Consider the following 59,585-nt stretch of genomic DNA (forward strand, 5'->3'; position numbering starts at 1 on the left):
TGTGATGCATTGTGAAAGAACTCACAATTTTGCTATGTAACATAGGGTTGGAAACAATTTTAAAAAAAATCCATGCCATGTGAGGAATATTAGTGAATTTTCTCAAAATTTTGGAATTATTTTGAAGGAATAAAAATTGTGGCAAGTTAGAAAATATTGGAACTTTGGAGAATTTTAGTTTGAAATTGGCTCAGGCTTTTTGATAAAAAAAGTTAAAATGGATTTTACATAAATTATAGTTTTACAAAAAAAAAATAGTCTTACAAATTTTGGAGCTTGTGAAGGCTTTCTTTTGGATTAAAGTAGTGACATGATATTTTTGCTCTGTCATTCACTATTCACGTGCCCCACTAGTCATCCCCTTGTTCTCTCTGCTCTCTGTCCGCCGATTTTGTTGAGCTTGCAGGTCAGCCAATGTGCCATGCCAGTGAGTCACGACGCCGAGGTGCTTCCAGGGCGTTTGGTCACCCTTGTTGCCTCCCCCGAGGTCTCTCTCGCTCTCTCCCTCACTTCTCTCTGCTTTGTCCCTTACTCGGCCGAGCAGCATAGAGCACGCATGTCGCCGCCCAAATCCAACACGTCAGAGCTTGAATATGCCCCGGCCAAGCTCCCTAGAGCACTGAAAGGTGGCGCTATGACCCTCACTGAGATCCCCTCGCGCGTATCCGTCTCTTCCCCTCCGAATTTTGTCGTCTTCTCCAAGTCCGGTAGCTTTTTCCACCACCTCACTGTCGAGCCGCTGCATCCTTGATTTTCTGCCCAATCAAAGCACTGAAATGTACGAGATGTCGCCTATAGAGGGGTGAATAGGGGATTCCTGCAATTTAAAAACTTGACAGCGGATAACTATATCCGGATACTGCATGTTAATCCAGAGACTCCGAGTTATACAGAACCCGGATACTCCGGCCTTATCCGGATACTTCGGATTATACAGGAAAATAAAATTAAAAAACTGTTGAGTAAATCTAAGTGATTCTAAGGGTTACTATAGGTTCTAGAGAAGGTATAAGTACCTTATCACCAATACCCTGCAGTCACAAGAACACTAACAAGTAGATCGGGAAAATTCCTAAATATTAACTAAAGAAAGTTAATGTGCAACAAAATAAAATGGTCAAGAATTTGTTCTCAAAGTTCGGCCACTTCACAAAGAGGTGCATACGTCTCCGTTGAGGAGCTCATAAAGAGCCGAGTCTTTTCCAACCCTTTTCTCTCCCAAACGACCACAAAGATAAAGCGAGAGTTCTTACTCAAATCAACAAAGGTAACACAAACTTTCCGCGCCACTCCACAAATTTGGGTGCTCTCCAGGTGATGCCTTGCCGTCTAGGAGCTCACATTTCCAAGAGAAAAAAATGTGAATCAAAAGCTCGTTGATGACCTCAAGTGCTCAAGAGTGGAATTTTTTGCTTTCTAGCACTCAAACTCAATTCTCAAACCCTAATATTCAAATCTTGCACAAATTCGAGCTCTAGAGGAGTTAGGGAGGCTATTGAATGGCTTTGAAAGTATGTGTCAACGAGTTGGTTTAGTAGCACCCTAACAAAGGGGGGTGAGGGGTATATATAGCTCACTTAAAAAAACTAGCTATTACAGTCTATTTTGAACTGACCCACTCTAAGTAATACACGAAGACTTAGGCAAAATACACTGTCCCGAGCCTCTCTAGAGGGTCCAAAAACATCAGAATCCGGAGTATCCAGTCCAACCTGGAGATTCCGGGTAACACTCTTAAGGCCTACCTAAGACTCTGGTGGAATCCCACTCGGAGACTCCAGCCACGAATAGAACACCGGAGTATTCATGCTAACCCGGAGACTCTGAGTTAAGCACACAAGGCTTACCCAAGACTCACTGACGGAGTCTCACTCGGAGACTCCGGCCACAAACAGAACCCCAAAGTATCCGGGCTAACTCGGAGACTCCAAGTTGAGTTTCTTAGACTCAAACCAAGACTCTTTTGCGGAGTCTCATTCGGAGACTTCGGCCAACTGGATAGAGTCCGGAGTATCTGGGCTAACCCATAGACTCCAGGCTCAGACAACAAAAACTATTTTCCGGTATCTGTGAGTGATTGTGTCTCTCATCTTTTAGTCCTAAAAGGATATTTTGAGTACTGAGACATCTTCAAGACTATCAACATGCATCCCTCTTGATAGTACGACTATCCTTAACTCAAATTCAAAATAAAATAAATTTAAACCTATTGAGTAACTATATGCCGCTTTTCTTTTCTATTTGAGGGACACCAACAATTCTTATCTTAACCAATGGAACTTAAAACCTGTTCATAACTCTGCAAACCATTAGTCCCTTAATTGTTTATCATCAATATACTAAAACCCACTTAGGGGGCCTAGATGCACTTTCAAGCACACGCTGAGCTTCACCTTGCACATCTCTACATTTTGCACGCGCTCATTTTCCTTTGGCTCGTCGCTAGTGCGCTCCTCCTCGCGTGACCGTGCGTTGCTACCCCCGTGTGCTCGTCGTCGATCGAGCCGCCGTCGATCCCCTTGGGCAAGAGGCAAGCCGTTGCATCCACACATTCGTGTAGACGCTGTAGGGTGCTTGGCCGGATCGTTCGCACCGCTGTTCGCAACCATCGTGCTTGGTCCGAGCTGTCGCTATGTGTTTGCTGTCATTTTGCAGCCGCTGACCGTCCTCCAACCATCAACATCAACCACCTGTACCTTCACCGGATTCCCACGGCCGGGCCAAGATCGCCGCCGCTTGCCGCTAGCGAGTCCAGCCAAGATGCCGTCGCTGTGCAGCTCGACCTCTAGGTTGTTTGACCAGAGTCAACGTGCCCGGGCTCGCTGTCAGCTGTTGTGGCTAGCCTCACCTCGGTGCAAAAAGATTTAGGGCGTATAAATTTCCAGTTAATTTAGAAAATGGTGAAATTGATTTATTGGTCAACTATTAAATCGACTGAAACTTGTAAAATGCATAGAAAAATAAATGTAGCTCCAAAAATCATGAGAGTAGTTAGGTTAGCTTTGTTTTATTGTGCTTTATATGTTAAAAATACTAGAGCATTTGGGTTAGCTTCTTTTTATCATGCTCTACATGTTAAAATACTAGAAACCATGAAATATGTACTAAGATTTATTTAATTAATGAAATGTGTTTAAGCTTCATTAATTTATAATTAATTATTGGTAACTCCAAAATTGATAAAAAACCAATTTTGTTAATATTCATGTTTTATGTCATGTTCATTAAAAATATTTACCCTCATGCTAAGCATAATTTACTTTCTAATTAGGATTAAGTTTTGTTTGAGCTTAATTAATTTATAAAATTAGTAAATGATTAACACTAATCCCACATAAGAAATTGTTAATGCTTTAACCCTCGTGTCATGATGCATTGCATCTCCACTTTGGTCATACACTATGGGAGCATCTCTCATCGCATATCATCCATACTCATTGCGATGCATCATTCTTTATTTAGAAGCCGACGCTTCAAAGTGTCACGTGGTTGAAACCATAAATGATCAACTGGATTTCTGTGAGTGTTGCGCAAGCAGCATAAGGCAAGCACCAGAAAAAACATCTATCATATCTCTCCTATGTTTTGGTGAATAGTTGGTCAATCTGTTAGATTTTGCTATATATCGTAGATGCATGTGATAAGAGTCGATGTCGGGAATCAGATAGAACCTATTTGTTGCATCGTATCTGCCTTGATAAAATTGTTAATCCCGAGCCTTATAGCCTGGGTATAACGTGTCATTGTCCAATCTAAAAGTGGTACGCGATTTGCTTAGTCTTTGCACAGGTCATCGGTAGAAGTCGAGCAATGGAAGTCACCGTTGTTTGCGCATTACAGGAAATTCAACTATTGTTACAAAAGAATGATATGTTGGAATGATGAGTTGGAAAAATTGAGACGAGATGTGAACGGGTCTTGTGGGCAGTTCGGGAGAGGAGACCCGGGTGATATAGACCGCTTGCATCGTTTAAACACCGTCCGTTAGTGCCATTAGCTTAAACACTTTCCGTACTTCCACATACGATCTAATGTTAAGATAAGTCGATTATCATATGTCGTGCCAGCGCTTGCTTTGCGTCCCAATGACGCGTACAAAAAGTATGAGGGGATGCAAGTTGGCAGGGAGCCAGAGCATGGTCGGGGCTTGCTCATAATAACCTCGATGCCATAGGAGCAAATGCAAGTGGGTAATTTTGGGTATGAGAAAAGTTGTCTCAGGAGTCAAGAGGATGGACCCGAGTCGTGTGAGTAAAGATGTATCATCTACAGGGTATAAGAACAATTCGAATTGCCTACCATCTACAGGGTATAAGAACAATTCGAATTGCCGCGCTCTTGGTCATGAGCATGCTTAAATTTTATCTATATCGATCGTAGAGTTTTCGATTTAGTTTGGGAAAAAGAAATAGAAAGTATGTAGGCTACTGGGAGAAGCATGTCCTAGTACTTATTTGAGTTAAGCAAGTTAATTTTATTGAGTATTATGTTTATTATCAATCAATGCTAGTTGTTCATACCAGTATATTGGTTAAATTTCTTTTCCGCTGAGTCAACTTAACTTTGTAGCAATTTCCTCACTACTGAACTCAATGTATTATCTTTAGAGTCGGGATAGTATATACTCATATTGTGTAAGTTTTGTGAGTTCCTTCGTACTTAGAGGGTTGTCCTTAAGTTGATATAGGTAGCGATGAACTAGCTTACGGGTAATTTTATCTTGTTGATGCTGGAGATGGTTAGGACTAGAGATCAAATGTCTGAGTTAGTCTCGGTGGTGTCTTATGGGCAATGGTGCCATTGATCTTTTTTTTTATTAATATCTTTCCGCTACGTTATGAAACCTCTAATCTAAGTAGAAATTAGAACTAATAAAAGTTAAAACTTTTGTATACTATTCATATCTTATGATGAAATTATATTGTAAATGGTATATGCCTGATCTTGGATTTTGTTGAGCATATATCAGAACTGTTATAATTACTTTCATTTTAATCAACTTAATTATCGATTAAGTCAGGTGTAATTTGATCGGATCTGATAGTACAATACTTAGAACCTTAACCCCTAAACCTGGCGACCCCCACGTCTTCATCTCTGATAGGTCATCTTGTAGAGGTCCCAAAAATCTAAAAGGAAAAAATAAGCATTCATCAAGCATCGACATTAAATAGGTCTTGTTTAGCAGGGATCCAGTTCCTAATATTTTTGGATCTAGTCACATACAGCTTAAAAAATCTAGAATCCAGAACTATAGATGGATTGATAGTATTTAATTAAATTATTTGATTTTTATTTTAAATAAAAAATAAATATTTAAATTACTTTATTTTATTATACCAACTTCGTATCAGATCTCTCGGATATATAACTGTGCCAAACAACCCCGTAATTGCGACTCTTGTTTTTGTCAGCCCCACGATCACCCGACAAGGCCTTTTCCTTACGTACTCTAAAAAGGCTACCATCTACTTATTCTATGGGCCAAGCCCGGTATGTTGAAACGGGCTAATTGGGTGAGAATATTTGAGCTTTGGGCTTATCCCCTTTTTCCTTTCTTTTGACAGGCTTACTCCTCTATTTCATCATTTTACTACTGCAGATCTATACATACCATCGTAGATCATCGATAGTTTACCTTTGGGCCGGCACGATCGTTTGTAATCATATATTTTTTTAAAAAAATTGCAATCATAACGCCCGTCGCAAGTTTCCAGCGAGGAAGACATGCCGATTCATTTGCAACTGCGATCTTCTCGATACTCACAAAAACCTCGATCCCATATATAATTGCGTTGCGCCCAATAACCTCCAAATCATGGAGATACATGAGCGCGGGGCCCTCCGTTGTTGGAAATTCAAGTCGGCGAGTAGCTGGCCAGGCCGGCAGCATTCGTGCACGATGGCCGGCGAGCAGCTAATGCCTGTCGCCCCCACGCAGGAGAACGCGGTGCCCGTGCCAACTTGTTCCTCTTCCGCGCGGCACCGTCTCGTGTCTCCCACCCCCCACTTGGCCGCCCCTCCCTCCAACCTGCAGCCGCGGGCAGCTGAAGCTCGCTGCATGCGCTTTTGCCGTCCTGCGCGCGCTGGCTTGGCGCTCGTGTTCCCGTGACGCCGAGCTCGCAATCGGGTGCCGCGGGGCTCGCGTCTGAGGCGTCGGCGTCGCAGCTTGGGCGATTCGATCCGAGAAACCCTGTGATCTGGTCACGAGGTGGCAGTTCCACTCAACGTCTGGCACGCCAAGTTGCTCGTACCTCAGAGGCTCAGACTCCAGTTTTCACCGGTCTTGGTTGCCCGGCCGCCGATTGTTCAACCAGCAGACGTCCGGTCGTCGAATTGGGTGAACGACAGAGTTCTTGGTCATTTTTTTTCAGAAAGTGAACTTGCTGAACGATTGAAGCTGCGTCGCAATAAGGAAAAGGGAGGTAGTCAAACACGCACGGAGATGCCTGCTCATCGTTCAAAAAACACGCACGGAGATGCGTCTTTATTCTCTCCGGTGGTACGGCCGGCTTCTCTCGCTGTCGCAGTACTGAACGTTTGTTGGATCTAGAAACCGCGGCCAAAGTGGCACGTACGCAGATTCGAGTGTCACCGACCAGTCGCCGACGAGGGGAGGTGCTTGCCGGAGAAGAAGAAGAGGAAGGAGAAGAAGCCGTCGAGAAAGAGATAGAGAGAAGGAGAGCAGGTGGGAGGAAGGCACACGGTTGTGCCGTGGTCCGTCTATTCTGTCATCTGTCAGAACTCATCCCTAAGAACATGATACCGGCTTACAAGTTACAACTGGGCCTTCAGCCTCACAAACGCCACCCTGGCACCGGCTTACATCATACCGGCGCAACAACATGATAGACTAATGCATCACCACCACTAGACAAGTCTGATCACTCCTTGTTGTCTGATGGCCTGAAGTCGTTGACGGACGGGCGGCAGTCCGTAACATCAAGCCTAGTCCTAGCATCCTATGAGGTCAAAGGAAAGAGACGGTGTTCAGGGACATCAGACCTAAAAATTGAGCTGGAGCAAAGCCGTTAATGAGCTTTTGAAACTTCACTAAAAAATATCTAAACCTACTAGAATTCACTAAAGAATTTGAATGGGGTTGTGCTCTCACAGGGCCTCTCCTGACGGTGCTCCCACGCAAAAGAAAAACTTTAAACAAGAGAAAAGTCCATATCTTCCGGACTCCGCAGCGAACTGTCATCTGCAAGAGCATGCATTGCATATACTATGCAGCTCGTGCGCGTTCATGGATGAAAAATTCCCACTTTGCCAAGTATCCCGGTACCACTAAACTCACGCAGCGATTTCATGCCGCACGCATCGACCATTGGATCAAGATATAACGCCGCAGATAGATCCTGTAGAAACATTCCAAGTACGATAAAGTACCACTGATGATTTGCCAAGCCCGTCCGCGATGCGCAGAGTACCATGTTTAGTCGTTATAGCAGGATCACGATCATGGGGAGAAAAGCAAAGGAAGAGTGGTTCTTCAACCTTGATGGCTAACAGGTGTCCCCCCCGGACAAAAACTGATGCGAATTGATTTTGGGGAGGGTGGCGGATGCGGAGATAATGCAGGGGATGGAGCACTCGCCTCGGGGGAACTGTTCCGAAGGGAAAAGATTCTTCTTCTTTGGATGGGTAGGGTGCCACTGATAGTCTGCTACTACGAGTGTGTACTGTGTAGTGCACTTCAAGTGCAAATCAACTGACAAAATTGCCTTTTCTCCCTCCTTAAACTGTAATTAGGAACGTAGTAATATATGTAAGTGATGAGTGAGAAACTGTGAACTATACGGTGCTGCAGCCAGCAGTCCTACTCCAGCTTTGTTTCACGCAGCCTGACAAAGTCCAAAGGAGAGCATTGCAAGAATGGCAACAGCTGACGAAGCAGCAGCCAAGAGATGTACCGCTACTAAACAAGGAATGCTTTTGACCGCACCACGCTGGTAAAACCATCCTAAAGGAGTCTCTTTACGGGTGAGAATCACTTTACATAGAGATTTTTGTTCTTTTAAGCGCTTTAACAGTTTCACTTTACAGTTTCTATCACGAAGGGATTCTCTAGATTATTTCATTTATGACGGAATTCCCTTTTATTTTCTTTCACGAATTCTTTCGAAGAGAAACTGTTAAAGATAAGAGAAAATAGAGAGAACGAGAATGAGAATAAGAAGAAGAAAATCAGAATTGAAACAAAATAAAGGGAATATAATTAAGAATGATCTAAAAATTTAGAGACTACCTTTACAACCTTACCGTCACATTGCCTCTGATCCTCCTCTCCACTCACCCACCTAGCTCCGACTTCGTAGCTCCCCTCCCTTTCATCCTTAAAAAAAGCTCCACTCTCTTTCGGTATCTGCCGCGCATGGCCGCTCTCTCTGTCACGCAGGCCCTGCGTGACCAGTCTTTCCCTTCCACCCTGAGAAACCAAGTTGAATGTACCTTGTTTATATGTGATGAGTGATTGATAAGGTTGTCAATTTGGTTTATCGAGTTTTGGATTGCTTGAGCTTAATTTGAACATTTTGATTATGAACTAACTGGAGTTGGAGTTGGAGAAATGTGTTTTCTTGTCTCATGGTGTGCAGGTGACAGATGTAACTTGGCGGTCGACGACGGGTGATCGAGGCTAAGCGGGTGCTTGATGCCGGACGATCAAAGAGGCCGGGCGGAGTCAAGGGTGATCCTAACTATACATACGAAGGTCAAACAAAAATAAAATGGATGATGAAGACGATGTGTTGACAAAATAAAGCGAAAATGATGCCAGTGCGAGTGACAAGGAGGCCCGAGCGATCGGGAGCGAGAGAGATTTAACAGTAGTTAGGATCGTAAGACAGAGTACATGTGTCGATATCAGAGGGTTTGCTTAAGGTGTAAGCAAGTGGCGAGTCACGCTTTGAGAAACGTACAGAGGTTTTGGCGGTTTGGCCTTAAACCTATGGGAAGACTGGAGGAGTACATGGCACCATCGCGAAGCTTGCGTCAAGGCGAAGCTAAGTCCTGAAGGTACCGTGACTGTCCGATGAATGGAAAAGAAAATTAACCAAAATACCATCGGTGGTAGGTAGGAGTGTATTACAAGAGATGTGTATTTTGAAAAAAAAAAGCTAAGAAACTTAGGTGTTAAGTTTCCTACACCTATAAATAGACGGGTAGGGCTATGAGAGAGTTTGAACTAGTCACTTGAGCCTATTGTGCCACTCATTTGAGAGTCTAGTGCTAGGGTTTTAGATTAGAGGAAGTATGAGTGTTTCGCTAATGTATTAGGTGAGAGTTTTGAGTGAAAAATAGTTGTAATCCGTTTAAAATAGGGCTGACCTCTTTGAGCAATGAAGTTTATGTTTTTGCATATGCTTGAATTCCCCTCTTTCTAGTTTTCCTCTATCGGTTCACTTGCAAGTATGTAAGTTTTTGGTGTTTCGTTGTGATTTTCACTTTGGTTTTTGGGCTGAATTTTCAACACATTGTGAAATCATTCTTCTTATTGCTAGAGACATAAAAATCACATATGAGTGTATGCTCATGGGTCTTGAACTCTCTTACCTCTAGATCATCAACTTAGAGAATTTCTTCAACCAGTGACTTTATCTTTGATTTTTGAATCTTTCTTCTCAAGTTTCAAACTTTATGTGGGGATGAGTTATGGATTAGTTTGCTGTGGAACCTAGTGTTTGATTATAACCATGAGACCCACCTTTAATTGGATCTTCAAGTTTGGTTTTTGAATTCTTTGATGCTTTGTTCTATTCTAGACGGATCTTCTCTGTGTTTCTGTTGTGTTTATGTGTTTTGTGTTGCGCTTTGTTCTTGAGGTGTGTTGCGCTCTGTTCCACCAATTTCCAAAAAAATAATAATATTGATAGGCCTATTCACCCTCCTCTAATCTTCATTCTCAATCCTACAATTGGTATCAGATTCGGTTTGATCACTTGTTGACTTTAACTAGCTTTGTGATCCGTAGGCAACATGGAGAGAAGTAGGAAGATTCCGCTATTTGATGGCTATGGTTTTTCATACTTGAAGGTGCGCATAGAGGCTTATGTTCTAAGCTAAGGAAGTGCAATATGAGAAGTAGTTGATTCCAACTGTTGCTCGCACGACTCAAGTTCAAATCGAACAGTATGAGGCTAACAACAAAGCCAAAAATATTTTGTTCACTAGACTAAGTCGGAATAATTTTGACAGAGTCCAACACCTCCGTACTACCCGGAAGATCTGGAATACTCTGAGTGTCTTTCATGAAGGCACTAATCAGATTAAGGGCAGATGCCAAAGTACATACAACCAAGAATACCAAATGTTTGTGTAAGACCTCGAAGAGTCTTTAGATGTGATGTTTGCTTGCTTTGATGAGATTGTTAGCAATCTTCGATCAATTGGTGGTTTTCCCTATTCTGACCATAAGAGAGTGATCAAGCTTCTCTATGCTCTTGATCGTAGCATATAGGAAGTGAAGATCTAGAGCATTAAAGAGTCTCCAAGTTATGACACGTTGACTTGTGATGAGCTCTTCAGCAAGCTCAAGTCCACTGAGATAGCCAAGGCGGCTTGAATCATCTTGGAAATCCCCTGTCTCAGAACATGGCGTTGGTTTTTAGACCTGGTGGTGATAATCTGTTTACAGCTGGCTTTTCTTGTGCTAACGCTTCATCAAGTGGATTTGCTTTGTCTTCCTTGGTTTCTATCGTAGAGGAGCAGGTGGATGCGCTAGATGGTGAGGACCTTACGCTGATTGTGAAGAAGTTCACCTGCTTCTACAACAATCACCGAGACTAGAGGAGTGGTGGTTCTCGTGCCTACTTTCAGTGCGGTGACACTATCCACTTCAAGGCGAACTGCCCCAAGCTCAAGAAGAGATAGGACGGTGACCACGACTACAACAATCACAAGAAGAAGGAATAAGAAGTCCTTCTTGAAGAAGAGTTGTGACAAAATGTTCAAGAATGCGGCCAATGCGGCTTCTAGGGTGTTCGTGGCGACTCTCAGCGATATCGACACCTCTTCCAGCAAGGAGGAGAGCTCGGAGGAGGATGAACTACAAGTAAAGAACAAGAAGAAAGCTAAGGACTTAATCGTCCTCTGCTTCATGGCGGATGACAACAACAACGATAGCGACCTGAGCTGGATCCTTCCGAGATATTGTCTTCCTACGACTAGCTTTCCATCCAAGTTGATACCTTGAATGATACTTTCGTTAGTCAGGATAGGTTACGTAAGAAAGCTATGTGTGAGTTGAAGGATTTTAAGTCTAAGTATGAGTCTGTCTCTATTGAACTTGCATTGTTTAGGTCTAGGCTCGATGTTGAGGAGTGTGAGAGTTGTCTGATTGTCATGGCTAAATTTGCTGAGCTTTGTAATGTACATGCTCAAGTCGCTAGTCAGCTTGAGAGTGTCAAGAAAAAGCTCTTTAAGGAGGAGTCTATGTCTACTCTCTTAGGTGCTTATAAAAATTGCTATTTGCTTGTAAAGGATATTGAGCTAGAAGACAAGCGTGTGAAGGAGCTAAAGTCTAGATTGAAGAGTATTGAGAGTTCTAAAGATGTGCAGCCAAATTGTTCCACCCGCACCATCTTTAAGGACAAACTCAGCTGGGTTAGAGGGCAAGTTTAAAAGCTTTTGACTGAGAATAAGTATCTCCTTTCTCTAGTGGAGAAGTGCTCAGATGGCAAAGGGAAAATGAATTTGATCTTGGCTAAGACCAAGATGTGTGCTGACAAGACGGGCTTGGCTCTTGGGTTGGATTTTGAGAGGGTGGTTTACAGTGGAGAGAGTAAGACTGTGTTCACCACATCTACTACCCTAAAAGCTGAGAAGTCTAAAATCAATATCACACTACAACGCATCAAGAAGCACATTCCTCAACCCACAAAGAAAAAAATTGCACCACAATCTAAGAGAGCTCCACAACCTAAGATGAGAGAGCCCCGAGTGACCAGCAGACGAGTTTCTGAGAGACATTACCACTGCACTTACTGCTAGAGAGAGTGTCACTTAGTTGAGTTTTGCTTTCGCCGTAGGAGAGATGAGCGCCGTGAGCGGGAGTGGAGCACTCAGGACATATATCGTCCCTCTCTTGTTGTACATGATCATTTTCCTCACTTCCATTCACGAGTCCATAGCGTTTTTTAGTCTTTTACCAGAGGTGTTACCCGGCGTAGATTTTTCCATGGCTCATATAGTTTTGGTGTAGTTTTGGCCCACGTGTAAGAGGCTTTGAGTCTCAGCGCTTTGGTTGATCACGTTTTCCTCATCATGATTGTAGCGAGAATGGCCATATTAGATCATGATTGTAAATTTTGTGATTAATGATAACATATTCAATGAGACTAACATGTTTGTCAAGTATATGCTTTAGTAGATCTCATAGATGCAACAAAAGAGAAGTCACTGAAGCTGGAACAAAGAGAGGAATGAATTGGACTCGTTCCATGAATTTTGATGTGATCAAATGGGATGGATTTCTGTATAATCTTGTAGACCTCTTCACAAGCTTTCCATCGAGCCTAAGATCATCAAAATCAAAGTTCGGAGCGAAAAGTTATACCCAAAATACATATCGTTGTTCCGCTGAAATTTGCCTGATCGAATAGTCCGGTGCTCGCATAAAAATTAATTTGGTGCATTTATCCGGTGTTTAGTAAATTATCACAAAATAATCCGGTATTCACAGATGAGTCTGAGTGGGTTCCAACGGCTAGTTTCTTCTGCTACATTCACCGGATGATCCGGTGTTCATAAAATGAACACACCAGACTATTAATTCTAGAGAGCTCCAAAATAAACATATGTATATTGGATAATCCGGTGTATTTGTTCGGTGTTCTGTAGTTATCACAGGATAATCTGGTGTTCACAGAGAGCACCAAAATGAACATATACACATAGGATAATTCGGTGCATTTGTCCGATGTTCAGTGAGTTGTCACAGGATAATCTGGTGTTCACAGAGGTTTGAGTGGGGTTCCAACGGCTAGTTTATGAGAGTGTACTCACTGAATGATCTGGTGTTAGTACTACTGTTCTCACCGGATTATCCGGTGTTAAGAGTTTTATATAGCCATTGGGTTAACGGTTAGTGCGCGAGTTTGAGGCTATAAATACCCTTTCACTCAGTTATTTGAGCATGCCGGAGTCCAGAGAAGACATCCAAGCTACTAAAGTGCTTAAAGTGATCATCCAAGATAATTAAGTATAAAATTGAGAGTGATTAGTGCTTATAGGCCTAGAGAATGAATTGCTAGGTGATTGCTGCTTAGAGAGTGGATTGATCTAACAGTGTACCTCTTGGTACGCCAACCTTATATTTGATTTTTGAATCTTTCTTCTCAAGTTTCAAACTTTGTATGGGGATAAGTTATGAATTAGTTTGCTGTGGAACTAGTGTTCGAATCTAATCATAAGACTCACCTTTGATTGAATTTTCAAGTTTGATTTTTGATTTTTTTGAGTTTTTTTCTGTTCTAGATGGATCTTTTAGGTTGAGCTCTGTGTTTCTGCTATGTTTCTATATTTTGTGTTGTGCGTTATTCTTAAGGTACGTTAAGTTACACAATAAAAAAAATTATATATTTCAAAAAAATTATTAAAACATCTATTTCCCTCTTTAATCATCATTTACAGTGCTACACGCTCCCATCTCTTCGTTCACCCGAGATAAAACGCCATGCGAAACTGTTCTCCTGCGCAGCATTGCTATACCAGACGACCCACAACATAGCACTATGTCTCTCGGTCTCAAATAAACAGAGCTCTATCTCTCTCTCTCTCTCGTGGCCTTGTTGCATGCTCAATTGACGCAAAGGCACAAAATCTCGTGTTCCAGGAGCAGGATCTCTTTTCGCAAACCAACCAGTAAACAACTTCATCTCGTTTGTCTCTTAAACTGAAGAGGAGAGGAGCGAGAGGGAGGCGGGGAAGTGAGCAGCATGAGGCTAGCGCCACGTCCATTGCCGTTTCTGTGTTCTTCCATCTTGGCCTTGCTGCTGCTGGCCTCGTGCTCGTCGTCGGCCAATGGGAAGGTCGCGCCTTCTTCCGCAGGCGCTTCGCCTGCCGCCAAGCACATTCACGCCGCCGCCGCCGGTGGCGCCAATGGGACCGGCTCGTTTGCTCCGGCGGTGCCCGCGCCGCCTCCCATCGGTAGGTGACTAGTGATGAGGAATCAGATGGTCCAGGCGTTTCTGGATTCTTCTGAGTTTCGTGTGTGTTCTTGCTGAATCTTGTTTCAATTTTGGGGAGAATTCTGCTTTAGTGCGTACCGTAGACTCCAAAAAATTGCATTTTGGGATCTTGCATTCGGTTCAAATTTGAGGGGTAAAACGCTGCTTTAATGTTCTTGCGGAAATTACGCTGCAAGTTTAATTGTCATCAAACCTGTTCTTCCGTTTGAGCTGAAAATTTAAGTCGTGTGTCCGGAGCAATCGATCTTTCTGAGTTCAGCACCGTTTCGGAAAAAAAACTGATCTTTTCAACAAGCAGTAACTGTTCATGTTCCTGAATTGCGTCCTGAGCTGCCTGTCGTGTCTGCAGTGATCATAGAGGAGAGGCACCACCATTTCCACCGTGAGCTCGTCATCGCCTCCGTCCTCGCCTCCATCGCCATCGTCGCGATCATCCTCTCCACGCTCTATGCGTGGATTCTGTGGCGGCGATCTCGCCGCCTGCCCGACGGCAAGGGCGCCCGGAGCTCAGGTTTTGCTCAGTTCTCTAGACTATCTCAGCTGGTTCTTGACTGATTTCTTGAGTTGTTCATGGATTGGCCAAGTCACCCACGCACCTACACTCTGCAGACACTACAGGGGGAATCATGCTGGTGCCGATCTTGAGCAAGTTCAAGTCACTGAAGACAAGCGGGAAGGCGCTTGTGGCGATGATCGAGTACCCGTCGCTGGAGGCGGCGACAGGGAAGTTCAGTGAGAGCAACGTGCTCGGTGTCGGTGGGTTTGGTTGCGTCTACAAGGCGGTGTTCGATGGGGGAGTTACCGCAGCGGTGAAGAGGCTGGAAGGCGGCGGGCCGGAGTGCGAGAAGGAATTCGAGGTGATAATTCTTGTTCATCGCTGCCAGTGATGATGACTGATGAGTGTTCCTGTGTTCTTGTCCTAATTGTTTGGGTTGGGGTTGCTGGCAGAATGAGCTGGATTTGCTTGGCAGGATTCGGCACCCAAACATAGTGTCCCTGGTGGGCTTCTGTGTGCATGAGGGAAACCACTACATTGTTTATGAGCTGATGGAGAAAGGATCTCTCGAAACACAGCTGCACGGTATTGTCTTCTATGATTGGCCCTGTTGCTTATGGATGCAACTCTTTCTTGGGATCTTCATATTGGGAGCTTTTGATGTGTGTCCTGTGGTTGTCTTCAGGGCCTTCACATGGGTCAGCTCTGAGCTGGTACATCCGGATGAAGATTGCGCTCGACATGGCGAGGTTCTTATGATCTTATCCCTGCACTTCCCTTCACACTGAGTGAATGAGTGATGATTTTTAAATTGAAGTGCTGATGATTGGTTGGTTATAACATGCATTGGTAAATTAAAACTGGGCAGGGGATTAGAGTATCTACATGAGCACTGCAGCCCACCAGTGATCCATAGGGATCTGAAGTCATCTAATATACTTTTAGATTCAGACTTCAATACTAAGGTACAGTTCTTCCCTTTTTCTTTGAGGTCAACCTAGTATTCATCCTGACTGCAGGTCATAGTGTTGGAAGGCAGTAAAAATTGTGAATGTTCATTTTTTTTTTTGGCTCACATGTGCAGATTTCAGATTTTGGTCTTGCAGTGACCAGTGGGAATCTTGACAAAGGAAGTATGAAACTTTCTGGGACATTGGGTTATGTTGCTCCTGAGTACCTATTGGATGGTATGGCCTCCTTTTCTTCTCAACTTCCACTCGCATTTGTAGACAAAACGTCATTGTTAACAGCGAAATTCTACTTGCATCATGTAACCACATCGAAATTGCGTCAATTTTAGGAAAGCTGACTGAGAAGAGCGACGTATATGCATTTGGAGTAGTGCTTCTTGAGCTGCTAATGGGAAGGAAGCCTGTTGAGAAGATGAATCAAACTCAGTGCCAATCAATTGTGACATGGGTACGGTGCACCGTTCACATTAAACTTAGTGAATCTTCGATTAAGTCAAATTGCACAATTTTGAATGTTCAGTAACGAACTATTGTCATCACTCATTTTCATAAAAGGTGCCTTACATAGTTTGACTTTATCATCGCAAATAGAAAATATAGACTTTCAACATCGGTGCTAATATTTAAGCAGTCAAATTGCAATTTCTCTGTGTTCTAATATTTGACATGCTGAAAAATCACAAACAGGCCATGCCTCAGCTGACTGACAGATCGAAACTTCCCAACATAGTTGACCCAGTGATCAGGGATAAGATGGATCCAAAGCACTTGTACCAAGTACTACTATATTTTTTTATATCTCAGATGCATTTATCTTTTTAGCTATTTTGATTGATGTTCTGTACCTCTGCAGGTTGCAGCAGTGGCTGTTTTATGCGTGCAACCAGAACCGAGTTACAGACCACTGATAACCGATGTTCTCCACTCTCTTGTTCCTCTAGTGCCCGTGGAGCTTGGAGGCACGCTAAGGGTTGCAGAGCCACCGTCCCCAAACCAAAACCATTCTCCTCGCCGAGATGCGATCGGTCAACGCAGATCACAAATTCATGCAGCTGAACCTGGATTGCCGTTTATCGTATAACTTATCGTCCTAGCTGCATGCCTGAGGATGACAGTTCCAACCTGCTGCTTGTTGGTTGGATTGAGAGAGAATTCTGGTTTGGAAAGAGATGTCTCCTATATCTTTGCTTGTACAAAGAAGTGAAAGAAACAACACTCTCTTTTCTTTAGAACTTAGGGTCATGCTGTACAGGTCAAAGTTTATCCAAACACTGTAACTCAAGAGCATTTGAGAAAGTTGTGCCTTGGGCTCCACATGGGTACCAGAGCACTGGCTCAATTGTTCTGCATTTCAATAATAAGTTGCTTGATACAAAGAGTTGTTTCTGTTGTTTGTGGTCTATCTGGGGCACTCAGATCCAGTCCAGTCTGTTCTCAGTGGAGAAAGCATCTTTTGAACAGGTAGGTAATAGCCTAATAAGGCATCGGTTATTGAAATATGATAATAATTGTACCCTCGGCAGCTGTTCATATTTGGTACAAAAGAATCATCTTTCGTTATTTTAAACCGTGGACAAAATGGATCGACCACCATGAGTTTCCAGAGATATAGCTCACTCATGAGGCAGTTAGAGCTTTAACTTATTTATTGACCTTGTCTGATACTTTGATAGCCTTTTTGTAGTTGAATGTCGACAATCTCATCTCAACAAGAACAGCAACACTACAGCCTTGTGCTGAAGGTAGGACGTCGTGGGCGGCCATGGTGGTGAGTAACATCAAATCTCTCACCCTCAAATAACGTGCTTGATTCAAGGCCCATAAACTTAATTTGGCCTGCACCTCTAAAATCTCTCTGTACCTGATGCCCCTTTCTTCATGATGAGCTTAAACTCTACATGAAATGCTCTGCATGCCATCTTAATTTTGCAATCTCTCTACCTTTGATGAATTGCTTTCCATGCTGAATTTGATCAACCAATCATTCAGAGACACTTGTAATAACTCCTGGATGCTCCATCTCATTGAAGCTAGCCCTGGCTGGCAATCGGATCAGAGATGCTGGACACTGGATTTGGCTTCCTTGGTGATAGGGAGATGGCATCTGCTTCATTCATTCATCAATCGGACAATAACTCCACATGCAATGCTTCAGCCAGTCTGAGCAGATCTACAGATTTCACAGCCTCATCTTTCCATTCTTTCTTGCAGTTAGTACATGCATGGGTTGATTGGAAGAACCTGCTGCTGTTGTGCCTGCACTTGTACTTGAAAGTCCAAAGTTTTTCTCGGTTACCCATTTCCAGTACATATGCTTCCTGCCTGCCTTTCTGTACTTGGTCCTTTCTTAATGAATTTCATTTTGCACAAGCTCATCTACATCTATGCCTAAAAGAAAAAAAGAAACGTTTTCTGAAACAAGATTCCTAAAAAAAAATTATCTACAGCTCAGTCTTGTTTGCTGACAACTATAGTAGTACATGATATATGCTGAGCTGACAGTGAAGTGCTCGCTGTTACCAGTTGAGCATCGCAATCAACACGTGAGACGAAGTTGTAGCCATGGCCTCGAGATGGTGGTGACAAGTTCTCGATAGAGTAGGTAACAAGTTGCTGTGGCGCCTGAAAAGAAGGGCTCCTGTTATCTGGCATTGGCTGACGACTGAAGAGGAATGCAGGAGGGAATGAATATTGGAGGAGATGAAGAGCGGCGACCTGGGCACCAGCCAGTCAGGGATGAACGCCGCGGCACAGGGACGTGCCAACAATGGCCATCGACCAGTTTATGATATCCGGCGCAACTACCCACATCAATGTGCAATGCTCTTTTTTTTTTGGGTGCCGAGAATGACAGTCTTTAGGTCGGCCGCATTTTCCTCTCGTTTTACTCGTTGTCGAGTTGTTCTTGATAACGACAGTTCGATGGAAGTATGCAAGGCGCTCATCTGACTTCCTCGTGGCATTGATAAGCCTAGTTGCTTAAGGAAAGAGAGTTTTAAATATTTATATATTTTTAATATAAATAAAAGTTATAGCCATTTAAATATAGTTAACTATCTTGTTAGTATTAATATAAGTAGCGGTGCTTAAGCAAATACATTGCCCTCCGCTCTAAGTATCTGTGTTAGTACAAATTTTTCATAAACACTTTCTCTAAGTATCTTATAGTGTTTCCAAGTTCGAAGAAAGAGCAGGAGATTGATCAAGCAAAAGAAAACCCAACATGTTCTCTCTCGGTGCCATCCTTTTCTCATAAACATTGCCCGTGTTTTGATATACTCACTTTTCTTTTTGCAGGACGTATTAATTTGAAGTCTTTCAAAATATATTTTGACTATTAATTTCTCTTACAATATATTATTAATTGTTACAAAATCAATATCTTATTGAAAGATGTGAAATACGAATCTATTGATACATCTTTATACACTAAACATATATATAGTTTACTTAATTATTTGTCAAAATTTATAAAAAATAATTTTTTAATCCTAATGGGCTTTATATTTTGAAACAGAGGAGTACCTAATTAAACGTGATCATTTTTTAAGCATGAAGTCCAAATAACACATCTAGTATATATCGACTTTAGAGTGTAGTCCATATCGGATACTGTAGATGGACTGCATTCAAATAGGGACGCTACTAAAAGCATATATGCGGAGGTAGAGTCATGTTGTGATCGTACATGTAAAGATATTAAGATAGATAAAGTTGTAAGGCTTTCGATTTTCCTGTCTCCTAAATTATTATTTTTCTATTTTAAAAGGTCTATCTGGTCATTAGATGGACTCGTTGAGTACCAAATTTCTATTGAAAAAACCTCATTTGATCCCTCAACTTTGTCCCCAGTTCGATTTTTCTCCTGCAACTGAAAAATTAGATATTGGGCACCCTCAACAATAAAAAACCAGAGATTTACCCCTAATTCTATCTGAAGGTGGTTTTGGCTGATGTAATGCAAACATGGCAGCGGTTTTTGCCACATAAGCGAATTTTTCGTTAGCGTGGGCGTTGGTTTGACACGTAGACATTGACAGCTGGTGGGGCTCACGTGTCACCCTCTAACCTCCCTTCTTCCTCCTCTCCTCACCCATTTACTTTGTTGGGGCACCTCCGACGCCGCATCGGATGGATCCCGCGAGAAGCCCGCTCCCTCCCCACGCCCATTGTCGCCACTCCCGACGCTCAGAGCCGCCCACCTGCTCCTTCTTCCTCCTCGGCCACCGCCCGCTCCTCCAGTCCTTCTTCCTTCCCACTTGCTTGGGATGGTGAGGTCCAGATCTGGATTTTCCACAGCACGATCGCCTGGGAGCTCGCGACGCCACGCAGTTGTTTGGAGCAGTTTGCTTGCTGTCGCTCGTTATCTGCCTGGCCGAGCCCTTCATCGTCTCCGGAGTCTTGCTCCACGGGGTCATGGCCTGCTTCGAGCCGCCGCCAGCCGGAGCCGCATGTTGCCCGCCGGATCCCATGGCACCGCCGCAAGCCGGAGCTGGCTTCGGCTGCATCGTCTCCCGATGAGGCGTGATAGCAGGGAGCCGGTGGCGTCGACACACCCTCCCACACCACCGCAACCCTCTTCCGCTCCTCTCTCCACGCCGCATAGACGATGCTGCAGCTTCCCCTTTCACGGTCGTGGCGCAAGGTACTTCGCGAGATCGTGGAGGTGCCAGAGGACACCGGCGAGGACGGCCACGATGACGCCATTAAGGACGTGACCGGCGCACTATCCCTCGTCCTCTCTCCTTCGCTGCCCCCCACCACTGCTACTCTCGTCGGCCGGATTCTGCTGGATGCATGGAGGCGCATCATGCCATCGATGTGGGCCCAATATGTGTCAATGTCCACGTGTCAAACCGATGCCCACGCCAACGAAAAATAGCCAACATGGCAAAAACCGCTGCCACGTTTGGGCCACATCAACCAAAACCGTTTTCAAATGGAGTTGGGAGTAAAATATCCTGGGTTTTTTATAGTTGAAAGTGTCTAATATCTTGTTCGGTTTTTTTCCATTTCTATTTCGAACTTACATGGAATCATATTTTAGAGCACACAAGGCTGAAACAATCACCGAATCAGATGGTATGGATTGATATCCCCTCACTTCAGAGGATTTTGTTAGGTGATTTTGCATGTCTCTGAGCCATTGAATCGTAGATAGACAAATCAAATCTTATGATACAACACAACCATGCTAAATAAGTAATGAACAATGCATTAACTCGAATAACTGGCTGCATTTCACTCTAAGCGCGGGGCATAATTTATTGTTTGCATCTGTCTTTATAGGCCTGAAGTGAGAGGATTCACATCCGCAATTAGGTAGCTAGATTTGAAGCTACATTCCTAATTTCCTATTTTCTACGTGACGCTAATCCTTATAAACGAAATATGTGTTTGCTATAACTGAAACATATGCTATTAAATCTAGAGCTACATTGCACCAAGCCATCCTCGCCAAAAAATAAAAATTACCAGGCCAATTCAACTCAGGTAATCCGTAAACAGAATGGCATGCATTAGCAGTAACCTTCAAATTATTCTGCTCTGCAACAAACATGTCCATCGAGCCCTATAAATTCTCCAAATTACACGAGTAAATTAACAACAGAGCTAACATAATTATTTTTCTCACTACACCCCTGACTCGCTCAAGTAGCAAAAGAATTAAAAAGTACCCTGAAACTGTATCTAATTGATCGATGACAGGCACTGCTGCTTGTAGCAGGCCGGCATGCATCGATGTGATCTCGCTGCACTGCATATACTGTAACGTATATCGATCTTCGATCAGAAGCCAAGACGATGGAGAGGATGCCTTTGTTGGTCAGACGGTGTAGTTGTGTTGGATGGTGTCGATGTCCAGCCCCTTGAGCTTCACCACCGATTCCACGTGCCCTTTCAGCGTGTGCAGCTCCCTTAGCCTGCACGAGCAAACCGTTAGCATCACTCCCTGTTCATGGCCATGGCTACCTTCGCCGTCCGATCATATGTATTCATGCTGCGGCAGCGGGGTTCATGTGTTTGTTCTGCCGTGCGTACCTTGCGATCTCGGCGCGTCGCTTGGCCTGCTCGGCGATCTCGGAGAGCTCGATGAAGTCGTTGCTGTTCTCGTTGTTGAAGAGGCCCGAGGCCTCCGGCTGCTGCAGGCCGTGCAGGGACCGCTGCGCGATCACCCACTGCGCCTCCCGCTTGCTCTTCCCGTAGTCCAGCTCGTTGGCAAACGCCGTCTTGTTGTCGAACACGTTGTTCCACTGCTTGCCGCTGAGGAAGTAGCGGATGGCGAACTTGAACACGTCGAGCGGGAAGAAGGTGACCATGCTGAAGAGCCAGATCACGGCGCCCCAGCCCCAGCCGATGCCCTTGATCCGCGCGAACGGCCAGTGCGCGTACACGGCGATGAGCGTGGCCACCAGCTGCGCGGCGAGGAAGGCGGCCACGAGCAGCAGGCCCGGGCGCTCCACGAAGAACCAGCTCCGCGCGCGCGTCACGAAGATGAGCGCCTGGCTGATGATGCTCACCTGGAGGTACACCGCCGCCATCAGCTCCTCCGTGCTCTCCCCGATCGGGTGCACCCCGAACGTGTTCTGCATTGCATTGCATTTCCAAGAGAGAGAAGTGTCAGGGAGGACGGACAGGCCAGGATCTAGTAACCATGCATGCCGGAGGAGAAGAGTGTGACCGTGAAGAAGGCGGTGTCGCGGACGGCCCAGAAGAAGAGGACGGTGGCGAGGGCTTGGTAGGTGCCGAGGACGATGCCGGTGGCGAAGATCTCCTGGAGGCGCCAGGCGTCGGGCATGGGGGACGGCTTGACGCGGTCCTTGGAGATGGTCATGATGGTTCCGTCGTTGAGCACGGCGATGATGAGCACCATGAAGGGCGCGAAGTCGAACCGCCAGATGAGTGCCAGGAGGAGGAAGCCGAGCACCACACGGATGGTGATGGACACCGCGTAGATGGTGTAGTTCTTCATCCGCTGGAAGATGGCGCGGCTCGTCAGCACCGCGCTGATGATCACGCTCAGACCCGGCTCCGTCAGCACGATGTCCGACGCGCCCCGGGCCGCGTCCGTCGCGTCCGCCACCGCGATCCCGATGTCCGCCTTCTTCAGCGCCGGTGCGTCGTTCACGCCGTCGCCCGTCATCCCGCAGATGTGCTTCCTCTCCTGCAGCCGCCGCACGATCTCGTACTTGTGCTCAGGGAACACGCCAGCGAACCCGTCCGCCTTCTCGATCAGCTCGTCCACTGGGAGTCCGCCCGTGTCGCCGTCCTTGAGCAGGGAGCTGGACGGGTACATGTTCGTGCCCATGCCGAGCCTGCGCCCGGTCTCCTTGCCTATGGCCAGCTGGTCGCCGGTGATCATCTTGACGTTCACGCCGAGATTGAGCGCGCGTCGGATCGTCTCCGCGCTGTCGTGCCTGGGCGGGTCGAACAGCGGGAGCACGGCCAGGAACTGCCACGGACTGCCGGGCGCGTCCTTGTTACACTCGGGGACCCTCTGGCGCGCCACCGCCAGCGACCGCAGCCCGCGGTCCGCGAACTTGGCGATGATGGCGTGCACCCGCCGGCTCACGTCCTCCCGGAGACGGCACAGGTCGATGATCTAGTGTCACGCAAACACAAGTTGTACGTAGACTCATGTCACCACCACAGTACGTGCAACATGTAATTTCTTCGATGAATAAATCAACAAAAGGTGTATTGATTGAGAAGAGGGTGACCTGCTCCGGCGCGCCTTTGCTGATGCGGTGCCATGTCCCGTCGGAGTCGATGTAGGTGATGGCGGTGCGCTTGTCGACGGGGTTGAACGGCATGAAGTGCACCTCTTGGATGCCGGCACGGGCCTGCGAAAAATTTCCATGGCTCGTAAAATTTACATGCGCGCGCCTATCAGGCCATGTGATGAATAACATCACTTACTTCCTTGGGGTCAGCGAGCATTCCCACGATCGACGCGTCGATGGCGTCCTGGTTTTCGGTCCTCGATGCTCGTGCGGCGTACAGGACTACCGTATCCTTGTCCATGTCCTTCACAAACGGCTGAAACCAAAGACGCATTTGGTGTCTTGGCATTCTTGCGATCTCTCTTAGATCATAGTACTTGTGTTAATATACAGTTTCAAATGTACCTCGATCATGTTCTTGTCGACAGTGAGCTTGTTGAGGGTGAGCGTGCCGGTCTTGTCGCTGCAGAGCACGTCCATGCCGGCCATCTCCTCGATGGCCGTCATCCGCTTGGTGATGGCGCCCTGCTGCGACAGCCGGTGCGACCCGATCGCCATGGTCACCGACAGCACGGTGGGCATGGCGATGGGTATCCCGCCGATGAGCAGCACGAGCAGATTGTCGATGCCGTCGCGGTACTGCCGGTGCTGGATTGGGTACATGACGATGACCTCGATCAGCATTCCAACGCCTATGGAGCAGATGCAGAAGTTGCCGATCGCGGTGAGCACCTGAACGCGCACAAAAGCCTTGTGTGCGTGAGCCAGCACGTACATGCATTGCAAGAAGTGTTGTACTAGCTAGTGTGATCACTGGGGAGTCGACTCGGTGACCTTCTGGAAGTGGCCGACATTGTTGGTGCTATCGACGAGGTGGGCGGCCTTGCCGAAGAAGGTGTGGACGCCGGTGGCGATGACGACGGCCTCGATTTCGCCTTGCTTGCACGTAGAGCCGGAGTAGATACTGTCGCCGGGAAGCTTGTTGACGGGGAGTGACTCGCCAGTGAGCGCCGACTGGTCGATCTTGAGCGGATCACCCTCCAGTAGCCGCGCGTCCGCCGGGATGATGTCGCCCAGCTTGATGCTGATGATGTCGCCCGGCACCAGGATAGCCGCGTCCTGCTCCGACCACTTGCCGTCCCTCAGCACCTGCTCGCACCGATCCACCATGGGTCAGCGACACACATTGCATGCATGCATGCAAAGTGTACCGGATCATTCGAGCATGGTGCCATGGCGATGCATGTACAGGGGATGGGATGCATGCGTGCCTTGGTCTGGGGGGCGAGGCTGGCCATGAGGGCGGCGGCGGCGTTGCCGGCGTTGTTCTCCTCGATGAAGCTGATGGTGGAGTTGATGAAGAGCAGCGTGACGATACCGACGAAGTCCTGCCAGTCCGGCGGCCTCCCCTGCACGACGTCAAGTACGCACCCGTCATTCACTACACGAAACGTCTCGCACGTTTCACGCCGAATCGTTGCAACTGCCACGACGAAGGCGTCGCGCGTACCCCTCCGTTGGCGAGGACGATGGCCATGATGGCGGCAGCCTCCATGACCCAGGAGAGCGGGTTCCACATGAATCCCAGGAACTTGAGCAGCTTGCTCTCCTGCAGAATTCAAATTTCACATCCCATTCGTGAGATCCGGACTGAATCGTGGATTGGAATGAAATCCACGAGTTCTTGCATGATCGGACACGACTGGAACGGACCTTCTTCTCCTCGAGCTTGTTGGGGCCGAAGATCTGGAGCCGGCCGACGCCATCGGAGGAGGTGAGCCCCTGCGGCGAGCTCTTGAGCACGGCGAACACCTCCTGGATCGGGATGCTCTCCTGAAACCCGACGCCGCACACGCACACAACATGGCAGGATTAGCCATGGTTGCTGATCACCCACGACACAACAAACACACATGATCTGCAAAAATTCTTGCAAAATGGCAGGGAGATGGAGCCAGGACTGACGAGGTCGACGTTCTCGTTCTTGAGGTCCTCGAGCGAGGCCGCCATGGGATCGGATCCGATGCTGCGAGCGCGCACAGGCCTTGCTGTGCTAGGTCTCGGTTTGCAATGCGAAAGGCTCCTTGAGACTTGTTCCTGCTGGGATTCAGGGCGAAAGAGTGGTTGTGGAGTGAGGAAGATGGCAAGAAATAAGGAGGTGGCAACAGCGTCGAACAACCCGTTCCAAGAGGGTCCCGACATTACTGGAGGGCATCCTGGGCAGTCCTATGGTTTCCATGCCGAATTGCAAGGAAAAATAGGGCGAAAAAGGAAAGAAAGCTATTTTTTACTCATTTTCTTGGTCTCCTTGGGGTGAAAAGGTTTGATTTTCTTTTTCCCTGTCTCAGGACCTGTTTGAAAATGGTTTGAGATCGAAATCCTTGGTAATATGCTTCGCATGGACATATTGGACAAGTTTATTTCTGTCCATGCTAGCATGTAAGTAGAATTTGTAGGTGTAGCGTTACTCTTAAATTTGAACTTGAATCAGGTTCTAAAATTTAAAACGTGATTATGCCTCTTTCAGACAAGCCCTTTACTGGCATGTGAAGGTTTGCCGATTATATCTTTTCTTGCATATGCCTTCATCTCCATAACAATATGTATGTTGATGCAAATATAGAATTGTAAGCAGGACGATAACACTCTCTTGTAGAAATTTAGATATTTTCATAATACATGCCTTCTATTTTTGTTCTGAATTTAGATTCTCCAAATCTTTCCATATATATTTCCAAATATCTTCCTCTCTCTCTCTCTCTCTCTCTCTCTCTCTCTCTCTCTCTCTCTCTCTCTCTCTCTCTCTCTCTCTCTCACACACACACACACACACACACACACACACACACACACACACACACACACACACACACACACACACACACACACACACACACACACACACACACACACACACACCATTATTATTCATGTGTGAGCAATTTTTTTCATTTGAATTTGAACATGGAAAATACTTCACGTAAAACTCATCTGTTCAACTCTATTACAATCATGTGTTTTGAGCTCTTTGATTGATAAGTGAGCCATCACCCAAGTGATTTGAGCCCTTTGATCTTCTGCACGTATGATCTTCTGATTAAGAGAGCTCCGTCCATCCATCTTGTATATGATCATTGAACCTTTTCAGTAGTCGTGCCCATTCAAGTCACATACCATCCCTCCATCTTCTGCCTTAGGATTTACTTTGTTCAATAATATTATTTGAATATTCAAATTGATAATTTGAAATTATAAGCATTCTAGATTTCCTCACAATAATATTTTTACAACTTTTGCAAACACTCAGGTTATGAAAATTAATAATCAAAGTTGTAAATTAAAGGTTGTAAAAACGTAAGCCCCTCAGGAAAATTGGCAGGAGGGTGTAAGTATATTTCTCATATTCTCCTCTACCCTATGACTTCAGATTGTCACAATACAGATGATGAATAGAATTAGTACAAATAATGTTACATTGCAAGCATTGAATAAAATCATTAACGTTAGGTCCCAAATAATGTGTATTAGATGTCTATGTCAGAGATGCTTTTCCTTGTATGGCTCTCACTACACAAATGATATAAGGAAATATTCAGCATAGAACAACTGCTAATCATACAAAAAAATGCGAATCACGTTATACATAAGCACATATACACAATATAACAGGTTGACAGAAGACATATTTTGAACACTGAAACAATATATATAAATAACTAGCAATTTACGCACCTTCCAGATGAACATGTAAAAAGAAGTGATACACGTCTTATTTTCAATATCAAATTGCCGTGCTCTGTGCCAAAGTGCAAAAGCAAGCAGGCCATGACCTAACACCTGGATAGTTATGAGAGAACAAAAAATCATGATATTTATAGATTGATAAAAATGAAATGGTTTGCATTATATTTTTTTAGAAACAAATATTAAGAGATCACTCACAGTGACAATCTTTTGATATAGGTTTGCAGATGATACTCCTACCAGAATGGCAGCCCCATATGCTGTCAACAGTGTGTTTATGCAGAGCCAATACACCTGAACCATGAAAAACAAAAAAATAAGTTTTACAACATTTGTAGATCTGTTGTTTCCATTGGTTGAACAGGGTTGTGCTTACTCTTTGTTGGCCGAAGCGCACACTCAACGATTGGATGCCAAAATCTCTGTCTCCATCAATATCAGGAATATCCTGAAAATGCAAAACATAAATTAAAAGGACCGATCATGTTTCAGGACATGAATGTAGAATTCTAACCTCATATAATCATATGTGACTAACATTCCCAATATTATACTAGTAACATAGAACCACCACCAAATGTATATTTACCTTGAATAGTGCTATTACTGCAGAGAAGCAACACATGAAAAATGTTGCAAAGTCCACAGACTTTGTGGGTGCCAAGGGCCTCTTCAGAACATGATGCTGTGAAAAGCACCATCAAGAACTAACCAAAGGAATAAGAAGTATTTGTTCTTTGCAGTGAAGATGTGAATAGTGTTAAGTACCTGGATGTGTGTAAAGAAGGCTAACTGAACCAATATAGCTCTCACAAAGAGTATGCAGAATGTAGCGAGAAAGGCGTGCCGTTTTCACAGGAGTAATGGAATCTGAAAAAGAGCAAGATGGATCCTATGGTAAGCAATGAGGTATATATGAATCATGGAACCTTGCTTGTAATTTACAGAACAAAGGTACGAACTACTTAAATCAATAGAGTATGCACTTCGAAGAAGGAAGCTGACAAGCAAAGCACATATCAACGGAGTAGATTTGGATCTTATTCAGATGCTAATGCTCTGACAAATGGAGAAACAACATTAGAATGTTATGGGCGTAACAGCCAGGGGCCAGCCCTCCTCACATGTAGCAGGAGATAGGATTAGTTAGTTAGAGATATGATTAGAGATAGAGATAAGCTAGATAAGAGATAAGGTTGTTAGCATCTCACGTTGGGCTATATAGGACACACGACTACAACTCATTAGGGAGATTAAGAAAGAAGTAATCTCCCTCTACAGTCTAGTCTCCTTCCTAGTAGCCGACGACGCACAACTATCCTCTTGGCGATGTTTACCCATTGATGAACTACGATCCATTACATATGGTATCAGAGCTTGCCAGGGATCCCTTCCCATGACTTCTGTTGCCAATCAACCTACGCCACAGTTGGCTTCGCCGTTGGCATCTCCATGGGCACCACCACCGAAGCCAACAGTGGTGCGGATGGCCGATCTACACAAGATCCTCCCTAAGTTGGACAATCTGGACGACAATCTGGATGCGCTACAAGAAAGAATCGATGCGCTTGCAACGAGTATGGCAGCGACCGACGTGGCTCTTGCACATCTAGAGAAGAACCATGATTATGCCTCGGCTACCCTGCCGGCTTCGCCGTTGCCATCTCCACCATCCCCACGAGTATCGTCACCGAAGCCAATCGAGGCATGGGTTGATTCAGACCTTGGATTATTAGCGCACAAGCTGTGGAGGTTGACTGGCGCGGGCTACAAACCAGGCGACGACCTGCTTGGAGCAACACCCATGGCTGCACCCAACTTGACATATGTGGACACAAAGACGGCGGTGAATGTAGCCGTGTAGCTGACGGTGGCGGAGGCCATGGTGCAGCAGCAAGCGGTGATGCGTGGCTTCCTATCACGGTCGATAGTACGGGCGTGGCACCAGGAGGTAGCAGAGGCGGCTATAGGCGGGAGTGAATCTTGCCGGTGACAAGCCGGAGGATGCGGAGATGGCTTCAACACTATCGCCCAATCCGCCGCTACCTTTTGTACAGCTGCTTGCTCCACCCAGTGGGGCCACCTTCTGCTAGCGTCATCCCTCGCACAGCTCCGTTTGCACATCGCCATGGTTCGCACCCTGGCTGCCATCACCGCACATGTGTCTGCGTCAGGAATCACTACTGGGGCTCGCACTTCACATAGGGCTACAACACCTCTTCGTCGGTCATCGAGGGCCCACCTCCGCTGGCCACAGTGACAGCCATCTCCACGTCCTGGCGCTCCGCATCCGATGCCCACATACCTCCATCGCCAGCAGATGCAGGACACAACGACAGGCATTTGTTCCACCAAGTCGGGCCGCATCATAGCCTGCACGCGCAACCCCGCCGAGGCCACGACATCGCTCAACTCCGAGCCAGCGGCGCGAGCGGCTTTGGACGTGATTGGTTGGGCTGCTCCCGTTGGCCTGCATCTGCTCAGCCGTATACGATGCATCAGTTGAGCGTTTAGATGCCCGGACAAGCTCCCAGCGCTTGCACCCACTCGTGCAGTTGCACGCGCGTGTGTAGGACGAGGGAGACGCAGGAATCGACTGTAGGTGAGATGCAGGCCCGGCGGATGCAGCCGGTTGTGTACTGGCCCATTCGTCAGCGACAGTGAGCCCCCTCATGCAGTCTCAGATTCAGCCTACCAAACACAAACTCAAATTCAACTTGCATCTACTCATCCAACCAACCAAACACTCTTCTTTTCTAAAATACATCTCTCCTATCCTGCTTCCCCTCATCCAGGATATACGATGCAGCTATACAAGACCTCATACATGCAACCAAACACATCCTTTTGCGTCTGTCAGTGGAAGAGGTAGCTACGCGACTGCAGGAGGCAGCGTGCGAGTTCATGGTAAGGCTACTGGTGCAAGCGAGGCGCCAGGTGGAGTGGGACATGATTAGAGGTGGCGGCAGCTCCAGCTACACCTGCGATGTTTCATGGCCGCCGTCCCCCACACTGGGTCCGTGGCTCCCTAGCTGCAAGCCCATGACTTTTTTTTTAGAAACGAGGTAAATTTATTCAATCTTATAACTAGAAACTAAAAATTACATAGCAATACGCATATATGTCCTAGTGTGTGACACCCCACAGCTTCTCCAATTGCCGCTGTCAAGTTGGATCGGAGGAGCTGACATCGATACATCCACCACCGATGAGGTAGGGCCAAAAAAGGTCAATCAAGTTTTTTAGGTACCATCAGCAGTGCGAAGCACTATTAGACCGTTGAATGAATCGGGCCACCCCGTCAGACGAGGTAGGATACGCATTCCCCTTTTGAAGGAAGTAGGGACAACAACAACACTAGAAACCAACATGATAAGCCGGTAAGTCAAAGGACAAAAGAACCTTTGGATCCTCTCAAAGGAGAAATCACGAAGGAACAAAAACACCAATAAATCCACCAAAAGAAACTATAAATTAACCTAATAATTAGAAAAAAAAGTAAACTAACTACTAACTATACTAATACTAATCACTAGAGAGATCGGACCACCCTCCTCCACTAAGGCCATCAAGGCGAGGGAGCTGTCCAATCACCGTTCGCCTCGATCTCCTCCGGTTCGCCTCCTGCACGAGAGCTCCCTGAAAAGGCTACATAGCTGCAAGCCTATGACAGGGCTGGTGCAGGTGTAGTCGACACAGTGTAGGGCTCCACATGTTTGCCTTCTTGGGCCACGGCCCAGAACTACTCCATAGCATGCCTCGACTGGTCGATTCGGCTCACCAGGCACTCGTGCCTGTGATGAGACGACGTTTCGGGCTACGTTTTCCCTCTGGCTGGGAACTCATGCGCGTCGCTGGATGCAGGCAAGGTTTGCGGAGTTTTTTTTTAATATATTTTCTAACATTAATATTTAAATAAATATATTCTTGATATAAAAAATTACAAAACTAGATATCTACCGTTCTCTGATCGGGCAGTTAGGCTCTTACAAGCAATCTGACACGCTGTGAGGGGCTAACAGCCCCGTGGCGATTAGCTGGCAAGTAAACAGTTTCTCATTGAAATTACTGTTTATAGTAATATTTTTTCCTCCTCCCTTCTTTATATAAAATTATGGTCTTCTGTTGCTCTAAAAATTCTAATTTTTTTTACGTGTTTCATAATTCATGTGTAATTTATTTTAATTAGATTCACTAAAAAAATGTGTAGAATTTAAAGTAAAATTCTCTAAAAAGACTACTTTAATAACTTTTAGCAATTATTAGGGCCTCAAATAAATTTCTAAAAATCTAGGAAAATTCACTAATATTCATCTTATGTGATGGAATAATTTCTAAAATTATTTCCAGCCCTAGTATATATGGTAAAAAAGTGAGTTACTTTGTAATGCACTATTCACATGAAATAATAAAAATACATATAAATAGAACATTACAAATGAACTCACTTTTTCACCATATATACTAGAGATGGAAATAATTTTAGAAATTAGTCCATCATATAAGATGAATATTAGTGAATTGTCCCAGATTTTTGGAAATTTATTTGAGACCCTAACAGTTGTTAAAATATAAAAGTAATCTTTTTGGAGAATTTTAATTTAAATTCTACACATGATTTTTAGGTGAATCCAATTAAAATGGGTTGCACATGAATTATGAAACACGTAAAAAAATTTTAGGATTTTTGAAGCAACAGAAGATCACAATTTTATATAAAAAAGGGAGGAGGAAAAAATATTACTATGAAAATGATTTCAACGAAATACTGTTCACTCAGCGGTAAGAGCCTAACCGCGCAATCAGAGAGCGGCATACGTTTAGTTTTGTAATTTTTTCTATCAACAATCTATTTATTTAAATATTAATGTTAGAAAATATAAAAATAAAAAAAAAACTCATGGTTTGCATCCTCTTCCTCGACAGTGGGGCGCACGCGGTCGACAAGATCCTCTCCGGCGCAGCGCTGGTGTGACTCGAGGCCACGATGCAATGGTGCACGGGCAGCCAGGCTGCACGGCAAGGCAACTTCTTCGATGCGGCCGCGACATTCCGTGCGGATGGCGTCCTCGCTGCCAGGCTGTTGGCACCCTCAAGTGGCGGAGGCGGCCGTATGGCACCCAGCTGCCATGCGGTTTCTTGGAGAGGCGGATGCTGCCGAAGGCAGGGAGGTTTGGAAGTTTTCCATGGGATCCAGGAGAAAAGAGTACTGCATCCATGCTTCTGGGAATGTCCAGTGATGATTTCTTATCTATTTTAGTCAGGAGTAAATACAGCCGAGATGTAAAAGGCTTATCTCTGCATTAGCTCTTGCGGGTACATGTTGTGTAGGCCTCCTGCGTAGACTGGTGCTATACCTCGACCACATCTCGAGGGCGAGCTGTCTTCGGAGGGGAGGAGATGTTGTGGGCGTAACAGCTAGGAGCCAGCCCTCCTCACGTGCAGCAGGAGATATGATTAGTTAGTTAGGTAGTGTTTGGTTGAGAGCGAGGTGGGATGGGATGATTCTATTCATGTATTTAGGATGTGATGGGATGGTCCGGAATCAGATGTTTGTTTGGTGGGTGGGATGGAACGACTCCATTTTAAATTTCAGGTCTATCGTCAGTGACCCGTCCCAAGTAGGATGGCTGCGTTCAGTCTTTTTTCTGGAATGGATCCGTCCCAAATCTTTAAAGAATATTCTCTGATTCAGAGCCATCCCATCCCACTGAACTTCAACCAAACAGCTAAAAATATGATGGATCCGCTCCGTCCCACCTCATCCCACGAACCAAACACTACTTAGAGATAGGATTATAGATAGACATAAGCTAGATAAGAGATAAGGTTGTTAGCTTTAGGTTGTCAGCATCTCCAGTTAGACTATATAGGGCACACTGTTACAACTCATTAGGGGAATCAAGAAAGAAGTAAACTTCCTCTATAGTCTAGTCTTATTTCTAACAGCCGATGTCGTTCGGTTATTCTTTTGGCGATATTTACCTACCGATGAACTACGATTCATTATAGAAAAGATATACAAATATGAATAGTATTTTACGCAGACTAGAATGGATGTTTCTTCTATCATCACTATATCGAACCTATAACATACCATGACCATGAATGCCACTACTAACCATACTCCAGTTGTCACTGAAAACTCTCCAGACGCCAATGGGAGAGTTGGCTTATTGACCTTCAAAAGAAGGATACGTTTGTCAATTGTCACAATAATAAAAGCAATAATATTGTAGGTGACGAATAATATGTAAATTTATGGAAAATTACCTTGTCAATACCAATGTCAAATAGCAGATTCATACCTACTACATAAATGTCCATACATAAAGCGGAGGCTAAAGCCTGTACAGAAAGAGAATGTTAAACTGAAATTATATATAAGTCCACAGTGTAGCATTCTTGATAGTGTAATACCTCAAGAAATCCCCATAGGACTGTCACACTAAAATCATCCAGGCTCTTCATTGGCAGGAGAGACACCGAAGTTACGCCTATTATCTGACACATGGTCCACATATAAACAGGGAAAATTGGGGTTGTATGTATACAAATTGCATCTTGGAGTTCAATCAGAGATGTTAGAGCTCACAGTGCCAAATATTGTGTGGGGTCGACAAAACTGATAGAAAGCACTCGATTTCTTTGAGATTTTTGCGCCAATTTCCTCAAAATGAATAGCACTGAAATCATGTAATCTTGGTTCTCGTAAAAAAAGACTCCTCACTGTGTATTTTTCGTAGTTGTGGCATGGCCGCTAAGTGATAGCGTGCGGTTTATAGCTGATTTTTGGGGGGTTTTTTCGACCTTAATGCAATACTTTCGAGGTACACATTATTCAAGCATGTGCTGATATCACAATGGAACATGGCCTGCATTTAATGAGGGGGCTGAACCACAAATCACACCCCAAATCAGCAAACCACCCTTGCAACCTCACCACCGACCCAAGAACCAGTGGCCATGGATGGCATTGCTTGCTGAAGCTGGTGGCAACAGATGGGGTTGGAGGGCGTGGAGGTGGAATGGGTGGGCGCTGCGAGGAGAGCTGGCAATGGTAGATATGGGAGGGATAGTGGTACGACAGTGCGGTAGGGCGGCGGGAAGCGTCGAGGGAACTCGACGATGCCTAGCGATGGGGTGGCAGCGATGAGAAGGAGGAGGGGGATGGATGAGGGTTGCGAGCTTGGGGCGACTGGTCGAGGGATTGGAGCGGAGGAGGGGGAGAGGGGGTGTAGATGAGGATTGCAACAGCAGGTGAATCGTGCAGAGGAGCGGGATTAGGGAGGACAGGACGCTTAGAGACGAGGGACCACCTGTCAGCGTAGAATTAAGGGAAGGGGAGGCAAGAAGTTATGCCTAATCTTGGAATGACGATCACTAGGTATTTTTTAAGTAGTAGAGATTTTTATGATATTCTTTTAGTATAATTACCCTAGGTTATTTGATCATCATAAAAAAGATCATCACTACCTTGATCCCTCCTAGTGAAAAAAAGAGCAAGGGCATGTGCCTCTATTGACATAATAATGGCTCGCACAAGCTTTAAGATGTTGATTAAACTTTAGCTATGATTCGAACATAGCTTTTGTAGGTACTGAGATTACTTTGCACAATAGCAAGGAGCTTACCTATTTCATGTAATTATATTTGTATCTTATTATGTGCTATATATCTGTCTCAATTGTTTTAGTCCAACTATAAGTTAGACATTAAATATAAATCCTTTCAGTTGTTTTATTGTTATTTTGTTTAACTGTGTTCTTTTGGTTATTTATGTAAATTATACGTATAAGTTACCCCTATCCTACATTGTAAACTTGTGATTTATGAAGCCATATTAGTTATCTTTTATGACTATACTTTCTAAATATATGTATATTAGGTATATACCTTAAATGTCTATAAGTTTATACCATATTGCACCGATAATCTTTTAGTGAATTTACCCTAGGTTATTTGGTGTAATTTTTTAGATAATCATTTAGTAAACTTACCCCTTAATTGTGTAGCATTTGGATGAATTTGTATATTTGAATTCAAATTGAATTAAAAAGAGAATATCACATAAATGATAAAAATACATATAAATGGAGCATTACAAACGAACTCACTTTTTTTACCAAATAAACTAGGACTGAAAATATTTTTATAAATTAGTACATCACATAAGAAGAATATTAGTGATTTTTTTTCTTCTGATTTTTAGGAATTTATTTGAGACATTAAAAATCGATAGAAGTTATAAAAGTAGATTTCTTTGAAGAATTTTAATTAAATATTGGCTTAGATTTTTTTATCAAACTAATTAAAATAGGTTGTTAGTGAGCTCTAATTTGCTCATAAAAACATTTATAATTTTTGAACTACCTATATAGTTTCAAATAAAATTGAGAGTTAAACGATAAAAGAAATACACACGTATATAACACAACACAAGTTGGCACAAACGTATCGTTTGGCTGTTCAGGGGATGAGAATAAGATCTCACCTACGAGATATGGCCTGATGTATGTTTTAATCTTCTGATTGATGGGATCTATGATGAACGAGCGATAGTAGTCTATTTTATAATTTGTTGAAATATATATGTAATTATGTAAATATTGAAAAAATAAAATAAAATAATATATAAAAAAATGCCACGGTCCGCGGCCCCGGCGGCGCCCGTCCGCGGCCTCGGCTACTCGCCTGGGCCGGCCGTTTCGGTGGCCCACCCGGCGCGACCTCCCTTACACGAGCTCGCTATCCTCTTCGCTGCTTGCCTATCTAATCCGCAGACCGAAGCGGGAGGGGAAGCCGTTAAGCCATGGCGCTGTCCCTCTCCCTCGCGCGCCTCTCGCTCCCGCGCTCCGCGCCCCTCGCCGCTGCCCCCGCCCCCGCCGCGGGCGCCAAGAACCACCCCGCTTCCAGCAGCCTCGCTTTCCCAGTCAAGTCCTTCTTCGGCGCGCCGCTGGCGGCCACCGCGGTCTCCATCGCGTCGCCGCTCGCGCGCAAGCCGGCCACCTCCGGCTCCACCTCGCTCGAGGTCGTCGCGGCGGGGAAGAAGGGGTACAAGATGAAGACGCACAAGGTTGCCTTTGCTTTCTCGCTAGCTCCTTGGTTCCTGTGAGGCCTCGGCTTGTTTTGTTTGCTGTTTTTGTTGATTCGATCGGTCCCTCCTGTGTCTGCTGCGAAGGCCTCGGCGAAGCGGTTCCGGGTGACGGGGAGGGGCAAGATCGTGCGGCGCTGCGCTGGGAAGCAGCATCTGCTCGGGAAGAAGAACACCAAGCGCAGGAAGAGGCTCTCCAAGATGGTACGCTTCTGTTCTGCTGTTCCCTCTGCTATTCAACTGTAGTGCCGCTCAAATTTTGTTCAGTTGCTGAATCTTATATGTTGTTTAGTTGTAAAAAGGAAATTACGGGTGGCTCGTATCCTTGAATTGGATGGTAATGTGGGCTGTTGATGTGAGTAGGTTTGGCAGTTTTGGTGTTACCATGTTGTTGGATATTGGAAAGATGAAGTGCAAGGAGGCAATGGGTGCTTGCTAATGCATGCATGTCGGAATGCAATAATAATCTGGAGTGTTTCATCTGTGACTTCCCTAGCACGGAGTGAGATCGTGCCGCTTGTCTCCTTTGGTGGCTGAACCTGTTTGGGGATTGTCATAGGCAATCTTAGTTATGTTGGCGAATAGATGTCATAAGAAGCTCCCGGCTATATTTCAATGTGTCAAAGTTCATGATATATTCTTGTTGATTCTTATAAGTTATAACATGCGGATGATGAAAAGAAGCATTTTTTTTTCATGCACATGTGCTAACTTACCATTGGGAGATATGAATCATTGAACAAGAAACATTCCTACTTTTTGTGAATTAATCGATAATAAAATGAATTTGCGATTTGATACATCGAGAGATTGCCACTCATGAACCCTTTTTGTAATATTAGGACAGGAGGAGGAGGTTGAAGAGGTTACTGCTCTATTATTAATGGACTAGCCAATCAATTCTAAAGTAGTGCCTGTGATTGTTGTGCATCTGGTTTCCTCTATTTCGGTATTATGATAATAATGTGCAAATGCATGTAAGTAGTTATCTTAGGACTGAGGCTGCTGCAGAATTTGGTGATGTCAACCCTATGAATCCATGATTTTCCACCACCAATCTGCACTTTTTGTTAGTGAGTGCTTGTTTTCTTAGGTGAAATGGGACTCGTTTTATAGAGGTGCGATGTTTTTTACAGATTAAGTTTAGTCTTCCCAATCTTGACCCTTAGATCCTAACAGTTTGTTGTCCTGCCTCATACGCACTTGGGCTCTGATGTTGGGCAATTTAGCACCCGGAAAGTTAACCCAATTTTCTCTCCTTTTTTGGGGCCAGAGCAGTGTCATTGTTAGTGTATTCTTGAGTGTGCCAATTCCACTAGAAGTCTGAACTTGCCATTTTTGCTGCAACAACAAAATTTACATATCTTCTAAAAGAACACTGCTATGTTTCTTTCAGGTTCAAGTTAACAAGAGTGACTACGACAACGTGACGGGTGCACTGCCCTACCTCAAAGTAAACAGGAAAGCAGACTGAGATCTCTCTTGGTCTTCAAAGATCATTCTTAGTTCACCAATTTGTAATTTTGTGTATCTTCCACTGTATTTTCCTTTGGAATACCAAGGCCCTAATTCATTTCAAGCAAGTATAAACTACTCTTCTTACGAACAGTTTAACAATGTTTCAGAATGAGGCGCACTTGCTGTAGTCGTTAATTGGTTGCAAATTTGTGCAAAGAGGAGCGGCACTTGAGCCATAATAAGCTTGATAAGCTTCAGCCTGTTTGAGGAGGCAAAGCTTTCGGTGTCTTGTGCTCAATCTCAAGCTGAGTTTGGTTTCATCTTCATTGGCCTCTAGTTCATTCTCTGCCAAAATGTGGCCGATTTATGGGGTGACCAGTTTGATAATCAAATTCTGCTGATGCCAGTGTTTGGCAAAAGTTTGTCAGATCAATTTCTGTTTTCTTTTTTCTTTTTCTGAAACAATCCTATTCGTGCAATTCACAACAAAAAGAAGAGATGGCCGCTGCCCGCCCCTCGCCGCTGCCCCCCCCCCCCCCAACCCTAAAAAAACACAACGAAAAGAAGAGATGGCCGAACTGCTAAGGTGGAATAACAAGAGAAGTATGTGCTAGAAAAGTGCTTCCTCCTCTCACGAAAACATGCCGCTTGCTATATCTCTTCTATCAGTCCGTATGCAACTTGTCTGGTTATTGATGTTTGAGGACCCTTGTATTCCTTCCTTCCATACATTTATTTTCTTATGTATCGCAATGCATAGGGTAGTCTTAACTAGTTACATTAAGCAGGAAGAGGACGAAGAGAGTAATCGAATTTCCTTGATACCGATGTATGGCCATCGTTGCCAACCGTGCTCGCTTCATCCTTTGGAGTATAGTGTATTCAGTTGTGCACCCTTTTCTAAAGTAAGGGCTAATCTATATTAACGATTGATTTTGACCATCCTGTGGCTGGGTAGAGTTCAGGGTGCATCTGTTGTGTTTTTTGTGGGATTTGACAAGTAGAGGAGTGGACCATGAGAATTACAAAAGCCTCTGGAGAAGCCCGAATAAAATTGTCGGAGTGGGTGGCGAGTGGTCGTGCAAATCCTTTCGGCTGTCACTATCAGCTACCGTGGACTCAGGTTCGCCACCGAAGTCTGCGCGCTGCACGCGGCGTGGTGCCACGCACCCACTGCGACGCTGAACCGAGTGGTCATCCCGGTCCCACCACGCCGCGTCTTGCCTCATGTAGTCCTCGAGCTCGCGAGTCACGTGTCGGCCCAACTCCGGCGTGCTAGCGTGAGTTTTTTCATTTATATATTTTTAACATAAATAATTAAATAAATGTACTCTGCAGAAAAAGATTTATAAGAATAGACTCTACCGCCCTCTCATAGAGTGGTTAGACCTTTATCCAGTCCGTCACGTGGCTTGGGTGAACAGTACAATGCCAAAAGTATTGTTTATCGTGCTATTTTATATTGTTTATTATGAAAATTTTAATGCGTGAGAAATCTCGTTTAGGTCTCGATCCTTGCAGCTTGTCCCAGCCTTCTTCTCCTCTTGGCCATGGTCTCTCTGATATATTTGTTCAGTATATTGATGAAGGTGGTACTGTTCTGCAGATGATATGATCTGATTGTTTCACTTCTGAGTGGCTGATTTTTGAAAAGAATAGCAGCACTGTGTATCTCTGTCTGTTGTCTAGACTTTATATATAGGCTCTAAAGCTAGTTGAGACTTAGACATAACTCAATTTGTGATATGCAGTTTGCAATAGTTAGGGAGCAGGATTTTATAAGTCCTGGAGCCAATTATTGCAAAACAATATGAGAACACTGTTTTTATTTCTTTCTAGTCCTCTCTGTTCAGTTTCAATTGTTTAAGTACACATGAATAGTGCTTTCTTATCTGTTATATTGTAGTCACTATTTTGTATTATCATGTGTAATGGAGTTATGTTACTGTACTCTAGTTCTTTTATCTATGGAATATTGATTTATATGCTCATATGTTCACACTATATACAACAATCCAGAAAACTTCTGGAAGCGGTTGTAACTGGTATACATATCAGATTGTAACTGACAATTTTTTTAGTTGTAAATAGGGTGACGTTACAATAAACTATAGTATGACTAGACGCAAAATAGTCTCGCTGTATATATATGACTCAATGCACACAATGCAGAAGACGATGAACCTAAAGACATCAATAATCGGAGACATTCATATGAAGATGAAGACACCAATAAGTGAAGTCACTTAAGCAGATACTCAGGCAGAAGCGAACAAAAGACAACTTTACGTGGGTTCACGCTTTGTCGGTAGACGCATTTCGTCGACAAACGAATATATTCTGAATATTCCAGGCTATACGATTCCTAGCTACTATCTAGACAAAATTAAATAAGGAAGAAAGAGCCACTCTCACAGCTATAAAAGGTAGCTTCAACTAGCAGACAGAGGACAAGGACCACACCAGCCACCAGGTATCGAGCATCCTCTAGAGCAGAGCGAGAGCGTCCATAGCACTATCTCTTATTCCTAGTAATAGTCAATTTGTAAAATTGGCTATATTAAAGGAAGGAATTGTGTTACCATCTCTGTAAGGTAATTCTCTGTGTGTAAGTAAGTATTTGAGGTTTTCGAAAAGGAAAACCATTTGTAAGCTATACTTGTAGAAATAAAGTAGTGTTGTCTTTAAAAATCTATTGGTCTTCTAGTTTGTCTATATGAGATAAGTTTTTATGCTATGTACCCTATAACAGAAACATCTTCGGTATTTCTCAGGTAATCTCTGTATCTGGTAAAGCTATAATAGGAAAAGGCAAACTCTATATCTGTAGAGAAGTGTTCCCTTTAGATGAAATTGCCTAGGGTGATGATAAAAATTTATCACATATGTTCATGATTAGAGATATTCAGAGAAAGCTTTGCTATTTTTAAAATAAGCTAGTGGTAAGAATGGTGAGTACCGAGTAGGATTTTTTACGAGTATTGTGCAACCGGTTGAATTGTTGGTTTCGTCAATCCTCAAATATCCTGAATTGCATCACTGAATACTACTGAATCAAGAAAGTTCGCTTTCAATATTGAGTATTTTAGTATTATTGTTACTGTTCAAAATATTATTTTAATAATATTAAATTAAGTTTTTATTGTTCACACGGTGTGCAAATAGTACTAAATAGTATCTGAATAATAATAATAGTATCCAAATATTAATTCTTAATATAAAATTACACACAGGAAGTGGACGAGTTGTTGAAGTATATTAGAATATTATATCCTTACAATATCGCACGCTAACGATAAATATTGCTAGTCATTCTGTTAATAGTAAATAATAACTTAATTTTGAATAGTAAAATTTATATATTTATATCTGGACAAGATTCTAATTGATATATATATATACTGTATGTATATTCTGTAGGTATGCTCATTATAGTTCATGTCTGTGTACACCCCACAAGTTGTAATTTACAGTATTTTGTGTTGTAATTGGAGGATGTGTGCAGTGCGAATAACAAGTTATAACTCACAGTGTTAGCTTCTCGTGTTGCAATTATGCATTTATGGACGTAAAGTTGTAATTGATCTACCTAACAAGTTGTAACTTACAGTGTTTCGAGTTGTAACCGGAGGATGTGCGTAGTACGAATAACAAGTTGTAACTCACAGTATTAACTTCTCGTGTTGCAATTATATATTTCTGGACGTGAAGTTGTATCTGATCTACCTAACAAGTTATAACTCACAGTGTTTCGAGTTGTAACTAGGGAATGTCGCAGTGCGAATAACAAGTTGTAACTCACAGTGTTAACTTCTCGTGTTGCAATTATGCATTTTTGGACGTGAAGTTGTAACTGATCTACTTAATAAGTTGTAACTCACAGTGTTTCGGGTTGTAATTGGAAAATATGCGTAGTGCGAATAGCAACTGCACATAGACACAGAATAGCCTCACTGTATATATATATATATATATATATATATATATATATATATATATATATATATATATATATATATATATATATATATATATATATATATATATTCTCACACGGTATACAACTCGAAGAGTTTATGATTATTGATGTTTGGTTTACCGTGTAAGACCAACTCGCACGGGAAATTGGTCTCCCTATCCGGTGCTACAGTACCGCACAATACTACTACAGTGTTGCGGAGAGAGAGTATGGAACTGTAAATTTGCTGGATACTGTAGCAGTACGCAATACTGTTCACAGGTCTGCCCGTGGGCCCAGAGGGAAGAAAATACTGTAGCAACACTGTTCTTAGATGCTGATAGTGGGTTCGGAGGGAGGAAAAGAGTAGTAAAAGGTAGAAAATAAGGTATCTATTGGAGATAAAAAAAATAAGGGATACTGTAATAGTGATAGAGGATATTGTAATAGTATTTTTGAGAATGAAAATTTAAGATAATTACTGAAGATGGTTTAATAATGGCAATCCTATTTGAAATTCCAAATGGCAGGCAATGCATACTCTAGCCTAAAGAAGAGAAATACGATAGGATGCAAACGTATTTACTGAAATCACAATAGCCTACTTTGCCGTGAGCATGCATATGGATAGAGTTAGTTGCTATTTGGTTTTAGCCTCTTATGGATAGCCACAGTACGCAAGAAGATTGTGAGAAGGATATTAAGGGTACGTTTGTTTCAGTTTTAGATTATGGTTTTCAGTTTTTACAATTCGAAGCTGAAACAAATAGATAGTTTTTGGTTATAGTTTTTTAAAATCTGCTGATTGGATTGTAGGAATCTGAAAAGTTAATTTTTCTCAGTTTTTGATAAATTGTGAAAGTCCATTTTATTAAACTGTCTATCAAATTTTTTTTAAAATCTACAATTTAAAAGTTTTTCACAATCCAATTTCTATAAACTACTTTTCAAAATCTACAGCTGAAACAAACGTACCTAAACTCCAATAAGGAACGGAGACTTCCTCCATATCGTTCACATTTGCAACTCCACAAAAATAAAAAGAATTTTCATCGGGAAGAGGTTCTCCACACAACATCTTAAAGACGGGATACATATAAGATAACCTGTATATTGCCTTGGAGCTAGAGCGATACGTTTTTTACACTAAAGGCGGGATAGGAATTAATTTGTTTCTTCATCGGCACTGACTGAATTCGACGAATATTGTATCTGAGCTGTATCCGAGAGGACTCAACGGATTGTACCTTTGAAGCTATACGACGGAAGTTGACCCGTCGCTATGTTTCAGAAATGACATTTATGCTATAGACGATATCAGTACATGTTCTCGCCGCTACCGATGCAAACACGTTATACACCAACAAACCAATACGGTAATCATTACATTTTTTTCGATAAGAGGATAAAGACCGCAAGTAGACAACCTTTGTGCATGTATATTTTTATATTACTGATATAAATACGGCATACACCAATAAACCGATATGATAATTATTACTTCGCCATCTCCACACATCTAAAGTGATAATTGTTTTTTTTTTCTAAAAAAAAGGGTAAGGACTACCTTGCAGATGATATTTGTGCATGCATATTATGATACAAATATGATATACGCTAATAAACTGATATGATAATTATTACGTTGCTTCTGCACAGTTTTTTTTTTTTTTTTTTTTCTGAAAAGAGAGTAAGGACTAGCTCATTCCGCCATATGTATCCATAAAGTCCAGAAGATTACATCTTTGAGATAAGCAACACCAATAGACTGGAGCATCACAACTCGGCCGGAGATGGGGGGTCTGGGTATCTTGAAGATAGAAAAATTTCGCAAGAGTCTTAAGAGTTAGATGGTTGTGGTTCCAGTGGACTGAGAATTATCGACCTTGGGCTCAATTCCAACCGCCTTGCGACAAGACAGATAGGGACTTATTCATGGTGTCTATAATAGTCACGGTTGGAAATAGAGCGAAGACGAAGTTCTGGCATGATAGTCGGGTCAATGGGTTGGCGCCAAAAGTAATCACTCCGGATTTGTTCAGGCTTGCGAAAAGAAAGCATAGATCGGTTCGGAAAGAATTACAGGATGATAATTGGGTTCATAATTTACGCAGCTTAACAACTCGAGAGGAAATTATGCAGTTCATCGAGCTATGGAATGCTATATAGTTGATACAGTGGGACTATGCTTCGGAGGATCAAATTAGATGGAAATGGACATCGGATGGAGTGTATACAATAAAAAGCGCGTACATAATCCAATTCATAGGGGCAGTGAGGCGGTTCCATACCAAGCCCATTTGGATGGCTAGGATAGAACCAAAGTACAAAACTTTTGCATGGCTAGCGATTCAGGGGAAGATTCTTACAATGAACAATTTGGAAAAAAAAAGGATGGATACATGACCAAGATGATCGTCAATGCAAGTTGTGCAACACGTCATATGAGGATACTAATCACCTCTTGAAAGATTGCAGTATTACATGTCGAATATGGCATTATATAGCTCTTTGGTTCCACTGGGAACATGTGCTGAGCCTCTCTGATTTCAGCACCATTCGATCATGGTGGTGAGAGGCTAGAGATAAAATCATCAGGGAAGGACGTAGAGATTTCAACGAAGGTGTGATTTATTTCTGATAGAATATTTGGAAGGAGAGAAATCGTCGGATTTTCCAAGGACAAAATCTGAATGAACTATCAATCACATGAATAATCACATGAATATTAAAAGAAGACATCTATCAAAGGAACTGGACGTGGCGATCGTCTTAGGTTCAACCATGCGCTGTTTTACGATGATGTTGTGCTGCTTGGATGGTCTTTGGACACTGCTTATATGCTTGATGATAGCAAGCAAGGCAGCCCCTAATCTGGGTTTTGCAGCGCCCTATGGGCTGTTTTGCCAAGGAGGTTCAAGGAGGAAATCTCAATGATTGGGCATCCATAGATTGTCCGGCAATAGTCCTTATCGACAGTTCCCGCTCCCTTCATCTTCTAATGGCTACCTTCAACCAAAACACCAAGGACTAATTGAGTTATTCCGATCATTAATAGGGCAGAGGATTCCAAGTTTGAGGCCATGAATCTTTTCAACCTTCCAAGCTCTAGCAACACGTTCAGGCAGTCTGTTGTTAGACGTGTCGTTGCTTTTTCGTTTTAGCTCTAGTAGCCTTTTTTGAAGCGCGTTTTGGAGGGCCAGGGCCTTCGGTAGTTTGCGCAGGTTTTCGTTTGTGCGCTTGGTGTTTGTTGTTTGTGATTTCTTTCATTCTTTTATCAATATATTTCGGCAAGCCTCTTGTCGTCTTTTTTTTAAAAATGATTTCCCACGGTACACCCTAACAGCAACGAGAGCCTATATGGGCATTCACATGAAAAAATCATTATTAGCTAGAAAATTGGTTCAAGACCAGCAAAAAAACCGAGGGCGCTTCTCGGTGGTTTCCAACTTGAAACCGAAGTTGAGCCATGGTCACACAAGCGACGAACAAAGCCAGAAGGCAGGTGATGGAAGCACAGCATAACCGAAGGCAGGAATTAATGCTAGGGAAATTCCATACGAGGAACACCTCCCATCCTTGCAGCCGCATGGATTCGAATCCGCCCTTCGCCCCCAATACTACCGCTATATACCCCCTACCCCTCGCCGCATTGCTCCTCATCTCGAATTCATCGCTCCCTTCGTCGCCTTCCTCGTGCTGCTCCGACAGCTTCTTGGTGGGAAGCAATTGCAGGGGGTAAGAAAAGTGGATTCTTTTTTGGCCGTTGGGGGTGTTTTTCTTGGTTTCTTGGATTTCCGTGGGGGATTTTGGTGGTCCGGGACGCCGGGGTTGCTTTCTTGGTGCTGAACTGCTGATCGTGTTTGGTTTTCGTGGGGGAAGGGATGGACGTGGGCACGTTCCCGGCGGGGATGCGCGTGCTCGCCGTCGACGATGACGGCGTCTCCCTCAAGATCATCGCGAAGCAACTACGCATTTGCAAGTACGATGGTGAGTGTTCTTACCTTGCCTCTCCCAATCACCCCCCCCCCCCTCCCGCGATTCCGTTGTGATCGAGGCCGTCTGATGCAATTTTGGGGGCGATGTTTTTCCTTGGGTTGGATTTCCCTTGACGCGATGCAGTGACAACAGCAATGTGCGCGGAGACAGCACTGGAGATGCTCAGGGAGAGGAAGGGGGACAACCAGTTGGACCTGGTGATCACCGACGTGCACATGCCGGACATGGATGGCTTCAAGCTCCTGGAGCTCATCGGACTCGAGATGGATATCCCAGTCATCAGTAAAGCCCTTGCTAAAACCATCTTTCCATTTTTGTGCGTGGCATTCTTCTGTACAGCAATCATGAGAAGTAGTAGGACTACCTAGTTTTGGATATAGCTCTGGATAGATGCGTTGAATGGATCATTCCTCGGTTGGCACGTGATATCTGGTAGCTAGAACTGTTGATTATTGGGTTGATAGCTGGTAGGCTACTACGATAGCGTAAACATCACGTGCCAATCGTAAGTATTGATTTTTGGGTGCATTTCTTTAGGTGCAATCGAGCTAAATACTGGATTTTGTCGCTTGTAGTTTTTATGTTACCATTGGTTTGTAAGCCCTAGGTGCAACTACTTAATTTTTGTCTCTTGTGGTTTCGTACGTTATGATTTGTTTGTAAGCATTAGGTGCAATCAAGCTGGCTACTGCATTTTGTAGTTTGTGGTTTCATATGTCACCACTGGTTTGTAAGTACTAGGTGTAATCAAGCTAGGTATTGTTGTTGTTTGTCGTTTTATACGTTTCCACTGGTTCGTAAGTAATATGTGCAATCAAGCTAGCTATTTAATTTTGTCGTTTGCAGTTTCGTTTGTTGATTGTTGGTCCATAAGCACTATTATCAATTTCATAAGCCCGTCGCAAACAATGTCCGGTACTATGGAATTTGCCAAGTTTCTCTTATTCAATGCTTGAAAGACAAAGTGGCCATATTTGTGGTGTGTCATTTTGCAACATGTGTTACACATTTGCTTCGAAAGGAAGGTAGACGACATGTGTAATGCCTGAAAAAAAATGAAGAGGGCAGAATGCATCAAATGAATAACACGAACGCCACTTGATTTTTCTGTTTCCTTTTGAAGTAAAACCACTTAATTTTCTGATTAGAATAGTTAATGATGTCTACTCTATCAAGCTTGTTGATTTCTGCATCCCAAAACTGACCGTATGTTTTGCAGTGCTATCCGCGAACGATGAGAAGGAGACTATGATGAAGGGGATAAAGCATGGGGCTTGTGACTATTTGGTGAAGCCAGTGCACCTTGAGCAGATTAGGAAAATATGGGTGCATGTTCTGAAGAAGAGTACCTCTGATCCAAGGAACCGAATGAGCGGTGGCAACGATGATGCTCGTCAGAAGTTGCAACCTGGGGGTACTGAGGGTGAGAAGGATGGTGCAAACAGCACCAGGAAGTATTCAAGGAAGAGCAGAAAGGATGGAGATGGCCCTGAAGAGGACAGGAAGAACACAGCCCAGAAGAGGCCACGGGTCCGGTGGTCTGTTCAGCTACACCACAAGTTTGTGGAGGTCGTCAATCAGATTGGCATGGATAGTAAGAGCTCACTGTTCATGGATTGTTCATCAAAAGAAAGCATTTCTACTTTTTTTTCTCATAACAAATATTCTGTTGATGCAAATGCAGGGGCTGTTCCGAAGAAGATACTGGAAATGATGAATGTGGATGGCCTCAGTAGAGAGAATATCGCAAGTCATCTGCAGGTATTGTCTGTACTCTTCGACTTGACTCCTATGTTTGAATTCGTATCATATAAATTGTAGAGTATATTTATTCTTGAGTGAGGATGTGTATTAGAAATTTGGGAAATTTGTTCATATACCATTTAGAGTCTGGGTTTTGCTCGTGTGGCATCCCGAAACTTAATCCTTGTGTGTATGCCACACTGGAATTTGTGTGTGTGCCACTGAAACACACAAATTCTAGTGTGGCATATACACAAAGAATAATTTTGGGATGGCACACGTTCAAAATGCGAACCCTCTGTCATACACACACCCATTTCCCTAGAATTCTTTAACTAATTTTTCATTGCAAAAATGTGAGACAAGTCTGATATACTAGTAATTTAGGTGTTAGTGTGTAATAGGTGTATATCCACATGGGATTAGTGTTGCATATTTAACTATATTCTCTCTTTAATGTTTCTTTCGGAAAAGAAAATCTCTCTTTAGTGCATAGGCAAAGCTCCTGTCATCCGTTAACAGAAAATATATACAAGTAACACTTTAAGTTTTTCCCTTCTGAATATCTTGTATTTGTCCCATGGTTAACAGCACATTTCATTTAATTTATGTCCTTGTCAACCTTTTTTTTAACGAAATGTATTTGCCTTGTGATTTCAGAAGTACCGGATCTACCTGAAAAGGTTCAGCGAAGGCACAGTCAGGCACTCTAATCTATTTGCTGGTGAACCTGAAGGGTACAAATGGAACCCCAACGACATGAATGGACTGCAAAGTTTCAAGAATCACCCTGAACATGGTAGATACCAGCCATCCCCATCCTTTGCTGGCTCTTCAAACTCAAGCAACCCTTTTCCAATGATGAATTCACCATCTGCATTTGGATCAGGGCACGATTTGCTGCCCACTCAGTCAGTTCAGCTCATGAACTCCGAGAGAAATTTGGGCATTCATCTGAAGGACATGGGGCCAGTTGGTCATGGTGGCAACCTGCTCAAGGATGCTGTGCCAGGATCACAGCAGGATGCGAGCAAATTCATCTCTCCTGGCAACTCCTACACAAACATATCGAATGTTCAGCTGAATGTTCAGCTGTCTGGTACAAGCAAATGCTTCCTTTCCGGTCCTTCTGGCAGCTCCGTTGCTAATTCATCAAATAGCATGGCGTTCAACACAAGCAAATCTTTCCCTTTTGGTACTTCTGGCAATTCATCTGCAAACATCTCAAATGACAGCCCACCATTGGCCGCAAGCATCAGCTTTCCTTCCTCTTGTTCTATCAAATCCTATGCAAGCATATTACGTGGCAAGCTGTTGGGAGCAACCAGAGGTATTCCTTTTGATGCCGACAACACCTTTGGAGACATAGCAGATGGTGATATGCTGGCTTCTTCAAGTCATTTACCAGTGCAGTCTCCTGAGTTGGTGAACCAGCCTTCGGTTCAGATACAGTCATCTTCTGCTGACCTATTCAGCAAAGATGTCAGAGAGGCTCCCCAATTTGCTGGACTTAGCAACTCCAGTAACTCCTGGAAAACTGCTGTACCATTGAAGTTTCCTAATGTTGGTCATAAGGATGGAACATCTGAAGGTCCCTTGCAGGAGAACAGCCTCAAAATCAAGCAGCCCTCAAGATTTGCAGCCTCATCTGGCCAGATGCCAACCTTTGGAAATGAATGTCAGAACCAAATGGCAGCACTCATGAAGAAAACTGCACCAGTGGTAGGTTTCAGTGACCAGATGGCACTATTCAACTTAGGAAGCAACATAAACTCTACGGGGATGCCGAATTGTAACTCTGCTCTGGGTAGTGCTTCAAGCATCAGGTCTTCATTGCCTAACCTTCAGATGAACAATTCTGTCATGCCAACCCAGACACTGAATGGTGAGGGTGCAAGTGGTAATCTCCCTGAGAAAGATGGCACAGTTGATCAGCAGGCTGTTAGTGATCAACTGAATAACATCAATGAATCCCGCATGGGAACAAGCGAGGCACAGAATAGGGTGAGTGGTGACTCGGATGATTTCTTCTCTGACTGGCTTAATCAAGTAAGATCCTTTCTCATTCTTTTCCTGCATAAGGTCTGCTCATTTTACTCTTCCTGCTTTGGCGTTTCGATTTTTTCCATCACATTTCATTTTTCAACTTTTGTACAGAAAGCAAATGCATCATACAAGGAAGTTCTTTAAGTGATGTTGGTTCAATTGCTACTAGTTCTTAGTATACATTGCTCTAGCCGTCGAATATAAGACGTCTTCAAAAAGTCAGCGCATTTTGTAATTAATTTCTATCTCGAGTTTTTGCAGGTTTTACATGTGATTTTGCTTAGTAGTTAGGTAAGTTTTTTCTAAATCAAACCTCTTTTCTCACTGCAGGATTTCTTCAATAATGGTGATGCTTTCATGGATGGGGACTGGGAGTTCATCCCTTGAGATCAGCTCTGTGAGGGAGATGTTCTGCATCTGTGTAGTCCAGCTGCTGATCACTCCATGGTTCTTGCATGTTGTATGTGCAAAATTGTGCTATTTGTAATAGACTAGCTAGGAGCAGGTAATCTTCAGCGGCATCCCATGTTCATCTAGTGTGGTCATGCGGAGTTCTCTTTTGTTATGACCGGTATACAGCACAGCCGGCGCAGCAAGAAGGTGTTAGAATCGGTTTAGGAGATGTAATTCGGTTAGGAGATGAAGTCTAGTCAGTTTAGGACAGGAATTAGTTCAGTTCGGTTAGAGATAAGAATCTAGTTCAGTTCGGTTTAGAGATAGAGAAGTCTAGTCGGTTTAGAGATAAGAGTTTAATTGGATCAGGATAGGTATTAGAGATAGATTCCAGAGATATTGTTGGTTTGAATCAGGACTTGTAGGCAGGTTGGGATGTCCCTGGCCGGCTATATATATGGGGCTATGCGCCCAGATTAATTCAAGCAAACAATTACCTCTACTACTATTTCCTTCCTTCTCCTGTCGTGCGATTCCCTTGCCTATTCTTTGCTGTTCTATTTTCCCAACCTCTGCCGTGATCACCAGGAAGGGGATCACGGCGCCCACTAGCAGGAAGTTCAAGCTAAGGCCTAAGGTGCAGCACAGATACAATCTAAGATCATCTCTAATTGATCTTAATAGATATTTTAAAAATTCATCTCCTATAATACTATTACAGCATTCTCTTATACTATTATAGTATTTTTTATTTTTCTATCTTCAATAGCTACTTTATTTTCTACCTTCTACTACTCTTCTCCTCCCTTCAAACCCACAATCAACCTCTATAAATAGTATTACGGGTACTACAGTGTTTCAACAAATTTGGAGTATCAGATTCTCTCTTTAACACTGTAGCACTGGATACTGTATCTGTTGAAGAGCAAATTCGAGTGTTATAATATTTTCGGGGTACTGTAGCAGTAGAAACCTCCTCTGTTGGAGATGGCCTAAGGAGATTAGGCCTTACCATATTTCGTGTCAGCTGTAGCTTTCATTGATGGAGGAGGTGTGGGATGTACAACCCTTGCCATTGAGGTTTGTGGCCCCAACGGCTCGCATGTAGGCACCTATTCTCTTTTTGATACATAATCAGCTAGTTCCTTCTAGGAGTCTTTTTCTAGTTGGGATCATAAACAAAGTTATATCAGATCGAACCAGTTTTCGTGTATGTGTTGAACAATTATATGGTATGCTTTTTGTGAACTATTTGAAATGTTGTAATTGATCTGTTTTATTTTCACTCCATGCAATGCTGCTTATTTGTTTCAACTAAACGGATAGCCTTGGTTTACATGTGTGAAACAGACAAAACAAGTGAGCACTGATATAGTCGTATAGCGCCGTTGGTCCTTGTTGTCTTAGAATGGGAACTGTTGTTAGGGTCGACATCAAAGACCCCCGACGCTTCGCTCCGCCAGTCTAGATTTGAGGACCATTAGGCTCAGGACCCTTCTGAGACTCATGTCTCCAGAGGGGTCCCAGAGGCTATGCCTTCAGGGCCCTCCTGACTCCTGGAGCCATCAACCCTTTAGAAAGATCAATCAGGAGGGGACCCGTAGGTCGTCTCTCACTTGCAGCGAAATGACCGGCATTTAATACCACTCAAGTGATGTCCACCTGAGAAGTTGCTGTAGTACGGCGTCGGAATAAACGACCAGCTACTAGGACAACAGTCTCACTAGCCATAGCCATGAATTACGGGATTGTCCCTATACCCTATGATACAGTAAAGAACTTGTATCTCTATCAGCCTCATATGAGCATATTTGTACATTCACACTATAAATATCAGTATAAATACAGACTCTTGGCCACCAAGTCAAAGTGGTAAATTTCCTTGGAAATGTGTGGTGTTCTATCCATCTCCACTTCTCCTCCAAGTTTGAGTTATTCCAGTAAATTTGCTCTCACCGTACTTTATTCATGGAAGATATTTTCTTTTCCCAAGCTGGCATTGTTCGTGGGGAGAGAATACGCGTAGAAGCACTAGGAGAGATAGGATGCCACAAAAGAAGAAGACGGCCACTGTCGGTGTATCAGGAACCGGGGGTCCCTGACTCCCGAGACCAGGCCAGCCGTCCGCCACGTGTCACCATCCCGCGAGGTCCCTCCTGCGGGATGAGGAAAGTCTAAGTTCCGGGAGAAGGTGTTCGGGGCCACAGTCTCTGGTCCCCGAGCACCCTAGTTCCCCGATGACCCGCAGAGTCTAAGTACCGGGAAGAAAGTGCTCGGGGAGGCGCCCGGTCACCCCCGAGCACCCTAGTCCCCCGATGATCAGAAGGGCTAAGTTCCGGGAGAGAGTGCTCGGGGACTGCGCGCAGTAGTCCCCGAGCGAACGGTTCCCCGAGGGCCAGTGCGAAAGTGCTCGGGAGAGAATGCTCGGGGCTGCACGTGGCAGCCCCCGGGCTCTCGGTTCCCCGAAGGCTCGTACAAAGATAGGCATTCTCGGGAGAGAGTGCTCGGGGAGGTGAACAGTACCCCCGAGCACCCGGTACCCCGAAGATAAAGATGGGCATTCTCGGGAGAGAGTGCTCGGGGAGGTGAACGGTACCCCCGAGCACTCGGTTCCCCGACGACCCATAGAGGCCCCCAAGGGGCCCACCGATGAGGTGTCCACCCGTCAGAGGTCCAAGGCCGCATTAAATGAGCGCGCGTGGCCTGACATATCCAACTGCTCCCGCCGCAGCGTCAGTTTCTGCCATGCTTTGGCAGAGGGGCGTGGGGCTATTAATTGCACGGGTCCCGTCCCGTATCATCCGGTGTGTCTCGGGATAACATTGCCAGGATCAAAGCGTTCCGCCTGCCGCCCTGCCGTGGCAGAGGAACAAGACAGGGCGGGCACGCCGGGTGGCTCTGTGGCTGCCCGGTGGGCCCTCTCAACGGCGCCCGTTGCCAGGGCGTCCACAGTGACAAGTGACCGGATGCGCGCCGCGTTTTTCCACCGCCCCAGTCACTTCGCTCAGAGGAAATGATGACGCCTTTCTCAGTTGTGGCGTCTTGGAACTTGTGCCCCCTCCTTCTCGTTCAGGGCATGTCGCAGCCGGCGAGTGCATAAAAGAGTCAGCACACAGAAGAGAGAGGGGATCAGAGAAGAAAAAGCCCAAGCAATCAACCGCAAGGGACGAGTTAACTGACGAAGAAGACGAATCCCACAACGAACCAAACCAACAGACGAGGACATTGTGAGCAAGCCTGAGCAGAGCTCCTACCGAAGAGCAAGCAGCCTCAAGCTCTTAGTTAGACACAATATTCTGGTAACCAGATACATTCTCGAGGGATCTCCCTCAGGACAGTTATTGCATCCATACAGGAGTAGGGTATTATGCCCCCATGCGGGCCGAACTTGTCTAAACTCCGGTGTATTTATTTCTCTTTGCACTAGGTCGATCATCCACCACCACCGGCCGTTGCATTTACATCCACTTCTATTTATTTCTCCGACGAACTTATTCAGGATCATCCCCCTGGCCGAATCTCTAAAAAGGGGTCTCTCGGGATCCCTGCAACAGGAGCTAATCCTCCGACAGCCACACCAGTGCGAAAGTCCACATGGCCGTCGCGACCAAGCTCACGCTAGGCTGATGCCAGCCCTTTAACTAGTCGAAATGAGAGCCCTATGGCCACCAGCGACTTGGCCATGACCCTGGCTGTGACTGACGCTAGGGACCTTGCCGTTCTGGAGGCCCTTCAACGGCAGCAAGGAGCATGCCTCGCTGTGCCTCAAGGGGCTACGGCTAAGGATGCAATCGCACAAGCCGCTGCAACCAGTTAGCGCACGTGGTGGCCCTCCGAGCTCAGCTGGAGGAGCTGCAGGCGGCCCTACGGGCAGCATAGCCATCTACAGACATGATTATTATGGCACCTGTAATGGTCAATGCTGCACTGGCCCAGGCTCTGGGGGTCAGTGAGGGCCTCATCATCACGACACATCGCCATCGCAAGTCATCCATGGTCGACCAACATGCAGTGGAGCCTCGAGCCCATCGGTGCAAGGCTCCGCTCGTCAACTCTAACTCCCCCTCCAGGCGGACCTGCAGGCCATACCCTTCCCTGAAGGGTTTCGGACCCCCAAGCTGCCTAAATGTAAAGCTGATTCACTCTCATGTACCATCGAAGCCAAAGGAGGTGGGCAGGCCACCATAGCCAAGTGCTTTTCTCTCACTTTGGAAGGAGTAACCCTCTGATGGTTCTGGGCGCTATAACCTGGGTCTATTTACGCTTGGGTCCAGCTCAGGGACACCTTCTGCAACAACTTTCAGGGTACCTTCATCGACTCGGTGACCTCTGGGAGCCTATATGCCATTAAGCAATAGCTTGGTGAGACCCTCTAGCGGTACTTTCGAAGGTTCGCCCAAACCAAGGCACCGCATGTCCCCCCCGGTGGGGATCCGGCCCTACCACGAGCGCCAAAATGAGTCATGAAAACCCTAGAAATACAGCTAGGAGCACTTGACGATGATGGAGAGTGGAGACACAGTGGTCGGCAAACGCGTTGGCAAGAGTAGGGGAAAAGAGGCAAGAATATTAGATGAGGATGCCAACCGGCTAAGACTCCTGCTTTTATCCACCCAAGAAGAAGCTATTACCACCTGGAGGCACGGGCACACGCCCTGTCACATCCCCTTCCCACTATCATGGGGAAGCAAAACCGCTCTTCACGACCCTCCAATACCAACACGCCACACATCCCACTATCGCCCGGTCAGACACGACTACATCACTAACCGCAAGCTACATTTAATGTTCTCTCTTGCATGTGTCGTTAGGCATTCTGCCTAACCACTAGACTGGCACCTCCCAACTCGAAACTGCCAGAGGGCTGAGGGCCTATGGTCAAGGAGCAAGGATCACTGGAGACCCTGCTCCGAGTACCGCAGGGACGGCCATACCACTGGCCATCCTAGCGAGGGGTTGCTGTTAGGGGGTCGCCATCAAGGACCCTTGATGCCTCCTTGGCTCTACCAGTTTAGGCCCGAGGACCATTAGGCTCAAGACCCCTCTGGGACCCCATGGCTCTAGAGGGGTCCTTGAAGGCTATGCCTTTAGAGCCCTCTTGACCCTCGAAGCCGTCAACCCTTCAGAAAGATCATCCAGGAGGGGTCAACCTCAAAGTTTTACATGAATCATGATTGAAAGGTTCCTTCATGCTCAGATTCTGTTTCTAAAACTGCGTTGCTTCTTATGTTTGGTTCCTGTTAGGGAAAGAAAATATCTTTCACGAACAAAGTGCGGCGAGAGCCAATTCACTGGAATGATGAAAGTGCATCTAGGCCCCCTAAGTGGGTTTTGGCTAATTGATGACAAAACGATTAAGGGACTAATGAGTTTATTGAAGCTATGAACATGTTTTAGTTCCATTGGTGAAGTTATACAACGTTGACGTCCCTCAAAAAGAAAAGAGAAGTGGTTTGTAGTACTCAATATGATTTAATTTTATTTTATTTTTGAAATTGAGTTTAGGAAAGCCGTATTATTAAGAGGGATGCAATTGATAGTTTTGATGGTGTCTTAGTGCTCAAAGTGACCTCTTAGAACCAAAAGTTGAGAGACACATTCACCCACGGACACCGGGAAATAGGCTAAGTTTTTCTGAGTCTGGAGTCTCCGGTATACACCGGATACTCCGGTACCCGGTGTTTTTGGCTGGAGTCTCTGAGTGAGACTCCGCCAGAGAGTCTTGGTTTCGATTTATTTTTAAAGTATCGGAGTCTCTGGGGTACACCGAATACTCTGTTATCTGGAGAGGCCGGAGACTCCGGCAAGTCTTCGGGACTATTTTCTGTGTGGCGTTTAAGTGCCACCCGGAGTCTCCGGTGTACACCGAATACTCCGGGTTAGTTCAACAGAACTGTAATGGCTAGTTCTGACACTGTTCTGGGCTCGGTTTTGAAGTGCCACCCAGAGTCTCCAGTGTACACCAGATACTCCGGGTTAAGTCAACCAGAACAATAATGGCTAGTTTTTTAGTGAAAGTTATAAATACTCCCTCACCTCTTTGCATTGAATGTTTTTGCTGTTGTTGTTGAGCTACTTCTTGGCAAAGCCTCCCAAAGCATTCAAGAGCCCCTCTAAACTTCTCTAGTGCTTAGATTATTGCAAGATTTGAGAGTTAGGGTTTGGAAGAGGGATTTGAGTTAGTGATCCTAAATCCAATCTTTGAGCATTGAGTTCGTCGTCAAGCTTTCATTTGTGATCCTTTTCTCTTGGAGCCTCGTGCTCCTAGACGGCAAGGCGTCACCTGTAGAGCACCCAAGGATTGTGGAGTGCCACGGGAAGTTTGTAATCACCCGTTGACTTGCTTAAGAATACCTAGCTTGATCTTTGTGGTCGCTAGGAGAGGATAGGGTTGAAAGAGACCCGGCTCTTTGTGAGCTCTTCAACGGAGACGTAGGCACTTCTTAGTGAGGTGGCTGAACTTCAGGATAAATCATTTGTCTCCTTTAATTTCTTGCAAGTTTTACTTGTTCTTTTTATTTTTGGGGATTTTCCCAAATCCTATTGTTTGTGAGTGTTCTACTGCAGGGTGTTGTTGATAAGGTCATCATACATCTATTAGAACCTGTGGTAACACTTAGACTCAAGTAGACTTGCTTAAATTCATTTCGATTTCGCACACCTGTATAGGTTGAATAATCCGGATAAAATCGGATACTCCGGACACCGGAGTATCCAAACTCTGTCTTAATCTGCTGCTGAGTTTTAAATTTCAGAAACACCTATTCACCCCCTCTAGGCGACATCAAGTACATTCAATTGGTATTAGAGCCAACCCTCCTACCAAGCTTCACCGCTTGGAGGTTTCTCGATGTCGACATCCAGGCGAAAGGTCCAAAAGACAACGGGAGCCCGACGTCTCCCAAAGATGATCCGAAGAATGGCGAAGGTAGTGGTAATGGTAAAGGAAATGAAATACCTTTCAATTACGATCGTTTAAATTCTTCTAACTCTTACATCTCCGTGCCTTCCGGGCGTGCAACATATTTTGATGGTACACATTACGCCGCTTGGAGGCACAAAATGAAATTGCATATAATATCTCTTCATCCAAGTGTTTGGAAGATTGTTTGCACATGTTTTGAGTTATCGGATGAAGATAAAGAGCTCACTCCCAAACAAGAGCAAAATCTTCATCGCAATGCACAAGCCGTAAGTGTATTGCTTGGTGCCTTGAGCCCTGAGGCATTCAACAAGGTTGATGGGCTTGAGGAGGCCAAACAAATATGGGACACTCTCCAAGTTGCTCATGAAGGCACCACAAGTGTGAGAGAGTCCAAGATTGAATTGCTTGAAGGCAAGTTGGGAAGGTTTGTCATGGAGGACGATGAGACTCCTCAAGCTATGTATGATAGGATGATGGTGCTTGTGAACAAGCTAAGAGGGCTTCAGTGAAGATATTGATGGTCACAAGGTGGTGAAGAGATTGCTTAGAGCTTTTGCACCTAGAAATCCTACCTTGGTGACACTTTTTCGAGAAAGAAGAGATTACAAGAGAGTCACACCGAGTGATGTGCTCGGGAGGATTCTTGCACATGAGCTCATGGAGGAGGAAGCAAATGAAGTAAAGAGTCATGCCAAGCAAAGCTCCACCTCCAAGAACAAGGAAATTGCATTCAAGGCAAGCAAGAGCAAACAAGTTCAAGAATCTAGCTCAAGTGAAGATGAGAGCTCGGAAGATGAAGAAATGGCATTCTATGTGAAGAGGTTCAAGAAATTAATGAAGAAGAGTGGCTATGGCAAATACAAGAGGGATATACCCAAGAGAAGAACATCCAAGAGGGCGTGCTATGAGTAGAACATCTAAGAGGGCGTGCTATGAGTGTGGTGAAGTTGGCCACTTCATTGCCGATTGCCCCAATAAGAAGAAGGGCAAAGACAAAGAAGAAAAGAAAAGTAAGCCATTCAAGAAAGACAAGTACAAGACCCACAAGAAGAAGTACTCGGGTCAAGCACACATTGGAGAGGAGTGGGATTCCAATTCCGACTCCAACTCCGATGATGAAGGGGTTGCCATAATCGCCATTCGCAAGTCTACACCAACAAAATCATTATTTGGCGAAATAAGCGACGACGACTCCCCCAAGTGCTTCATGGCTAAAGGCCGCAAGGTAAAATCACAATCCATGCTCCTAGATAGTGATAGTGATAGTGATGGTGATTGTGAGTCTTTACTTAAAGTTTTAAATAAGAATGCCATGTGTAAGCTAAAAGAGTTAATGGAAACAATGGAGTCTTGAGGGAACCTTGAGAGACAAGAGAACTTGCTCATCCTTGAAAAGGAGAGAAACCTTGAACTCGAGAGGCTTCTTACTAAAGAGAAGGAGAAAGAAGAGAAATTGTTCAAATATCTTGATTTGGCCAACTCCTTAATTGCTAGTCTTGAGAGTAGCAATTTCACACTTCAAGAGAAATTGTCATGTTTGAGTGAAAATTATAAAACTCTTGAAGTGCAAATTGATACCATCAAAAATAGCTCACACAACTCTAATGATGCAAACTTGCTCTCTAATGCTTCCACTAGCAATGGTTGCTCTTGTTGTTTTAATGTTGATATAAATACTTGTGCTACTAATGTTGAGTCTTTGCAAGTATTGCAAAAAGAGAATGAAATGTTTAATGCTTTAGTTAAGTATGGATGCATCAAGACCTAGAAATCCAAAGATGCCCTATACAAGACCATTCAAGCTAAAGACAACAAGCAAAAGAGAGGGCTTGTATTTGATCAATACACAAGCAAACCAAATGGGCGTGTGATGATAAATGGAGTGGAGTGCCTCAAGTTTGTCAAGGGAGGCAAGCAAAATAACTCCATCACACAAGTCAAGCAATCAAAGGGCTATGCTTCTCAATCTAGTTTTTATACTTCTTATATGCTTAAGAGAAACCACCGTGATAAAATAGTTGTTTTATACATTGGTCCCCGCACACAAGATAGAATTGTGAAAAGGAATGTGTGGGTACCAAAGATGCTTGTGACTAATGCTAAAGGACCCAAACAAATTGGGTACCTAAAACAAAGGCATAACTTGTTTTGTAGGCTTATTCCTCCAGTGGATCAAGTTGGGTGATCAATAGCGGTTGCACAAATCACAAGACCGGAGATAAGAGCATGTTTACCTCATTTGAACAAAATAGTGGTTCACATGAGAATATCACATTTGGAGATGATGACAAAGGAGAGGTAATTGGTTTAGGTAAAATTGCTATTTCCAATGATAATTCTATCACAAATATTTTGTTAGTTAAATCTCTTAGTTACAATTTGTTGTCCGCGTCACAATTATGTGAGATGGGTTACCATTGCCTTTTTACTAATGAGGGTATGACCGTCTCTAGAAGGGAGGACTCCTCAAAAGCTTTCACCGGTAGGTTGAAGTGTAAGCTTTATCTTGTTGATTTTTTAATGGATGAAGTGAGATCTAAAACTTGCTTAATTGCGAAGTCTAGCATGGGTTGGCTATGGCATGACCGTCTAGCACATATTGGCATGAGGAATTTATCCAAACTTTGAAAGGGAGAGCACATCTTAGGACTAACAAATATCTCTGTTGAGAAAGATAGAATTTGTAGTGCATGTCAAGCCAGAAAGTAAATTAGTGCACCTCACCCCGCCAAAAATGTGATGATGACCACAAGGCCATTGGAGCTTCTTCACATGGATTTATTCAATCCAATCGCCTACATAAGCATTGGCGATAACAAATATGGCTTTGTAATTTTTGATG

At 44.3% G+C, this 59,585-nt stretch overlaps 4 protein-coding genes and 1 pseudogene across 6 annotated transcripts; 3 read left to right on the forward strand and 2 right to left on the reverse strand.

The window, feature by feature from the left end:
- Positions 1-13,686: 13,686 nt before the first annotated feature.
- LOC133883374 (probable receptor-like protein kinase At1g80640) lies at positions 13,687-17,035 on the forward strand. The gene is made up of 10 exons (XM_062322690.1): positions 13,687-14,151; positions 14,542-14,703; positions 14,802-15,049; positions 15,141-15,273; positions 15,374-15,437; positions 15,557-15,653; positions 15,773-15,875; positions 15,989-16,107; positions 16,347-16,436; positions 16,513-17,035. The coding sequence occupies exons 1-10, from the start codon at positions 13,941-13,943 to the stop codon at positions 16,738-16,740; spliced, it is 1,455 nt and encodes a 484-aa protein (XP_062178674.1). The 5' UTR covers positions 13,687-13,940; the 3' UTR covers positions 16,741-17,035.
- A 4,451-nt stretch (positions 17,036-21,486) lies between these two features.
- LOC133883372 (plasma membrane ATPase 4-like) lies at positions 21,487-25,402 on the reverse strand. 3 transcript variants are annotated; one of them, XM_062322687.1, is made up of 11 exons: positions 25,349-25,402; positions 25,097-25,216; positions 24,894-24,992; positions 24,655-24,792; positions 24,218-24,532; positions 23,789-24,115; positions 23,580-23,699; positions 23,381-23,503; positions 22,342-23,262; positions 21,702-22,246; positions 21,487-21,583 (listed from the first exon to the last, which is right to left on the reverse strand). In XM_062322687.1, exons 1-11 carry the CDS (start codon positions 25,391-25,393, stop codon positions 21,487-21,489), a joined length of 2,850 nt encoding a protein of 949 aa, XP_062178671.1. In that variant the 5' UTR covers positions 25,394-25,402. The 3 variants fall into 3 exon arrangements, with proteins under 3 accessions (XP_062178671.1, XP_062178673.1, XP_062178672.1); XM_062322689.1 differs by lacking the exons at positions 25,097-25,216; positions 25,349-25,402 and having other exon boundaries at positions 24,655-24,787; positions 24,877-24,977; XM_062322688.1 differs by lacking the exons at positions 25,097-25,216; positions 25,349-25,402 and having other exon boundaries at positions 24,655-24,787; positions 24,871-24,977.
- Positions 25,403-26,794: 1,392 nt separating this feature from the next.
- On the reverse strand, positions 26,795-34,095 carry LOC133930055 (homogentisate geranylgeranyltransferase, chloroplastic-like; annotated as a pseudogene).
- A 1,791-nt stretch (positions 34,096-35,886) lies between these two features.
- On the forward strand, positions 35,887-37,829 carry LOC133883576 (large ribosomal subunit protein bL35c-like). Its single transcript, XM_062322936.1, has 3 exons — positions 35,887-36,203; positions 36,309-36,425; positions 37,618-37,829. Exons 1-3 carry the CDS (start codon positions 35,940-35,942, stop codon positions 37,693-37,695), a joined length of 459 nt encoding a protein of 152 aa, XP_062178920.1. The 5' UTR covers positions 35,887-35,939; the 3' UTR covers positions 37,696-37,829.
- Positions 37,830-45,418: 7,589 nt separating this feature from the next.
- On the forward strand, positions 45,419-50,239 carry LOC133883187 (two-component response regulator ORR25-like). The gene is made up of 6 exons (XM_062322417.1): positions 45,419-45,627; positions 45,760-45,918; positions 46,856-47,230; positions 47,321-47,397; positions 48,040-49,428; positions 49,756-50,239. The coding sequence occupies exons 1-6, from the start codon at positions 45,522-45,524 to the stop codon at positions 49,810-49,812; spliced, it is 2,163 nt and encodes a 720-aa protein (XP_062178401.1). The 5' UTR covers positions 45,419-45,521; the 3' UTR covers positions 49,813-50,239.
- The last annotated feature ends 9,346 nt before the right edge of the window (positions 50,240-59,585 follow it).

The sequence above is a fragment of the Phragmites australis genome, chromosome 10 (genome assembly GCF_958298935.1).
Source record: "Phragmites australis chromosome 10, lpPhrAust1.1, whole genome shotgun sequence".
NCBI lineage: Eukaryota > Viridiplantae > Streptophyta > Magnoliopsida > Poales > Poaceae > Phragmites > Phragmites australis.

Coding starts and splice junctions, on each gene's coding strand:
- LOC133883576 (XM_062322936.1), top strand. CDS start 35,940: ATGGCGCTGTCCCTCTCCCTCGCGCGCCTCTCGCTCCCGCGCTCCGCG. Junction 36,204..36,308: donor ACAAGATGAAGACGCACAAG/GTTGCCTTTGCT, acceptor TCTGCTGCGAAG/GCCTCGGCGAAGCGGTTCCG. Junction 36,426..37,617: donor GGAAGAGGCTCTCCAAGATG/GTACGCTTCTGT, acceptor TGTTTCTTTCAG/GTTCAAGTTAACAAGAGTGA.
- LOC133883372 (XM_062322687.1), bottom strand. CDS start 25,393: ATGGCGGCCTCGCTCGAGGACCTCAAGAACGAGAACGTCGACCTC. Junction 25,217..25,348: donor AGAACGAGAACGTCGACCTC/GTCAGTCCTGGC, acceptor GTCGGGTTTCAG/GAGAGCATCCCGATCCAGGA. Junction 24,993..25,096: donor ACAAGCTCGAGGAGAAGAAG/GTCCGTTCCAGT, acceptor TGAATTCTGCAG/GAGAGCAAGCTGCTCAAGTT.
- LOC133883374 (XM_062322690.1), top strand. CDS start 13,941: ATGAGGCTAGCGCCACGTCCATTGCCGTTTCTGTGTTCTTCCATCTTG. Junction 15,438..15,556: donor ATTGCGCTCGACATGGCGAG/GTTCTTATGATC, acceptor AAAACTGGGCAG/GGGATTAGAGTATCTACATG. Junction 15,654..15,772: donor ATTCAGACTTCAATACTAAG/GTACAGTTCTTC, acceptor TCACATGTGCAG/ATTTCAGATTTTGGTCTTGC.
- LOC133883187 (XM_062322417.1), top strand. CDS start 45,522: ATGGACGTGGGCACGTTCCCGGCGGGGATGCGCGTGCTCGCCGTCGAC. Junction 45,628..45,759: donor ACGCATTTGCAAGTACGATG/GTGAGTGTTCTT, acceptor GACGCGATGCAG/TGACAACAGCAATGTGCGCG. Junction 47,398..48,039: donor ATATCGCAAGTCATCTGCAG/GTATTGTCTGTA, acceptor TTGTGATTTCAG/AAGTACCGGATCTACCTGAA.